General features: G+C 36.0%; 2 protein-coding genes and 3 pseudogenes across 2 annotated transcripts; 3 read left to right on the top strand and 2 right to left on the bottom strand.

Annotated features, from left to right (window-relative positions):
* LOC132296000 (acetylajmalan esterase-like) overlaps nt 1–18,577 on the top strand; it is a 22,996-nt pseudogene extending 4,419 nt beyond the window's left edge.
* LOC132298066 (small nucleolar RNA R71) lies at nt 731–829 on the bottom strand (annotated as a pseudogene).
* Nucleotides 18,578–35,475: 16,898 nt separating the features above from the next.
* On the top strand, nt 35,476–46,704 carry LOC132295999 (3-ketoacyl-CoA synthase 7-like; annotated as a pseudogene).
* A 4,951-nt stretch (nt 46,705–51,655) lies between these two features.
* LOC132295998 (uncharacterized) lies at nt 51,656–53,440 on the bottom strand. The gene has a single exon (XM_059794256.1). It carries the CDS (start codon nt 53,438–53,440, stop codon nt 51,656–51,658), a length of 1,785 nt encoding a protein of 594 aa, XP_059650239.1.
* A 10,854-nt stretch (nt 53,441–64,294) lies between these two features.
* LOC132294583 (LRR receptor-like serine/threonine-protein kinase EFR) lies at nt 64,295–68,492 on the top strand. Its single transcript, XM_059792494.1, has 2 exons — nt 64,295–67,328; nt 67,712–68,492. Exons 1-2 carry the CDS (start codon nt 64,430–64,432, stop codon nt 68,065–68,067), a joined length of 3,255 nt encoding a protein of 1,084 aa, XP_059648477.1. The 5' UTR covers nt 64,295–64,429; the 3' UTR covers nt 68,068–68,492.
* The last annotated feature ends 500 nt before the right edge of the window (nt 68,493–68,992 follow it).

The following is a 68,992-nucleotide window of genomic DNA, read 5'->3' as shown; positions in this document are numbered from 1 at the left end:
TATTGTGCATGCATGGTCGTAAATCATTGAAACCCACTCTTGTCCTTCTAAATTTTCATCTTGAATCCGTTGTTCAAAACCCTAGGGGAAGAGGAAGTTCTAGTCAATCCATTTCATCAATGGAAGGACATAATGGGGACCATGTGGAGGACCTTGGTCACATAGACCAACAAGGTATCCTCCATCTTAATGTGCATCATGATAACATGCAAGTACCGTTAGGTATGCCGAGGCCATTCGTTCATCCACCACAACAACAAGGCCAAGTTCCATTGGGAATGCCAAGGCCAATCTATGTTCCACCACCTCCCATCATTTAAGGTAATCAAGGTGCTTATGTTATACCTCCAATTGCTAATCATCCCCTTGCTTTAAGAGATCACTATGTGCCTAATGAATACAATGCACCCACGTGTATTCAATTACCACCATTTAGAGCACACCATTATGAGGTCAAACCACAAACCATTCAAATGATTCCTAACTATCATGGACTTCCAAGTGAAGAACCCTACAAGCATTTGGATGAGTTTCTTGAAGTATGTTCCACCGTGAGATACACGGACATGCCGGAAAAGGTCTTAAGGCTTAAACTTTTTCCATTTACCCTTAAAAACAAGGCAAAATATTGGTTTAACAAACTTTGGCCTTTTTCAATAACTTCTTGGGCAGAAATGCAACAAGAGTTCTTGAAGAAGTACTATCCGGTTTCTTAGACCAATGCCATGAGAACCTCAATTCGAGAGTTTTCACACGGGGATGGGGAAACGTTCCATGAGGCATGGGAAAGATTCAATGAATTGCTTAGGAAGTGTTCACATCATGATATGCTCAAATGGAAATTAGTTTAATATTTCTTTGAAAGTTTATCGGACAATTACAAGGGCATGGTTGATGCTTCCATAGGTGGATCTTACATTGATAGGCATGAGGATGACGTGTAGCGTCTTTATGAGAGCATAAGTGAGAACTCTTTGCATCAAACTTTATCTTCCAAGAATGGTAGGAATTCAAGTGGAAGGAAGAGTGTTGGCTTACAACAAGTAGACCATTCCAATGAAATAGCCGCTGAGATGAAATCTTTATCTCAAAGGTTTGATCAATTCTTGATCAACCAAAACTCGGCAAATCAAGTATCTTCCGTCCCTAACCATTCCCATCATGCATCCAATGAGACATGTATGACTTGTTCAAGTGTTTTACATTCTACTTCCAATTGTCCCTATGGACATATGCAAAATGAGTATCATGAACAAGTGAATGTAGCTTTTGTTAATCAAGGGAACAATCCTTATGGCAATCATTATAATTCTAGTTGGAGGAATCACCCGAATTTCTCTTGGAGAAACCAAGGGGAAGGCTCAAACCTTCCCTAAGGTGGTTTCCAAGGGAAGTATGTTCCACTTCCGATGCAAAGCCAAGGTTCCCAAGTATATAGACCATTCCAATCACAAGGAAACGAATTCTCTAATTCTCATTTTCCTAATCAACCATCATATTCTCAGGGAAATACTAGGAGTCCCGCTTTTGAAGAGAAAGTTTTAACCGCTCTAGGCAATCTAGAGGCGAACATTTAATTGCTTCATTCTCATTCTCAATCCATTGCTAAGCTAGAAACCCAAGTAGGGCAAATAGCTAGTACTTTAAATGCTAGAGAGAAAGGGAAAATGCCTTTGAATGCCCCCACAAAAGCAACAATGTGTTGTGGAGACTCATTCCTTATCAGAAGGTCACACAATAGAGCATGTCAACGCGGTGACTACCTTGAGAAGTGAGAATATTGTGGACAACTAAGTGGGTATGTCCAATGAAGAGAGTGAACTGGTGTAACAACAAGTTAACACCCGTCCCGTTTCACATCCTATTCCTCCTTCATTGCATATGCATGATCTTTCAAATGAGAATACCTTAAAAAATTATTAGAAAAGTGATTTTGAAAAGAAAAATGTGCAACATGATTCCAAAACTTCTTGTGTTGAAGAGACTTCAAAGAAAATTTCTGAAAAGATTTTTGAGCCAAGATCTCCATTCCTAGATGCCTTAAAAGGATCAATTTCAATTGACAAGCAAAAGGCCAAAACAAATGAAATTATGAATGTGTTTAAGCAAGTGAAAGTCAATCTTCCACTTTTGGATGCAATCAAGCAAATTCCAGCTTATGCCAAGTTTCTGAAAGACTTATGCACCCAAAAGAGGAAGAACAAAAGCCAATAACCTAGGAAAGTGGTCTTAACCGAGCAAGTAAACTCAATTTTGCAGCATAACACTCTTCCGAAGTTTAAGGACCCTGATTCACCTACCACTTTATGCATCATTGGAGATCATATCATTAATCGGGCTCTTCTTGACTTAGGAGCAAGTATTAATCTTCTTCCATACTCGATATATGTCAAATTAGGCGTAGGAGACTTAAAACCGACGTCGGTGGTTTTGCAACTTGCCGACCGATCCATCAAAAAGCCTAGGGGTATCATTGAGGACGTATTGATTAAGATTGATAAATTCTTCTTCCCCGTTGATTTCGTTGTCATTGACACAGAATCGGTCCCGAATCCTAAGAGCCAAATTCCCATTATCCTTGGCCATCCTTTCTTGGCAACCGCGAATGCCAACATTAATTGTAGGACGGGGATAATGAAGATCTCATTTGGCCACATGAAGGTGAAGTTGAATATCTTTAATCCGACCCCCAATTCATTTGACAAACATAAAGAAGTTAATGTTGTGGAGAAATGTCATGACCTTAAATGTGAAGGAATTGAGTTTTTGTGTGAGACCGAAGTTTCAAAAAGTCCATCTTCAACCATGCATTCTAAGAAAATTGTTTCAAAAGCTTGTTTTGAAAGGGCGTGGAAGCCCAAAGATCATCGTGACCAAGGACCAAAAATTTCTTTTGAGCTTAATCCAACAAGTTCCTTAAAGAACCATTTGTTGGGTAGAGTTCAAAGCACCTATCACCCCATCAAGGAGGAGATGCATTATAAGATGTTTGATCAAGGTTAAAAGAGCCCAACGTCTTGCTAGAGACGTTAAAGACTAGTACATTTCGTATGATGTCAAAACCCTATTCCTCCCTCATTTCTATCTTTAATTTCTTTTCTTGCGAAGTCTAGATATTTAGTTTAGGTTCATATGTAGTGCTAGGAACTGTGATTAGGATTGCATACACTTTCATGTTGAAAATGAGCATTTTGCATAAGTTCGATTGATCTCCAAGGAGGTTCAATCGATCGAACTCCATACCTGCATCCAATCACCTCTCTGTCCAATCATTCAAAAAAAACCTGTATATTTCAGCTCTCTATCCCATCGTTCGAACTTGTTCCTAGATCGATCTTCAGTTCTTCGATCGATCCAACTTCATCTTGGATTGATCTGCAGTCTCAACACTTAGAAAATTTTTGAACCTGCATCAAAAAGCTCTCTGTCCCATCGATCGAACATATCTACAGATTTTTGCATGTTCGATCGATCGAAGTCATTCTTCGATCGATCTTGGAGAGATCGATCTCTGTTCTTTAATTTACTATTTTAAGTTTGTCTTGTTTTGAATTTTAAATTTAAAATAATAAATATTTTATTTTGTTTATTCTAAAAAAAGAAAAAAAAAAAAATCAAAAGCTTCAAAAACAATTTGTCTTTTAGTGAGGAGAGATCGATCACAGTTCGATCGATCTGAGATTTCAGTTCAATCGATCGAACTGGTTACAGAATGTTTTTAAAAATCAAATCTAGGGTTGTTAGATCGATACCACAAATCGATCTAACACCCTCTCCTTCGTTCCTCTCCGCTGCAACTTACCTCCTCACCTCCGTCGAACTCTCCAGCGACTCCATCTGACCTTGAATCTCACTCCCTCATCTAGGATCTCAAATCTCATTTTCATCTCAGCTCATCTCTCGGTTTGAGGTAAAATCCGAACCCATCTCTTTGATTCAAGCTCTAATTTCATGAATCCATGCTCTAAATGTTAGATCTAAGGTGTTTTGAAGATGAATCTTGCCATTAATGACGTTTTGAAGCTTTGTATATATGTGTATATATATGTATATATGGTTTTATATGTTTTTGATTTTTGATTTGATTTCGGGGGTTATGGGCCGAATCAAGTGACCAATATTGATGCTTTGTTGTATAGATGGGCCCACGACCATGTTCGTGAAGGCCCCGTGCCATCCACGTCACAGATCTGTGACTTTTCAAGTTTCACCTCACAGTTCGATCCATCGAACTTTTTATTCGATCGATCTGTAACAGATCGATCTCACTTATTCTTGATCGATCGAACTTGCATCGATCTCACATTTTTGTGATCAATCGAACTTCACATATATACTTCACACATTTCACACATCATCTCTTGTGTTTCATGCTATCTCATACATGCCCAGTGCTTGTGTTTTCCACATTGGATACATTTCATACTTATATTGTCTAGCATGTTTCACATCATGTCACTTATTCCTTGTCACTTGCATAGATTCATGTTCCTTATCTGTTTTGTCTATCTTATTTGACATACATGATTCTATAAATTGTGCTTTAATTCTTTATACTGGCACTGACTTCCTTTTTGCAAGTTTTCCTCTTATTTTGCAAGCCATGGCTAGGGTAAAGACTGTTGCTCATGGACACTATCACCGCAGGGCTAGGCAGAGTTTGGACGACTAGGCAGGTCTATCTCACGCCCAGGACCCCATTCAGGAGGAGCCAGTAGAGCCCACTCCACCTCAGTCTCCAGCTGACAGTCGACTACAGTCTTTAGCCGAGGCATCTTCTTCACAGGCTGACGCTAAGACTGAGCACATACCATCTCCATCACCACCGCCAGCTCATCCAGCCCAGCACTTAGACCTGTCATTACCGAGATACTCACGCATTCAAGTGGCGCACGAGTCGGTCTTTGACATAGACTACTTCTTCCGGTGTGTTCTTACTAGAGCAGCATATGATGATATAGACCGAAGGGGCATCTCAGCCATGCTAGCCCCTGTTACATACCCAGTATACCCGAGGTTAGTCCGGATGTTCTTCCAAAACTTCCTACCTGCCCCGAGTAACCTGGTGGAGCTACGGACTACCATTGACGGCCACCCTATCAGTATCATGGTGGACACTCTTTCTTGATCCTGCCGTTATCCACACGTCTGCCTTCCCAATCTCCAGGATACCTATCCTACTCTATGGAGGCCCACATATGCAGACATGGCCATTTTACTCACAGGTCACTGTGCCGATGGCAAGACTTTCGCCACTCGAAGTTATCTGCCAGACGACCTGTGGTTCTTCGATTCGGTGCTATACCGAAATATTTTCATGGCCAGCCACAAGATACAGAGGCGCGGTGACTATCTGACAGCTTTATATGCCTTCTATACAGGGTACTGGATATCCATTCCTGCACTCATCTGGATCGTTATGATGAAGCTGTATGTTGACCATATCAGCAAGGCCAAGCCCAAAAGGGCTAAGTATCTCCTATTCGGCTATCTCATCACACAGATTCTGAGAGACCAGCGCTATCCCTTCCAGCCATGGGAGCATACTGAGTCCGGGGCTTGCACATTCAAGAAGAAGGATTGGGATAAGAGCTACAACGCTCTTATCAGAGTATGCAGGACGACGCTGTCGAGGCAGCTGAGGAGTTAGAGAGAGAGGAGATGGAGTAGGTAGCAGCAGCAGCAGCGCAGGTGGCGGACGATGTACTAGTCGATCCGCCTGCCATGCACATGGATATTGACTTAGAGCAGCCTGCAGGCTCAGAATCATCATTCTCCCGCTCCAGCGGTACCTGAGGCTCCAGCACAGACACCCGGCTTTGGAGAGCGACTCCAGGCTTTGGAGGATACTGTAGTATCTATCCGCGCCGACACGGTGTTTATCCGAGATGATGCTATCTCCATCCGGGCTAACATTTCATCTCTCCGTACCGATGTTATGACTGCGTTGTGAGACTTATCTCGAGATATCTGCGGAGCATGCCCTGCCCGTCCTACATCCTCTGATCTCTCTATCCCTTTACTCCTATCATTTTATATATTTGTGATACATTATTACTGTTACTCTATTTTTGCGGCCAGTTTGTTGGCCCTGATACTATGCTATGATGTATATTATTTCTGTTTATACATGTTATATGTTGGATGTCATACCTTGTATTGATATATCTGTTTGTGATTGACTCCATCAGGTACATCCCAGTGACTTCAGTGAGAGAGAGTACTGCCCAAAATTTTCAGGACCACCCTTATACTTCTCTCTATTTTTAGTTGCTATCCCATTTACACTTGCATGTCCATTGTGCACTATTATTATCCCTTTTGTTATCTGATGAGTTTTATCCAAGTGCCAAATTTTCAGGACCACAGTTAATCCTAAGTTTGGGGGGGCTATGTCACCTACTTTGGATACTTCTGTTCCGGCTATTCTTTGCTATAGTTGCATTGGTATACTCTTTCCTTTTGTTCTCTATGCACATTGAGGACACTGTGCCATTTAAGTTTGGGGGTAATAGTGTGATTTGCAGTGTTTGTTTAAATTCAAAATTTTGAGCATGACTTGTGTATTTGAGGGATTTTCTATGATTAGTCCATAACTAGCTATGATTTTGATCTTTTAAGGACTATATTGCTTAAAATTTAAAAATTGCTTGAATTGAGAGTCCAATACTCCTTGTATGCCTTGTGGATGCCATTTATGAGTAAATTTTTCGAAAGATTGATGTCTTGCTTGCTTTTGTGGTCCACATTATCCTGATTTTGTGATTGTTTTGAGATTCACTCTAGGATTCTACACTAGCACAAGCGCACACTAGCATTCATTTGTGGGGTATATACTTTGTTGATTATTGAATTGGTTATATCCCAATTGAGCTAGTAGTGCATTGAAAGCTTTCATTTTGATAAAGGTGGATAACAAACCTTTTTCACTAAGTAGCTGGGATTCTAGCCTCATCAAGCACTGAATTTCTCGTGCCGAATGGTGGAGGGTCCGAACTCTAGGTTAATAATTGAACCTTAAAAAAAAAAAAAAAAAAAAAAAAAAAAAAAAAAAAAAAAAAAGAAAAGAAAGAAAAGTTGCAAAAGTAATAAAAAGTGATGATTTCTCCCAAAAAGTAAGAAGTGGGAAATGATTAGATGGAGGTTGTCTTAATTTGTAACCTAGTTGATTTGAGCTTGTAAGTCTTTAGGGGTGTTTGAAGAACTAGTGCCCTAAAGCCATCTGGTTTGGGAGTTATTGACCTAACGCTCGACCTTATGGATCACTAGAAAGCTTAATGGATCAACACATTGCACTATGCTTCCATCTTTGATCCTTAGGATTAGGAAAAAAAAAAAAAAAAAAAAAAAAGAATCGAGTGAAAAGAATAAGCGCACCTAGTTGAATAAAGCTTTAATAAAAGGTCACTATTTGTTTTGATGATTGGGACTAGATTTGTGTGCTAATTTGAGGGTAAGGATGTGATCATTTCTTTAGTTAGCTTAGATAACAACATACTTAATGCCGGTCCACTCAAAAAGAATTCTAGAGTTGTTTTGATTTTCATGATCATTTTCTTAATGTGTGGAGGACTATACTTGCTTGCTTGATGTTGAGATTTTTGGAGATTTCTTGGAAATGTTTGAAAATTTGCATACTTGAAATAGTTTTCTCCCAATACTTGTTTGCAATATTGGTGCCTTTTTTGAAAAAATAAACTTAATGTTTGTGGGTAACATTTTTGGAAACCCTCATGAGACTTCACTCGTCCACTAGGGGTAACCTAGGGGTTTAAAAGGCTTGTTGTATATGTTAAATGTAATCGTGTTCCATACGAAAGTGGCGTTATCCATTTATTGCTTTCTAGTTCATAGTTGTATAGTTGTTCATTTCATTCCTTTACTTTCTAGTTCATTGCTAGGGACTAACAATATTTAAGTTTGGGGTGTGATGAGCGCTGAAAAGTGCACATTTAAACCCCTTAAGTTTAGGTATTCTAGGATATTTATCTATCTTATTTTCTCGCTTTAGATTGATTTCATATTATTTCCATTTTCAGGTACTTATCCTCAAAATAAGCTAACTCAGCTAAATAAGAGCATAATTGAAGCAATCTTGAGATAAATCAAAGAAATGAGCAAAGTGGGAGCAAAAGGAAGTAAGTGGTGGAAATTCAGCAAGTTCGATTGATCGAGAATATATTCGATCGATCGAAAGTTCATCGATCTCAGCATTCCAAGATGGATCCAAGCTCTTTTGTCCTTATCCAAAGATCCCACAAAGTTCGATCGATCCAACTTTCTTCCGATTGATCGAAAAGATTTCATCTTATCCACTTGTACCACCATACCTACCACATTTGTCTCTTTCCCAAAAATATCTTCAAAATATCTCAGGTTTGTTTTTATCCAAAAAGGCGCCGCCATAGAGGATCGATCCAGCTTAAATTCGATGATCTCAGCCATGTTCGATCGATCACTCCACACGTTCGATCGATCGAACTTCTCAAATCCCGAAAAAATCTAAATTTCAGCTCATTAAAAGTTGTCTCATATCCAATCATTGGAAGGAATATTGGTGTACGAGCCCAGCTCATTTGGGGTGATATTTAACCAACCTATATAAGGAATATGAGCCACTTTTTGAGAGGATATACTTGATATACTTTAGAATAGAGAGGAGGCACAATTTTCATATTCTTAGTAAGGAAAAAAAGAAAGGAGGAGGCTAGAGACACAAGCTTGGAGTTCTTCCATCAACCAAGAAGAAGAGCAATCTCTACCATGGAGTTAGCCCTTAAGGGTTGGAGGACACCATCCATGAGTGGCTAGACATCCTCTTGGGGCTAGAGTTAGCCCTAAGCATGCTTTCTACATCTTGATTTATGTATTTTTGAGGGGATTTGTATTGTGATACATGTTTTGACACTTTTATATATATAGATCTTGTTTATTCAATGATTTGTATGGTTTAATGCTTCCAATTGATCATTTCATTCTATCCATATGTCTATGTATGCTAGAATATATGTTCATGTGTTTGTCTCTATTTCTTGTGTTATTGATGTATGGCTATGTGTATTAATGCTGTAGATTTAAAGATTGTCAAGACATAGTGCTTAATGGAATGTTCTTATGGTTTATTTGATGGTTCATACTCATTTCTTAATGGATTGTACCTCTCCCTTAGTTTAATTAGTTTAATTTCATTTCATTAGCTTAATTATAGTGTAGTTGTAGTTTAGATGTTAAATGGGAGGACAATCCATGCTTGTTGTTTGATATTCCATACTTATGAAAGCAAGTAACATATATTTCTAACCTTGTGATGTGTTTGGATTGTGAGCTTAAAGAAAGGATTAAGGCTTAATTTGATATATTGTGCTATCCACCATGTTGCTTAGAAAATATATGCTTAATTTATCCATACTTGTTGAAACAACCACACACACACACTATGTTGCAATACATATTTTTCCCCTCATTAATCATTCATTAAGTGTGTAGAAAAGCTATGCTTAGTGGTAATCTCTAAACCCCAAGATCTCTTCTTATTTTCTTTCCATTACATTTAATTGCCTACTTTAGTTTAAATTGCAACTAAGTGTAATTCAACCACCAACCAATCTTTTGATCATTCGACTTACTAACCCTAATCTTGATTCCTCAACCTAGTACGATCACTAATCCCTTGGGACGATCCCTACTTACCCTAACTATATTTTTAGTGAAAGGTAGTAGTGGCAATTTCTAAATGTAAAACTTGGCCACATTTATCATAGTTCTACACCATTATCTTTTGGCAAACAAACTTTTGGGTTTTGGGGTGCGATTCCCGAGATGCCCACGAGGCATCATTTCAGATTGTTCAAAAAATCAAAACCCATATCAATCTTTCAATTTCCATCGCTCGCTATTCTAATTCGGGTTTGCCGTTTGTAAGCTTTAGCCGCTGGCCCTCTGTGATACCTCTCGACTCCAAAACATGGGTTGATCAGGCCCAAGCCTAAACCTGAGCAAGTATCAAACAATTAAAGTATTTAAACGAACACAGAATACAAAATAGATTTAAAAATAAAGAATAAAGTTGAAAGAATACTAAATAATAAATCCTCATTAGTTAATCCAATAAAAATCCTCAATTAACTAAATCCTCTGATACCAGTAATTAATTAAAATTACAACTTGGGAATCCATCATGTGGACCCCTAATCCAAAATCCAACTGAAATAAAATAATATCTGACTAAAACAATAATAAGAAAATCTTACGTTAAGACGGAGGAGTGAATAGATCGTCTCTACTCAGCACGAACAATCCCTAAGCCTGGAACTGACGAACACTTGAAAAATAATGGTGGGTCAGACCCACAAATAAGTTTTATTTTACTATATCCCAAACAGAGACTCAGAACTCATATACATCCTAGTCAATCCAATAATAACTACATAGTCCGTATATATATAGATACACAATAAGGAACCTCACTAGACTATAGGGTTGTCTCAACCTGAATAGTAAGCAACATGCAAAACGCACATATAGTGGGCATGAGTACCTAGACCTACCAGGATACACAACTACATTATATCTAGCTACACATCTCTAACAATATACGCACCCTAACCATGATCCTGAGACTCAAGCTCATATCATGGCATATAACTATATATATATAATCTGTCCTATCCAAACATAAAATAATTATCCGGTATGTCATCAGTTGACCTGACATGAAAATATGTAGGATTTAACATTTTTGTTAATCAATTCCGTTATACATGAATAGGTAGGACTTAACGTTTTTAGTTAATCCGTCCCTAATATACTACCATCCCATACTGGTGCATATAATGCATACAATCCATAAATGATGCTACAGTTATGATATCACATCAAATAAGTCCATACATAACATGATATAAATCATACATATATTCATTTGTATTTAATATATTCATTTGTATTTAATTTAGCAAAATATAACAATTTTAAGTAGCATGCATTGAATTTATCTTATAAAAATTAACATGCATCTCAAATAATTGTACTCCTCCACAATCTAATCAAATTTATTTAAAACCAAATAATTGATTAAAATAATTTAGTCCATCCATATTAATTAATTTATCCTTTTACAATTAAATTCCATACTAAGCATGTAAACTTCTATCATACATATATTAAATTACACAATTTATCTAATTTCACAACTTCTGAATATGGTTTCTACTTGGGTTACATAAATATATGTTTACATGTATGTGTATAACCCTCCTAATTTTCGGTACACTTTTATATATTAAGAAGGTTTAAAACATGAAATTTTGAAAGCATAAAAAGGTAATTAACCTTTATCCAGTGTACTCGATGCTAAAAAAAAAAAAATCTAATGTTGAAATTAAAATCTTTCAAACAGAAAATAAGTTCAGTGCAGCGAAAATTGAACTAAAAAAAACAATTTGTGAACTAATAACTTCAACATCCATTATTCAATTAGGTCAGGTCACAGATGCCCAAAATCACATTAAAAAGACATTGAGAAACAACTAATCCATTAAGTGCCATAAACTAGAATTTAATTTTGTATTTTTTTTTTTTAAGAAAAAGAGAAGTCAATAAAAAATAATACTACAATTCATAGGTATGATAATTTAATTCAATTGCTGAACATCAACATCATAATCAATAAAGAAGAACCCAATGCATGTACCAATTCACCAACCCATGTAATATTAACACAAACCCATTAGTATTTACATGAACTGTAAATTTAGATACAATCATGCAATCCGATTCAATTAATTTAATTAAATTCCTGGAACTAGTCTAATATGTATAGATTATGAATCAAAAGAGAAAAAAAGAAATAGAACTTGCTTTTAGGGATTTTCAGACTTGAAATCCCAACTTTTTCTTCCTTTTCTTTTCCTATTTCTTCCTTCTTTCTCTCTCTAAATTCTCTCTCCTTTCTATCTCTCTGTTTTCCTCTATAATATGTGCCTCTACTATGCTATACCTTATACGTAATAACCTAGCAGACAACTATCAGTTTATATATATATATATATACTATTACAAATCCTATCGTGTACCCAAGTTTGATTCCTTTAGGAGAAATAAAAAGAAAAGGAAACTATAAAAATAAACATAAATATCTATACTAATTTACTAACCTGCTACGTGATAACTTATATATATATTTAATACACACAATATATATATATATATATATATATATAAACTAACTACCTTATTATAACTACTATTACCAATTATAATAATTAAATAATTATACTAATAATAAACTATATATATATACCCATATATCTATATATATACAATTATTCATGGGTAATTATTTATACCCATCTAAACTCCTATCCAAGTAGTCCTTGGGATCCAAATAGTTGGTCCATTACTACTCTCCATATCTAATTTCTTTAAATATATACATATATATATATAATAAAAATAAAAATAAAACAATTAAATTCCTAAACAAATACACATCATCACATACAATTTAATTTAAACAAAGATATCGAATACATATAATTTTAGCATACAATTTAATTTAAACAAATAATTCAATTAACACATAAATAATTAAATCAATTAAACAAGTAAACAATTAGCCAAGAAATCAAATAAACAATTATAAATGCAATTATAAATTTAAATAAATACCGAAACTATCCTTTTAAAATTAAAGGTATTACACCCTTTTTCTCTCAACTCTCAAGCTTTCCCCCCTCTCTTTTTGCAAGTACTAACTTGTACGTAAGGTTTTTGTTTTATTTTTATTTTTTCTAAATCAACTAATTAAGGTCTGTAATTCTTGTTTTGTAAACTAATTTCACGTATAATCAAGGGCAAATTTGGCATCAGAAATCGCACACGAAGCCTATCCTTCCCTTTCCTTCCATTTCCTCTCATTTTTGGGAGGTTAAGAAATTTACTATTTAGGCCTTGTGTTAACCCTCCAAAACCTTCCTTTTCCTTCCAACTATTTAAGCCAAATACAAATTTTTAATCACTCTCCATCACATTCCCTTCCCTTTCCTCCCTTTTCCATTGCACCAAATTGACCCTTAGTTCTTGAACTTAATGGAGAACTAATAACTTTGGGTTCAAATATATAAAGGCTAAATTTATGAACACACAATTTGGGCATTAAAAATTTTGGTTTATTTATTATTTTATTATTTTTAATCAGTCATTCAAATAATTCAATCTGATATATATATATTTTGGTGAAACTAATGTTGTCTCTTTTATGATTGAATATAAGAACGTTTTCAGTGTTCGTTGGTTTTAATATACTTAAATTACTAAACTGCATTATCTTTTGTATTTTGACGACAGTGGCAGTTGGACTTCCTTTTCTCAATCCCTACAAGAATATTGATGCAAACTTTAGACATGGAGTGAACTTTGCAGTTGCTGGTTCTACGGCTTTACCAGTTGAAATTCTCGGAGCTCATAATATCTCATCTCCAGTAACTTGCAGTTCTCTCAGTATTCAACTTGATTGGATGTCTACACATTACAATGATAGAGGTTGCTGATTCATTTAATTTAGTTGCAAAATTAACCTTAGAATTAAGATTAAAAATAACAATTTATTTATTTGTTTATATATGACAGATTGTCTTGAAAAGCTCAAAAACTCTCTCTTCATCGTTGGAGAAATAGGAGGGAATGATTATAATTAGGGTGAAGTGCAAAAAACACCCATATAGTATGCTTACAGTGCATATTGCACCCCTTTCGTGCAAAAAACACCCATAAATTATGACATTTTTGCAAATAGGTCATATTTATAAAAATTAGACAAAAATACCCTTAGTAACACATTTTATAATATATATATAATATATCTTGTGAAATGACTAAAAAGGGTTTGGCCCTCCTTCTTCATCATTGGTTGTCGCCACCACCACCTAGTTCCATTCTTTCTAGTGAAACTCCAAGTACTGAAACCCAGTTCACGTCCACCACTCATACAATCCCAATCCCAACCTTTGCTCACAAAACAGTGTACCTCTTTTGATACTCTTAATTTGAAAAAAATAAAAATAAAAAAAAAAATAAAATAAAAAAAAAAAATAAGAAGAATATTTTCACTAATCTATAAGGAATCAGTTTTATTATATCTATATGTATCTATCCATAAGCAACAATGATTACCAAACAAAAATTCCTCTTGTCCAACACCTCCTCTTTCTTTAAGAAATTCTAAGTTTTGACGTGGTGAAAGACTATCCAAATCGCATTTTAGCAGCAAGTAAGTTGATCCTCTCCTTGTCTTCCCTATCTCAATCAAATAGTGCTTCAATAGCTATTTCCTTGGTGAACGACCGTGATGAATCGGTTGTGACCTTATGGCGTGGCACTGGCGGGCAAGGAGAAACTTCTTAATGGTGAGTTCGGCAAAGATGAACTCGGTTGGTGGAGACGGGCTGGCGCAGTGGTGTAGAGAAGTGTGATATATATGGCCGGCGGATTTTGCGGGTGGTGTAGCAGCGATGATGTATTCTGCTACTGGAATTTGGGTTTTGGTGGTGATCGAGGGGTGAAGGTGATCGTGATGGTAAATGGGTTTGCTTTATTTATTTATTAGTTTTTTTATTTTTATATTTTTTTTGTTCTTCACGTTGAAGAAGATGATGAAGATGGCTTGTGTAATATTTCAAATTTTTATGATTTTCCATTTTCTGGAATTTTCAGATTTCTCGAGGGTATTTTCGTCTTTTGCTGTTTTGCGTTTGAGTCCATTACACTTCATGTAGTATTATTTAACGTACAATTGTGTGATACATGTTTAATTGTGATTGTATCATAGTTAGTGGATGTATATTTAAATTTGTGGTGTAAAGTTAAAATTAAAAAAATATTTTATATATAGCCGCGGGACCCACCTCTTTTGTAAAGTCATTACAAATGACTTTTGGATCATCAAACCCTCATTTTTTTTCTTTCTCATTACGCAGACTAGTTCTCTCTCTCTCACTAGATTTGTTTTTTTTTTTTTTTTCTTTTTCTTTTACAACTTCTCTTTTTGATTACTCTTCAATCACTTAGAAATTTTGGAAGCCGTTTGCAGCAAATCGAAGAGCACGGCAAGATCTACAAGTGGGTGTAAGCAATTTCAGCTTTGGTGCACCTTAGGATTTTCAAAATCTAGGGTTCAAATTGGGGGTTTTCATCATTTTGGAGGTAGGGGTGTTTAACTAGCATTTTCTCTTGCTATATAAGTGATTTATGTGACTTCTGTGAATTAAGCATGCTTGTGTAAGTTAATTTTGTTTTAATTGCATGTAATTATTCTTATATATGACAATGCCTTAGCTAAAACTTCAGAAAAAGATTATGAATGATGGATTAAGTATTCTTGAAGTTGAAATTGAACCATAGCAAGTATGAATGTAGTAAATGGGGTTGTTTGAATGAAATTTTTTAAAGGGGCTTGTTTGGTTGATTTTAAGGGATTGTTTGGTTGATTTTAAGGGACTGTTTAACTGAATTTCTAAAGGGCTGTTTTGGCTTATCTAGAGGGTTGTTTGGCTGATTTAAGGGACTATATTGTTATTGTTAAATGACTGTTTTTGTTGATTTTAAGACAGCTGTAGTATGTGTAAATAAGGTAAAGGGACTGTTTGAATAAATTTTATAAGGAATTGTATTGATTCAATTGCTACAAAAATTTTACCACAGGTTCTTATACCTATCTAATACCTCTCAAATAAATTTTACAATTTTTGTACAGGTAGTTATTTTTATAAAAATTCGGGAATAGTTGCTGTCCAGTTATCCCAGTTTGAAAACTGATTTTTTTTTTAAAAAAAGTTTACGAATTTTATTTTAGAGGTTGTGTTCCTCCAAATATAACAAAATTTTTATTGTAACTTCTAAAGTGAGTTTTCTACTCCTCATAAAAATTTAACGATTTTTGGCAATGTAATTATTTTTTTAAAAATCTGACATTTCCTACTGTTGGTCTTTTTATTACTGTTGGAAAATAGATTTTGGATAATTTTTTTGACCAACACATTGATAGCGGATCATGGAAAAACTTACTAATTTTATACTCCCATATGTCTACCTTCAAAATAAATTTAGTTTGCCTAATTTGGATTTCAAACAAATTTTCTACAAATTTTGAAGTATCCGCTGCCAGAGTTTCTTCGAACTAAGGATCACTGTTTTACTTTTGGAAACTGATTTAAATGGGGAACATTTGGCTTTCATGAGTGGTTCAGTGATGTTTCATTCTGAGTCTAGTTTCTAAATCATTTTTATTTTCACCGTTTCAATCTAAAATGAATTTTTTACGAATTTTTCAATAACTACTGTGCAGAATTCTTTCAATTAGAAGATGACTTGAAATTTGCTATGTAAATTGTCAAATGAATTGAATTGCTTATGGTGATTAATTTGAGTAGAAGGTCTTGAAAATTGTGAGGTATCGTATTTAGTATGCCAAATGATTGAATTCAAGCTTATGTGACTTTATTTTTATTATTGTGTTAAATGCCTATTTTGGATGAATTTTTGCAATAATTGTTTAAATGATATTTATGCAAATGTGAGAGTATGTGTTGATGGATGTGCTATAAGAAAGCATGCTTATATGAAATCAATGTGTGTATGATATGCTTGTTATGCTTATATTGTTGTTAAATGAGAGCATAATATCTTGAAATTTCATGTGTCATATGCTATGTAGTTTTGAATGGAATTAAATGTGTAGTCATGGGTATTGACATGACATGATGCATTCATGCACCTCATTAGGAAGAAATGGGGAATAATGTTTTGAAGGAAAAAAAAAAAAATGAAACGGGGTTTTCGGGAAGAAGTTTTCGAATACGGTTTTATGAAAAACCTGGTTACCTAGGGGTTAACGAAGGGCCGTGGTGTTAGTGAGGCCTAAAGGGGATTAGGGAAATTCTCCTTAGTGTAATTGAGCTATCTGGCCCCAAATGACGCCACGGGGTTACCATGGGTCAGGGACAATAGCCAATACTCCTCTCGTGTCGCCAGGGGGACACTGTGGGACGGGTTTCACTAACGGTTTGGAAATGATGACAGATATGGTTTTGGAAAATGAGGAGAGACATAGCACGACATGACATTTCATTTTATGGTATCTTCTTTCATGACTTGGGTTATTGGTGTGATTGTGTGGTTATTTTCCCGACATAGCATAATCCTGATTCTTTTATTGCTATTCAGTATAACTTGTATGGCTTTAGGAGGTGTTGGTTGGTCATCATCTACTGAGCAATGTAAGCTCACCCCGTTGTCATAAACATTTCAGGAAATGGACTTTCTATGGAAGATATGCCTCAGCCTCAGCCATAAAGTATCTTATCGAAGTTTGCTTAGAAGTATATTGGTGTCGCTAGCATGTTGATATAGTAGTTTTGTTAAACTTGATTACCATGTAGACAATGAGATTTTTGATGTAATTGAGATTATCAATATAATTGGAGTGGTTGAATTTCCGGGGCATCGTGGAAATTTTTTGATGTACTTAAGAAATTTTTATTTTTATTTATTTTTTTTTTACGTAATCTTTTGTAGTTAAAATTTTTGGGTCGTTACAGTTTGGTGGATTTAGCAAACATGTAGGTAGTGTTCCATCAAAACCAGTTATGGTCGCCGATGGTGGTGCGGCACTCCACGGCAATGACGAAGGCTTCAATCTGGCTTTGTCCGGTGGTTGGGTTTTGGGGTGGAGAGTATGGTTTGGTAAGGGCATTTTTGGAAGAGTAAAGGGTAAAATGGGCATTATATTAATTGAGGGATTTTTTTTTTACACAAATTCAAAAGGATAGGGGTGTTCTTTGCACACCTTTTTAAATGGGAGTAAAAATGCAGTGAAAGGTATACTTCAGGGGTGTTTTTTGCACTTACCCCTTATAATTATGCACTGTTTCAAGCCAAATCTATCCAAGAGGTTAAGAGCATTGTGCCTGATGTGTTGTCCAAGCCATAATTGATGCTGTTAGGGTAAGTTTTGAAGTGCTCTAATTTCAGTAAAATTTCATCTTATTCTAATTCTGGTTAATTTATCCATTGCAGAAAGTTATTCATTATGGTGCAATCCGAGTAGTTGTTCCTGATAACTTCCCGCCAGGTTGTTTTCCAATTTATCTCACCGGATTCTGAACCAACGATCTATTGTTGGTAGGTTGGGTGTTTGTGTGTAACAGTGGAGCCATTAATTTACTCTAGTGTGGACAATATATTATTTTGAGCCAACACATTGAAATATAAAATTTAAATATAATCTACAATATTTTTATTCACTAAATTGATAATTAATTTCAGTTTTGCTTAACTTGGAGAGATAAAGAGAGTAGAAGTGAGTAGAGATTGAGAAGAAAAAAATAAAAAATAAAAAATTGATTTTCATTCACAAAATTTTAATTAAACTCAACTATTTAAACTATACTAATTTATTTTTGTCTGTAGTAAAATCTTTATTTATGTGGAATAATGTTATAGGGTAAGAGATGAAATCAATAGGATATTAAAAGCATTGGTAACCAGTAATAAGGATAATGTTAAGGATGAAATAGAGTAAAGTAACTAGATCTATGTGCCACTGATTTCTGTAAATGTAGAAAGACAAGAGAATACATTATTGTTTATTGTGGAGCAAATGAGTATCAACCTTATTTATACAAAACCCTACATCTTGGGATAATTCTAAATATGGGTTTTAGAATACTTAAGAAACTATCTAAAATATTTACAAAGTTAATACATAATTCTATACCATTCTACACAAACGTGGAATATAAAAAAATGTCAAACATGTATTATTATTATTATTATTTTCTTTGTTTTTTTCATGGTTCATGGATATAATTAATCTTACTTCTATTGAAGTATTTCTTATTCAATATAGCATAGTAAGGGTAAACAATATTCACTGGCCTTACTGTTATCATCATTGTATGTTACTAGGGTTAGGAGCATTGCATCTTATGATTAATATTATTGAGGATACCGAAGGTAGAGTGGGCTGGGTCTGACCCAAGAGGAGAGCATCGGGTTGGGCAGCAAGTTCTAGCCCAAGCTTAAAGACTAATACCACAGGCCCAACACCGGAGATCTACCGGATTGAGTCAAGCCCAAAAGGAAGAAGGCCCGAAGACTGAGAGTCCAACATAAGAAGTTAGTTATAACACTTGTAATTGCCTATAAATAGGCATAGAAGATATAGAAAGAGGAGATATAGAAAAATTGTGTAATGAAATATTAGAGAGATAGGGAGAGATATTTTCTTGCATTTACAATTGGCGCCGTCTGTGGGAACGATGAAGATTGATTCTTGTTTGATCAACATCATGTTGATTCAGACTTATTTGTGAAGACGAAGCTTAATTTCTCGAAGTTGAATCCAGATCTGAGAGATTGCGGTTTGCTCTTGAGAAGTTCTTGATTCCAGATTGATTTTGAGAAATTGGCGTTAGATTTATGCAGCGATGATTCATTCTATCGTGGCTCGATCTGACAAGTTCAAAGCCAGAAAAGCTCTGATCTACCAAAAGGAGAACATAATTCATAAAATTTGAGTCCAGATCTGACGTGATTCGCGTTAGTGAAACTCAGATCTGATTTAGAATTTGTAATTCATGCCTTTGCTCCGTTCCGGAATGATGACTGGGGGTGAGAACTCCAATACGGTGGAGAATGTCCAGCAGATTAAACTTGATGAGTTGATGAGCATGATCGAAGTTCTCAGGAGAGAGAATGCAGAGCTAAGGACGGAAATGCAGCGTCAAGAAGCTCCGGTGATTCCGCGACCGCTCCTGACAGGAGAAGAAGTTCTATGTCCCGGTGCAGCATATCACGGTGAGGAGGTAGGAAACAATCAGACATATCTTCATCAAGAGGAGGTCCGGCCAAATGATTTGCCACCAAATCCTCGTCGTGTTGATGATCGTGAAGGATCAACTCACGTAGATCCATGGCATGAACAGATCAGGCGAAAGGAAGCCATGACTTTCGATCTACATCACGAAATGCTCAGCCGAGAAGAAGCAATGGAGTTTGATTACCACAAAGCTATATCGCCGTGCCACAAGGAGGTTATGGAGGAAAGATCATTCAATCCGTCTTATCGGCCTTCCATGGCAACATTCGATTATCGAAGCTCAGAAAGGAGATCTATAGATCAGAAAGCTATTGCGGGGTTCTAAAGGGAGAATGAAGCCCTCCGCTCAATAGCTTGGACGGTTGATTCGCGGTTTACCGATGAAATTCTGAATGCTCCGAATCCGAGGAAATTTTCCATGCCCGTTTTTATTCTGTTCGACAGGACAACTGATCCGATTGATCATGTGTATCACATCCAGTTGAAAATGGCTTTGAATACTGAGAACGATTCCTTGATGTGCAAATGTTTTCCTATAAGTCTAGCCAGACCAGCGCTCAATTGGTTCAAGAACCTGCCGAGGGGCTCAGTGGATAGTTTCCGAAGCTTATGCGATTGGTTCATAAGCCAGTACTATGGAAATAAACGTCCAGCAAAGGACATTTCGAGCCTATTCACAATAAAGTAGCATGAGGACGAGCGTTTCCAAGCTTTTCTTACTAGGTTTAACCTTACTAAGAGCATGGTGATTGAATGTCATCCTTCTACGACGGTTCAAGTGTTTAAATTGGCCATGACTCATGGCACTCTATTCCACACAAGCTTGGTAGTGAATACGTCGAAGACTATGGATGAACTCAATGAAAGAGCTGATGGATTTGTGCGCTTGGAAGAAGAAGAGGCAGCTAACGCTCGAAAGACATCCATCATATTAACAGAAGAGAAAACCAAAGCAAAGATCAGACAAAAGCAGGTTCAGCCACAGCGTCAGACCTTCTGGAAATCTGAAAAGAGGCCCAGGGAGGAAGAGCTGGTTACTCCATTGAAAGTCACCTTAGCAAAGCTATACCAAGAAAATAAAGATAAGTTCTGATCTCCTTTACCAATCAGATAGCCCCTCAAGCAGAGGACTAGTCTAAGCATTGTGCATTCCATTCTGACTTTAGCCATCAGACTAATGAATGCAGGAACTTAAGGAGACAAGTAGAGATGCTAATAGCCAGAGGGGAATTTGTAAGTTATATTCAAGGCCTGACGGTAGAACAGAACCGATGAAGCAAGTGAAGAGGAACCAGAAGTCGAGCTCCCACAACTCGCAACCAGTTTGAATAATCAATGCAATTCACGATCGGCCTGAACCCACTGAAGAGTCAGATGAACTACTTCTAACACGCCTTCGCCAGGCACAGATGAAGAGGAGGATAGGCAGTGTAAACACTCTGCACCAGCAGAGTGTATCAACACAGATTAAGTTTGACAAAACTGACCTGTTACGTAATTAAATTCCTCACGAGGATCCATTAGTCGTCAGTTTGACAGTAGTATAATGCCTGGTACGACGAGTCCTGATTGATTCTGGGAGTAGTGCGAATGTTATGCCAAGGGACACGTTCGATCGGCTCGAAATAAAACCCGAGAGGCTCAAGCCCACTGCAAATCCCTTGCTAGGGTTCGATGGAAAACGGGTTAAACCCATCGGTATGGTAGAAGTTGCAGTGCAGGCTGCAGAAAGGGTTCTGATAGAGAGTTTTGTGGTTGTTGAGATCCATCCATATTACAACCTTCTGATGGGTAGAGGGTAGATTCACAGAGTTCAGGGTGTTCCCTTAACTTTACACTAGGTAATGAGGTGCCTGGGACCTGATGGAAATAAGGTGATTGACATTCATGGGGACCAGGTTGCAGCTAAGGAGTGTTATTCTGTGACGATGAAATCCGCTGGAAAAGGAAAAGCACCTATTCGCTCGGTAAGCTCGAAATAGCAATTACAGGAACCTCCACCCATATAGAATAGGGAGGAGGAGCCTATGGACTTGACTAAAGAGCCCCTTGCTGATATGCAGATCCATCATGATAGGCCAGAGCGAACAACCAGAGTGGGAATAAGACTTGCCGAGGAAGAAAAACGGGAGCTAGTTGATTTTTTGTCTCAGAATGCTGATGTATTCGCATGGAGTCATTTAGACATGCCTGGAATCAGTCCCTCTGTATCCTGTCATTCCCTTAACGTTAATCCGACCGTGAAACCTGTAAAGCAGAAGCAGAGAAGGTTCGTTCCAGAACGCAATCAGATTATAGCTGAGGAAGTTGATAGGTTACTTGATGCAACGTTCATTAGGGAAGTACAGTACCCAGACTGGCTCTCAAATGTTGTCGCTGTGCTAAAGAAAAATGGCAAATGGCGAGTATGTATTAACTTCACCAATTTAAACAAAGCCTGTCCGAAGGATAGCTTCCCGCTGCCAAAGATTGACCAAATGGTAGATGCTACCACAGGGTACGAGCGCTTAACCTTCCTGGATGCTTATTTAGGTTACAATCAAATCCCCATGAACCCCGCTGATGAAGAGAAAACTTCTTTCGTTACCGAATGAGGGACTTACTGCTACAGAGTCATGCCGTTCGGACTAAAGAATGCAGGAGCAACCTACCAGAGGCTGATTAGCAAGATTTTTAAATATCAGATGGGAAAAACTGTGGAGGCTTACATTGATGACATGGTGGTGAAGAATAAGAAGAAAGTTGATCATCTGAAACATCTCCAAGACGTGTTTGATGTGCTAAGAAGATATGGAATGAGGCTTAATCCAAACAAGTGTTCATTCGGCGTGAGTTCTGGACAATTCCTGGGACATGTAGTTAACCACAGAGGAATAGAAGCTAGCCCAGCTCAGGAAGGAGCTCTGATCACAAATGTGGAACCGAAGATAATCAAAGAAGTGCAAGCTCCCATTGGTCGAATAGCTGCATTAAGCCGGTTCATCTCAAAGCTGTCAGATCGTTGTAAGCCATTCTTCGACACAATACGGAGCCATGGGAGACAGGTCTGGGGGGATGAATAGCGACAAGCACTGACTCAATTAAAAGAGTATATACAGAATCCACCAGTCATGTCTGCTCCTGATCCAGGAGAGAAGCTATTTTTATATCTTGGGGTATCCAGTATTGCGATAAGTGCCGTTTTGATTCGTTGCAAGGAAGGAGTGCAATACCCGATATTTTATGTTAGTAAAATGATGACCGAGGCTGAACGAAGATATTTGAAGGCCGAACGAGTAATACTTTCGCTCGTAAATGCCAAAAGAAAGCTACGGCATTATTTCGAGTCTCATCCTATAGTCGTTCTGACAACCTTCCCAATCAGAGTACTCATGCACAAGCCGGACCTCTCGGAGAGAATGACGAAATGGGCCATAGGTTTAAGCTTATTTGACATAACGTATAAGCCCAGAACAGCTATCAAAAGGTAAGTGGTGGCTGATTTTTTGCTGGAGTGCGATTCAGAAAATGCAGAGGAAGACCTTAGAAGTTGTCCATGGAAGCTCTACGTAGATGGCTCCTCCAACCAGATGGGGGCAGGTATTGGGATCAAATTGCAAATGCCAGAGGGCACGTCTTTGAGTTAGGTGCTCAGACTTGAATTCCGAGCCACTAATAATGAAGCAGAATACTAGGCGTTGCTAAATGGACTAAAGTTGGCCAAAGAGCTGAAGGTCAGCAACTTAACTGCTTTTAGTGACTCACAGTTGATTGTCCGTCAGGTGAATAGTGAGTACAAAACCAAGGACAAAACGATAGAAGCATATCGTTCTGCCGTGTTGCGTGCAGCCAAAGGCTTTGAGAAAATTGAATTCATCCGGTTGCCGAGAGAGCATAACGACGATGCCGACTAGTTAGCATGTAGTGCTTCAAGTTCTGGGGAGACATTGGTGAGGGTGGTTCCAATAGGTATACTGAGCCAGCCATCCATCTTTGAAGAACCTATAGGCTCCGATCCTTGGCAAGTGAATGTCATACCATATAAGCCGAGTTGGATTGATCCAATCGTAACTTATATTTGGGATAGTATTCTGCCTGAACAATGGGAAGAGGCTAGGAAGGTCAAATCGAATGCTGCAAAGTATGCCATAGTGCATAACCAGTTGTACAAAAGATCTTTTTCTAGGCCATACTTGAAATGTGTCACCCCCACAGAGGCTCGGCAGATATTGCGATCTATTCATGAAGGTGTATGTGGAAATCATTCCGGGGGAAGATCTTTAGCGCACAAAGCAATGATAAAGGGGTATTTCTGGCCAAACATGTCAAGAGATGCGAAAGAGTTCCCTAGAAGGTGTGATAAATGCCAAAGATACGGACCATTGATCCACCAACCACCTGAGGAATTGCACGTAATGGCGACAACATGGCCTTTCGTACAATGAAGGATGGACGTGGTTGGTCCTCTGCCAACTGCAAGAGCTCAGAATAAATACATGTTGCTAGCAACAGATTACTTTACTAAATGGGTGGAAGCAAAACCATATCCGAGAGTGACCCAAACTCATGTGAGACGCTTTATTTGGAGTAATATTATTTGCCGTTTTGGCGTTCTGAGGTCAATCGTCATGGATAATGGGACTAACCTTGATAGCAAGCAAGTAAGAGAATTGTTGGAGGAGTATGGAATTAATCAAAAGTTGGCAGCAGTAAGTCACCCCCAAGCCAATGGACAAGCAGAAATCACAAATAGAATAATCTTTGCTTGCATCAAGAAGAAGCTTGAGGATCAGAAAGGAAAATGGTTAGATGAATTGCCGAACGTCTTATGGGCTTATAGAACGACCCACGACCGATCAGAGAGAGCCCATTCGCCATGGCGTATGGTACCAAGGCAGTTATACGGGTCGAGCACTTGGTTCCGACTGTCCGAAGCTTAGCATGGAGCCGAGAGCAAAACGATAGTATGTTGAGGTTTAACCTCGATATATTGGAGGAAAAGAGAGATGCAGTGGCAGTAAGGCTCGCATCCTACCAGCAGACACTTATGAACAGCCATAACAAAAAAGTAAAGCACAGAGACTTTGCACTGGGTGATCTGGTTCTGAAGAGGAAGGTAGGAATGGTTAAGAAAATGGCGTCACCTTGGGAAGGCCCATATAGAGTTGCAGAAGTCATAGGAAAGGGAGCTTACACCTTAGAGACCATGGCTGGAAGGCTGGTCAACAAGCCATGGAATGCTACATCTCTGAAAAGGTATTATCAATAGAAAGTCAAGTTCCAATTTTATCATTGTTCATTTTCAAATTTTATACGTATGAATGTACGAAATTTTGAAATCTATAAAGAGCTATCTTCCTCTGAAAAATTGAATGTTTGAAAAACTGTAAAGTAAGTGGCAGCTGGCACTACGAGTCGAACGCCAAAAACTTACCAAAAAATAAAAAAGAGTGACAGTGGCAAGTGACATTTTAGCCGAGCGCCAATCACTCTGCAAAATAAGTGGCAGCTGGCACTATGAGCCGAATGCCAAAAACTTGCCAAAAAATAAAAAAGAGTGACAGTGGCAAGTGGCATTCTAGCCGAGCGCCAATCACTCTGTAAAGTAAATGGCAGCTGGCATTATGAGCCGAACGCCAAAAACTTGCCAAAAAATAAAGAGTGATAGTGGCAAGTGGCATTCTATCCGAGCACCAATCACTCTGCAAAGTAAATGGCAGCTGGCACTATGAGCTGAACGCCACAAACTTGCCAAAAAATAAAGAGTGACCGCGGCAAGTGGCATTCTAGCCGAGTGCCAACCACTTTGCAAAGTAAGTGGCAGCTGGTACTATGAGCCGAATGCCAAAAACTTGCCAAAAATAAAAAAGAGTGACAGTGGCAAGTGGCATTCTAGTCGAGCGCCAACCACTCTACAAAGTTAGTGGCAACTGGCACTATGAGCCGAATGCCAAAACTGAATATGAAGTTAATTGTTGTTACTGATGAGCAGGTGTAATTAACGAGAAAATATTAAAAAATTTGGAGCAAAGTTCAGCCAAAAATCTGTCATCTCATTTGTAATAGGAATTTTTGAGGTTACATCGCATAAAATATATAAATGACATGAATACAAAAAGAAAGAAATTATGGCAACAGGAGAACCTTAACTGGCTACCTCTATCCATCACCCTCCTGGTTGAGCTGACTTATCTCCTTGCCACCATTGGTCACCCCATCTTCATGAGGAGGAGAATCAAGCTGAATAATAGAGTTGATCTGTTGAGTCTCAACCTCGATGGTGGTCACAGAAAGGACCAGGGTGGACAGAAGAGGCACATCCAAAGGCTGATCAGTGGTAGGAGTAGGAGTGACCTTGGAAGAAGTGATCTCCTAACACTCATCAAAAATATGCTTAGCAGGAATGGAATCTGGATCAACATAGGTTACTGGGGGATCAATGTCTAACTCCTTGTCAACCTCATCCGGAGTAGAACCGGTCTGGCCTTCAGTAGGAACGCGGTCGGTGTAATCCTCTCGGAACCCCTATGCATACCTGAGGGCACCTACCCTGGAAAAGCGCGCATGAAAAGCCATCATACTGCCATTTACTTTGCTAATAATGTTAAGCAGGGCATCGCGCTCTTCCAAAGCCCTCCTCTCGAAAGTCATTCGAGCAGTCTGCTCATCACTAAGAAGGCGTTGAAGTTCTCCCTTCTCAGCCCTAAGTGAGTCACGCTCAGTATGCCAGACACTCTTCTCAATTTGTAGAGTGTCCTTTTCATCCTGGAGAGTGTCTACCTCCTTTTTCAGAGCGTCTCTCTCTTTCTCAACTTTGTTAAGCTGAACCATCAATTCAGTATTTTTGGCATTGATGATCTCATTCTCCTTTTTGGCCGCATCAAGGCCATCAGAAAACTTACGAGCCTTGGCATTCTCCAATTCCACTTGCTTCTGCATGGCCATCATACCGAACAAGGTCTGCAGAGATATGCATGAATACTGGTTAAATCAAGCGTATGGTCAGAAAAGGTCAAGTGAAAAGACTATGAAAAGATCTGGTGATTAAAGGGGAAAAAGATACCTCCATGGCAAATAAGGGAAAACGGCTGAACACTTCCTTTTGAGACAACCCGTTGGCCACTTCAATGTCTTTGGGAGTCCACATATTCCTATAATATGCTATGGCAGTAGGACCATCCCTGAACATTGTCTCGCTCGGCTTCACGCTTGTCCCATCTGCTCGGACGAACCGAGGACTCCATGGCGCCATTATAGAGGCAGAAGCAGTGGCTGTGATAGACCCAGAGGATGGAGGGGGCCTGATTGGTGGAAACACCGGCACATTCGGCCCAAAGGTGCGAACCCTTCTGGTTGGAGGGATACCATCTAGACCAGATGTACCCTCAGGCAGAGGCCTCTTCCCTTTCTTCTTTTCACGAGCAGCAACAGTGGTAGCGTTCAGAGGGTTGCTGGCTAAAGAAGTTGTGCTCGGATTGGTAGGCAGAACGTTGATGACCGGGCTGGCAGTTACCACGGTCGGATTGATAGGAGGGGAAGTGCCAGAGATAGTGGCAAAAGAAGATGTCGAGGCAGGAGAAGAGGAGGTTGCAGCAGAGGCGTCAGTGGTCCTTAGAGGGTCTTTTTTCCTACCAAAGGATGGGATCTTGAGTTGACTCATTGTATTGCTGAGGACTGAAAGGGTAGAAAGGTTTTCTGAAGTAAGGAGATCTGAGCAGGAAGGAATGCTGTGTAGAACGTATTTCTTCAGGTAATTAACCCTATCCCTACAAACACCATAACTCAAGTCATTACAAGGGATGCCCAGGGAACGGCATAAGAAAGTGCAAAAGCGAGGAATACAAGTTTCACAGGGATAATCGTTCTTATGTGTTTTGTATTTCTTGTACGAAGAAACAGAGCACACGCCAAAGGCGCTCGGGATTGGATAATCCTTTGCAGCCGTGGAAGACCAGGCCCCCCTAACCCTTATTATGTTCTTTCTCCAACCCTTCTCAGATTTGATTATGTCCTTACATATGGACTTTTTGTCAAACGGGTAGAAGTGGTAGAATGGTTCATCAGTTCGGATTTTGCTAACCTTGTAGTAAAGGAGAAGATCTATGAGATTAAGATCCAGACCTCTGTCACGGGTCAGAAGCAGCAGAACGGATATGATTCTAAAGAAATTTGGATTTACCTGTAGAGGGGAATCCCTAGTCTATTAAAAACATAGTTAAAAAAGGGGTGCAGAGGGAACCTAATGACGTTAAGATGAAGATGGGAAAATAGAACTTCGCCGGGAAGAAGACCCGTACCGGTTCTAATGTCTACATCTCTGGGACATACCCTAATTTGAACGTCATTGGGGAGATTAAGTTTTATGCGAAGGATATCCAGGTTGATTGTCATGATGAAAGCGAGTAAGAACTCTGGGAAAGTAAAGCAAATCCCCAGAAAGAAGAAATAGAAGCAAAACTAACCTCAAAGATTGGAGATTGCAAGGAGCACTGCGAGATCGCTGGAAAAGAAGCTTTCACAAGAGTTCACCGGAAGAGATTTGATTTGATTCGAAAAGGACAAGTAAAGATTTGACTAACAGCAAGGCAGGATGGAGACGGTAAAGAGGAACGTGGGGGCATCTTTGAGACTTATAAAGACAAAGTGGGCCCGAAGGCCGAAGCATCAGGAAAGCGAGAAGTTTTTTGAATCTTAAAGCATCGTTTCTAGGTCCAACCACCTTTTTCCCAAGAGATCTTCTTGAGCTATCAAAGTCGTGATTCGCAGCCATTAATAATTACCCCCTAATTTATTAGGGAGTAATTATGAGGGCAGTGAGGATACCAAAGGTAGAGTGGGCCGGGTCTGACCTAAGAGGAGAGCATTGAGTTGGGCAGCAAGTTCTAGCCCAAGCTTGAAGACTAATACCACAGGCCCAACACCGGAGATCCACCGGATTGAGTCAAGCCCAAAAGGAAGAAGACCCGAAGACTGAGAGTCCAACATAAGAAATTAGTTATAACACTTGTAATTGCCTATAAATAGGCATAGAAGATATAGAAAGAGGAGATATAGAAAAATTGTGTAACGAAATATTAGAGAGATCGGGAGAGATATTTTCTTGCATTTACAATTATGTTATATGCACATATTCTCTTCATAATTGCTCATTTTTTGGGTAGTTTCGAACATGTTGAAGATTTGTGATGTTTTGTTCTTCTTCTTCCAAATTACGGTTTACTAAGCTTTCGTTAGTTAGTTCTTATAGTGTGGAAAGGAAAAAAAGAACTAATTTCAATTTCATACACATGAATAATTTTCCACTAAATTTATGAACCAAAAATTTTTAAGATCAGGGATTTGAAAATTGGAACACACAAAAAAGATGTATCAGCACACAGTTGTTACAAGTTCCCGGTACATGATTGATGACGCTGTGATAGAAATGATCTTTTTCCCCTTTTAAACAATTGGAAGTCTTCATTCATTTAAATTTTGCCTGATGTGGTCCAAACCATAATGGATGCTGTTAGAGTAAGTTTTACTAAAAGCCATTTTATATTTTGGTCAAGCTTAATTTGAAGTACTTTAAAAGTTTTATAAAATAACTACTTGCTACTATTTAATTAAATTCTATCTAATTTTTACAGTAACTAGGTTCAGTTGATAGTTTATGATTTGATTAATTAATTTTGTAATATCTATAACAATGTCCCTTTGTTTTACAATGTGGATTACTTATTAAATTTTTTACAATTTCTATTAATATAATTCAAGTCGTTCATAAGACCATTAGTTAATTCTGGTGAATGTGTTGTGTGTGCAATTTCACAGAGGGTTGGAGTTCAATTTGTTTTGCATGAACCTTTTAATCCTCCATCAGTTAAGCTTAAACAAAGAAACACACTTGTTCACTGCACCAAAACAATTAATAACCTTGTATATATAATAACTATACACTCGCAAATTGAATTTTGGGGACACAAAAAATGGAGTGCTTAATGTTTGATCAATGTACTCTTTCTGAAATCTCCATCTCATTTACCAAATTCAAGTTTCTTGCAGCCATTACTCTCATTCTATCCGTAATCTAATTTTCGTACAAATCAAAGTGTGTGTATCTCCTCGACTTCAACTGCTTTCGTGCACCTGACACTCATCGATGATGGGTTTACGGCTCAAAATTTGTGTGCAGAAAATTAGTTTCCTTTTTCTTTTTGGAAGCTGCGAGAAACAGTTTCCTGATTAGTTTTGGAATCCAGAAGACTTGGGGAAAAAGGCTACAGATTCGGGAAAGAAGTTATACCTACTATTTTAGAGTTAAAGATGGATATGGTAACTCCTTGTAGGTAAGTTGATCCTTGTCCAACAAGAAATTGAATTTGAGGAATACTTGTCCAACAAGGAATTGAGTTTTGAAGACTCTATAAATAGATATGGGTATGAGGGGTTTTTAGAGAGAGAGAGAAGAGAGAAAAGATGTAAGGGGTTTAAGGGTGAGTGCTATGAGGAGAGGGGAGAGTATATGTAATTCCCGAGTGTATACATGTATCCTCAAAAGAGACGATGAGTGAGTGAGTGAGGTTTTGACATGTGGTTGTATATTCTCTTCCTTGATTCATAATAGTGACTCTCTCCCATGGACGTAACCCTAGAGTTGGGTAAACCATGTAAAATATTGTGTTGTACGTGGATGTGTATGATTGTTATCTCTATATATGCTTGTGTTAATGTGATGTGATGATGCTTCCGCTGTGTGTGATGAATGAGTAACTCTCAACAACAGCCGACCGTAGAGTGGGTTGGAGGGAGTTAATTATCCCCAACAACCGAGTCCCCATCTCCCCCTTCATAGAGCACTCAGAAATTATGAATGAAAATCGAGAGAGAATTGAATTTCAAAGAAAAGTCATGTTAAAATCCGGCATTGGAAACGAAACCTGTTTACCATTACAGATCCATCAACTCCCAGCTTGTCAGTCCTCTAGTTCTATCCTGAATGAAGTCGAAACACTACTTTTTTCAGTAGTCAAAGAGCTATTCACCAAGCACAACATAACCCCGAAAAGCATTGACATCCTCATTACAAACTGCAGCCTAATCTGTCCCACTCCCTCTTTGGCTGCAATGATCATCAATAAGTTCGGATTCAAAAGCAATGTCATGAGCTTTAATCTATCCGGGATGGGATGTAGCGCGGGAATTTTGTCAATTAGCTTGGCTCGGGAGTGTTTACTTCACTTGTCAGAATTTTGTCTGTGATATTGTTGGCACAAGGAGGTTAGTGTGACAACTTTGGAGGTTTTGTATCTTTCACAATGCATACCTTTCATTTGTTGGTTGGAAATGGAAGTAAGGGTTGTACAATCAGACCTCGACTTCATTTAAAAATATGTCGGAAAGAGATACTTCCCTTTGTATTGAACTGCGCGTGGTTGGGAGGCGACAATGGGATGTTGTAAATAGTTGAACTCGTATACTAAATTTTTTCAATCAGGGAGTAGTTTGCTCGTTCTGTTTTCCATGTAGGAAGAAAGACAATTTTTGGAGAAAGGTCAATTTTACTTATTACATTGACTTTTAGAGGATTGTGTTTTGCAATTGAGGCAGTCGCCTCTGAATTAGCGTTACCAAATTATTAGCACTGGGTTGCATAGGAGTTTGTGTGTATATTCTATGGCACTTGGAGGTATGTACATCATTCGTTTGTCGACATAGGAGGATTACGTTGTTGTTTGATGCAAAGTATGCATTGTATGATTATTGTGTTTCCTAAAATATAGGAATCCTGTATACCACTTGGTATATTAGAGTTAAGTGGAGCCCTCATAGTGAGGTTGCATCTACTTGGGAATAGGAGGATGTTTTTTGCTCACAGTTTCCAAGCATAATGGAAAAAAGTAAGGGTGGATTCCGAGGACGGAATTCCTTTTGTTAGGTGGGAAGAATGTAATACCTCTAATTTTAAAAGGATAGTTTCGGTATTTATTTATTTATTTTAATTGTATTTTTAATTATTTAATTGATTATTTGACCAATTGCTTATGTATTTAATTGAATTAAGTATTACTTGATTATTTGATTATGTGTCTATGTATTATTTGTATTTGTCTATGTGTTAATTGTTTAATTAGATTATGTGCTTAAATGATGTTTTGATTAATTGTAAATTAAATGTTTTTTTTTCTTTTATTATTTTATTTTATTTTTCTTTTATATTTATGGTTAGTAGTAATGGGCCAACTAATTGGGTCCTATGGACTACTTGGATAGGAGGTTGGATGTGTATGGATTATTGCCCATAGATAGTTGCGCATGTATATATATAGATATATATTATATACATATATAAAATGGAAAGTAATATATTAATTACTTTTATGGTAACTTGGGTAGTAATATTTAATCTGATGTATATGTTTTATATTTAAATAATAAAAATATACATAGATTTGATACGTGTTATATTTTAAGTTACTTTATAATATTATAGTAACTTAAGTATTATTGGATAATCCATTAATAAATAATGGAATGTGTATAATTTATTTATTTAATAAAGATATACATAAATTATATACTTAATATATTTTACTTACCTTTTTAATATATATAAAAGGGTAAGTAATTTATTAATTACTTTTATGGTAACTTGGGTAGTAATATTTAATCTGATATATATGTTTTATATTTAAATAATAAAAATATACATAAATTTGATACGTATTACGTTTTAAGTTACTTTATAATATTATGGTAACTTAAGTATTATTGGATAATCCATTAACAAATAATGGGATGTATATAATTTATTTATTTATTAAAAATATACATAAATTATATACGTAACATATTTTACTTACTTTTTTAATATATATAAAAGGGAAAATAATTTATTAATTACTTTTATGGTAATTTGGGTAGTAATATTCAATCTAATGTATATGTTTTATATTTAAATAATAAAAATATACATAGATTTGATACGTATTATGTTTTAAGTTACTTTATAATATTATGGTAACTTAAGTATTATTGGATAATCCATTAATAAATAATGGGATGTGTATAATTTATTTATTTAATAAAGATATACATAAATTATATACTTAATACATTTTACTTATCTTTTTAATATTTTAATATTTATTTTTTAAGTTGACTTGGATTGGGAAAATGGTTAGGATTATTTTATTTAGCCTATAAATATATAACTATAGATTGTAAAAGAGGGTTAGAAATATTCACATGACATATTCAAGAGAGAGAGAGAGTTAGAGAGGGAAGGAGGAAAAGAAAGGAAGGATGAAAAAAACCATGTAGAGAGAAGATCAAGGAAGAAAAAGTTTAACTTTCGATCTGAAAGTTTAAGGCAAGTTCTTCTTTTATCTCTTTCCCTTTGATTCGTGTTTTTGTACATGCCTAGGAAATTCTAGAATTTATTAAACACGTAAAATTAAATAATTATGCATGTTTAATTGGATTAGAACATAGGTTTTATGAAATTGGTTCGTATATGTTCTTGTGTTATGAATTGATAAATGCATGATTTTGATTTGATTTCCGGTGTGAATTTTTATATGTTTATAATTATGTATTTTTCATATATGTGGAATGATGGAACATAAATACATGCCTAGAATTCCTGAACATTAAATAGGAACTAGGTTTGGGTTTAAATAAATTTAAATAGACTCAATCATAATGATGCTTGCTATTTGAATGTTTTAAACAAACGAATGGATTAACCTTTTAAAATGTTTTAGCAATTGAGATTATATGTGTAGGATGAATTGGATATAGAGAATGCTTATTTGACGGTATAATAAAATATCATCATGTATAAGATTCAGTTTGTGTAGGACATATGATATAGGAAGCTTAAATAAATACTAAGTCATTCCTATTTTGTGATAACTTGATATCATATTATCATAGTTATTTCTGGATTATTTGATGTATTTCCTTAATCGTTACATCACTTATTGGATTGTGGGGTTTAATGCACCGGTATGGGACGGTAGCATTCTAGGGACGGATTAACTTATCAGTTAAGTCCTACCTATTTTATATAAGGGAATTGATTAACTAAAATGTTAATTCCTACTTATATTCAAGTCAGGTCAGCTGAACAAGTTGAATAACTTATAGATGATTAATTTCTTATATAAGGAAATGGATTAACTAAAATGTTAAGTCCTACTTATATTCAAGTTAGGTCAGCTGAACAAGTTGAATGACTTATGGAGGATTAATTTATACTGGATAGGATGGTTACTAAATTATATATATATATATATAAGTATGGTGCCATGATATGAGCTTGAGTCTCAGGATTAGTGGTTAGGGAGCGTATATCGTTAGGGATGTGTAGCTAGATATAGTGTAGTTGTGTACCCTGGTAGGTCTAGGTACTCATGCCCACTATATGTGCATTTTGCATGTTGCCTACTATTCAGGTTGAGACAACCCTATAGTCTAATGAGGTTCCTTTAGTGTGTGTCTATATATATATACGGACTACTAGTTATTGTTGGATTGACTAGGATGTATACGTGTATCGGATCTCTGCTTGGACTGTAGTAGAGTAGAACTTGTTTGTGGGCCTGACCCACCATTATTTTTCAGGAGTTCGTTAGGAGTAGAGGTTGTTCGTGCTGAGCGGGGATCAGTCTACTTCATTCTTCCGATGCTGCATAGGAGTTCCTTTATGATTCAGTTTCCTGATTTAGACAGTTATTGCTGTCATTTGTTTAGTTTGGATTTTCTAGGGGTCCACACAGTATGGATTCCCGAGTTGTATTTTGGAGGATCAGTTGAATCAGAAGAGTTTATTAATTAATGAAAATATATTATGAGGTTTATTATTAGATTATCATTTTAGTTTCTTGTCAGCATTTTATTTTTTCTTCTTTATGCTTTTTGTACTCTGTGTTCATTTATTGCTGATTTGTTTTTGATATCCTCGGGTGTTCGAGCGTGGGTCTGGCCAACCCACATTCGAAAATCTGAGGGTATCACAGGGACCTAAAAAAAAAATTTCATATTATTTGTGTAAATGAAGAGACTTGCTTCCTCCTCGATATACAACTCCAGCAACGCCTCATAATGATACCCCCTCATGAAAGCAAATTCTTGATTAAGGATAAACTAATGAATAGTTAATCCGTATACTATCCTTAGTCGATGGCGCTCCAATAAGTACCTAAACCATTATAAGATCCTCCTGCTGACTTGGGAATACCTTTTAAAATTCTTGAGAAGCTATTCAGCAAAGTCAGCTCCTCCGATAAATCAGTGTGGCTTTAGAGTATATCAAATGAATCTAGATTATTTGACTCATACCTCGGGGTTAATTATCCTATCCTGAACACATACTATAACCACGCATGTCTAGGTTCCTTAGGTTGGCTAAAGTTAGGTATACTTACTAAATCCTATGACCACATGCCCCAAAAATCCTAGCGTAATGAATGCTATTCCTCCAAAATAGTAGTTGAATGATCACTCACTTGTGTTCCCAACTAAACCATATTCCCGATCCTGAACAATTGACAAAAATGAAACACAAAATGCACACACAATAAAATACAATAAAATCTACGTAAAACATCGTTCCTCCTTGCAAAGAAAAGCTCTTTTAGAAATCAACTTTACCTAATTGGTTCACAATCTCCTTTTCCAGATTCGGAGGTAATCAACCAACCTCAAAACATAAGCTCAAACCATAACTTAAAACAGAATCCAGTTGCCTTAGTAAATTCCAAAGGCCTAACCTTTATCCTCTTTATACGTGGAATGCAAACCGTCTAATGTAGCTTACTAAAACAACTTAGAACGTCACAACCTGATCCCCATACTCCCAGGAACGTGATATAATATCATTGTTGCGTTCCGATAACATCTCCATCCGATCCTAAACTCTTGAGGAGTTCTCTCTATCTACCTCTTTTAAAGGTAATACCAAAAAGGTTAACCATATGTAGGTCGATCCACACCAACTCTACAAGTATCGTTCACTATACTATTGGCGAACAAGATCACTCTCGCGTGATCCTTGATTTCCAAGATTCAATACCCTCTTTCTTAGGTATATTGAAAACTCCACCACTGGAATCCTCTTTGGACTCCTAATCCTCGTTTGTCTCCTTTATGAGAACAACTGCAATCGTGTTAGTCCCTTCATGCGATGACCTAAAACACACTCCTAAATCCTTCCTTGGCTTATACTTCTAATAGTAGCGCCAACCGAAACTAAACCCTCAATCCCAAGTTCTACTTTTGATAAGGAACTCGATAACGTACTCCTTTACCCCTTCGGGTCTGAATCGCTGTCGCCTTGGACCCCATCCTCCTCCTAGTGTCAACCATTCCATAATTATGGAATATAATTGACATCAGCTGCTCCTCCTAACAAACGGTAAAAGAGTACAATGAATCCTAATATGGCTCTAAGTTTTTAAGAGACGCAACGCGGAAGACTTCTAACGAAAGACACTTCTAAGGACACTAGAACTTGGAGTGCTCTGATACCAACTGTGATATCCCTCGATTCTAGAGCCACGGGTGATCAAGTCTGAGCATAGATCCGAGGGATACCAGACAATCAATATGTAAACAAGCAAGAATAAAAAAACTGAATTAAGAATAAAATAATAAAGTGCTGAAAGAAATCTAAAGTAAAAATCCTTAAACTTTAAATAATAAATTAATATCATTTATATCCTCCAAATCCGTACAACTCGGAAATCCAACTAGTGGACCCCTAATAATCCCAAATGATAAAACTTTATAGAATTAAAATCCAAAACTAAAATAAGAAAGAAGATCCTATGTAATCGGAAGAGTGAGTGTCTGTATCTGCATCAACACGATCAAGCTCTAAGCCTGATACTGTCGAACACCTGAAAAATAAGAGTGGGTCAGGCCCACATGCAAGTTCCATCTTACTAGAATCCGTACATAAACCCGATACGCAGATACATCTTATATAGCTTGGCAATATCTAAAATAGTTCATATACATATAGATACACACTATAGGATATTTACTAACCTATAGTCATCACACCTGAGTAGAAGGTAACACGCAAAACGCCGTAGCGTAGTCATGCACACCTAGACCTACCAGGGAACGTCATTAGGTCCAGTTATCCATCCACACGATATACGCACCCTAACCGTGGTCAGAAAACTCAAGCTCGTACCACGGTACCATAAGTATATATATAAATTCCTTCATAGTGCAGAAAGATAAAACAAATAACCATTGTGTCGTTCAACTGTTTTAGTTGATAAGACATGCATCCATGTAGGATTTAACTGTTTTAGTTAATCCATTCCTTATGTATGAATGGGTTGGAATTAGCGTTTTGATCTAATCCGTCCCTCCGTATGTCACCGTCCCATACCGGTACATACATACATATGATCCACAGATGATGCACATTCAAATGAACATCGAATATATCCAGAAACTAGCATAATAGAAAACAGATATTATTAAGGTCCCATCATGCATCCAGTATATGATCATAATCATAAAACTTCCATTTAAATTGCTAAAGCATAATCAACAATTTAAATCATCCATATCCACATAATTGAATGAACAGTAATTTTAGCAGTTCCTCAATTAACATCCATAGCATGACATAATAATATTTAGAATTTTAACCTGAGCATACTATATTAAAATTCCCAACCAGTACTTCCATATTGGTTTATTTAACTTACTAGAACAACCTAGCAATTTAAATCCTCCTCAGTCTTTAACGGCATGCAAAATAACATTTAAATTTCATGACGTCTAATTCATCCTCCAATAAACCCAGAGTATAACATAATGATACACAGAAAATATGAGCTGAGCACATTATATGAAATTCCAGACCAGTCCATTTAGATCACTAAATCAACACTAGCAACCAAAAGCTTCTACAACTCCCGACAGCATGCAACTTAACATCTAAAGTTCATGTTGTCAATAACCATATCCTAAACCAATATTTTTGGTCTTCATTAAGTTATATACATCCGTTATATAACATCCAGTAAGAAATTTCACAGTTCGTTTAGGTTGCTAAACAAATTAACAACTTCATCCTTCCTCCTTCTTTAATAGTATGCATAATCACATGTTTATTTTTCATGATCTACCTTTTAATATTAGCACACTAACTTATCTTAACTGTCTCTATGTTTAAATAGGTCATTTTAAACCTTGAAAACTTCCCACAACTTTCTAGAAACCTTTTACAAGCCCCTGAAACCCAAAACCCATCTGAAAACACCCGTAGGTGTTAACAACTAAGGGAGCCGGCTCTGGAAACCCTTGGAGCCGGCTCCTAAGCTTTTAGAGCCGGCTCCACTTGTTGTGGAGCCGGCTCTACTTCTTGTAGAGCCGCCTCTGCTCACCTAGCCTCCATTTTTCCATTCTTCGTTTCCTCTGTTCTTCGTCTCCGCTCTCGGCGAAATTCCAACTGTCTCTTCCAATTTTCTTAAGTATTTTAAAGGTTCAATCTAAGCCCTAATACTCCTAGAAACTCCTTTGATTTCACTAACAATTGTTTGACAAAAATCTAAACAGAAACAGAGCAGTTTATGCAAAAACACCAATCACAGTTAACTGAACATACGAACAGTTTAAAATCTGATCCCATGCATCAAAATTCCGTTTCAAAGTTTAATTAACTTCCTAACCATCCTAGCAACTCCTCACAATCCATTATGAATTAATTTACAGAGGTTTAATACATAATCAAATAGTTTATGCAAGAACCGATTTCAGTATTTAAATGTAATCGTAATACAATCAGATAAAACATGCATCAAAGGTCAGTTTTAAAGTTAAATTACTTCCTGGAGTCTATATAGAATGCACAGAACACAAGTTTACAAGAAGGAGATAGAATGAAACTTGCCTTTAGGTTTCGGTTTGAAACCTTTCAACATCCGTCATCCGTCTGTAATTTATGGCAATCCCCCAAGACCTTCCCTTCCTCCTCTGGTCACTACTCCCTTCCTCTATTGCTTCTTGGTTCCATCCAGAAGTAACCCCTCTGTTTAACTCTTAAGACACTCTGTGAATCTCTTTCTGTGTTTTCCTCTCCAGACCACTCTCTGGTTTTTTCCTCTCAAGACCCTATCACGTGAATAGGGTTTTTCCACAACCCTAGCAGACGTTTAAGAATATATCTATATATATATATATATGCATCCCACATCCTAAGTCAGCTTAAACTTATATTAACAAGGTTTTAATTAAAACCTAATATAAGTCGGCGTTCTAATCATACAAAACAACAAAACCTAATGACACAAAACAAATTATAAAAGCTACCAAAGACACGTCAATTAAAACATCATTAATCAAATATTTAAATTAACCAACAATTAAAATTAAAACAATTTCAATTAAACAATTAAATTAAAATAAATACACCCTTAATCACTTAAGCAAATAATAAAACCAATTCACCATTAATCAATTAAGGAATCAAAACACATATGTCACATAATTAAATAAAAATTAAAATTTAATTCCCATTTTATCCTTTTGAAAACTAGGGGTATTACAGCTATTAACCCAGAAGGTGTTGCTCGAGCCAAAGTATGGGGCAACTCGCCATTCATTCAAAGGAGGGACATCGGGGACATCATCACGAACTGCCATTGTCTTTTGCTTTGAATAAGAAGTTTTTTGCAAGGGGCGAATAATGATAAGTGTTGTTTGTGCCTTTAGAAAAAATGCTTTGGTACAACTTAAATATGAGGGCTCGGCATCCCAAGCGTTGCGCCTCTGGCTAATGAAGGGATGCGACTCGAGACCTGAAGCGTCATAGTCTGACACACCAATAAAGAGGCGACACGTGGGTCGAGAAATCGAAGTAACACGACCCCTTGAAGTGATATGACTATTCGGTACTGAAATGACATGACCCTTCAATAGAAATAATAAATTGAACTGAGTTAGTGGCTTGCTCGAGCTCCCCTATTGACGACTTTAAGCAGGGGGCAAAATGTTGATGACCGTGCTATGATAGCTGATTAAGTGGCGCCACCCTATAATGTAGGCATAACTGGCCAGTGTTTTCCTGGCGTGTCTACGGTGGATTAGGTATTCTCGAGCTACCTATCCGATAACTAAACCTGCTGGCCGAGGAAGGGGTCCCTACCTTTCCTCTATTGTGGATGTGCCCCGCTCCAGTCGGATAGGCTCCTCCCCCCCTGGCTCGATCGAGGGTGCTCTCTGAAAGAGCGACCTCGACTAATTTGTTTATGTACTTCCCTTCTCGGCTAAAAAGGCCTCGGGATAAAGTCGGGATAGAGCCCTGTAACGGCATGAAGGCAGGACCTTGAAAGGGACCTATCCCCCCTAAAGTATGGGAATCTGAGGACATGTGGATAGGTGGCTGAGATCCAAGGGCTCGCCTCAGCCCGAGGCTAACACAAGGGGGAAAGGATACTCGGTACCTAAGATCGAGAAAGGAAGGGTAAGGAACGCATTAATTACGAAAGACGTTTTGATAAGACCCGTATTAATTAGGGAGCGCCATTACCTCTTTTGACTGGGGGGGCAAAGCGCCGCGGCCCCATCCATCAATGTCTCATCTGTCGGAAGAAGAGACCTTCAAACTTTAGGTAAGAGCGGGCTCAACCAAAGGACTAAAAGACATTGACCGAGGAGGTAGAGGTAAACACTATAAATAGGGGTGTTAATCAGCCTTTAAGATGACAACTACCGACATTAATAGCTATTCTCTGACAAGCTCGAGCTTATATGGTACCGAGGTTGGCCTTCCCTTTCTTAATCTCCATACCTAGAGAATCCCTTGTGTTGCTTGGATCTCCACTTGGATACTGATATCAGATTTCTTGGCTTACGTGGAACGATCTCCTCATCCTGCTTATGAACTACCATCAACAACGATATTGTTTGACCAGAGATTCAAGAGGAGGGGCGGGTCTCTTATTTGATGTGAGTTTTGCTCTTACTCTGTTCCAGATTTGTTACGGTAGAGTCAATCTTTAGCTTGAAGTTCAGTTATGCAATAAGAGAGAGAAAGCTACCTTGTGTGTATGGGTTTCCGCTGTTCCACTGTGTTTGGGTTTCCTTGTGTGTATGGGTCTTAACTCTCAAGCTTGCCCCCCCATCTTTCTCTGCAATTGCTAACTTGTGCGTATGGGCTTTGTTTTAATTTTTTTTTTTTTTTTCTAAATCAACTAATCAAGCTTTCTAATTCTTGTTTTGCAAACTAATGAAGCTCTGTAATTAATTTAATTTAATCATCCAATAAAAATATATTAATTTCTATTCCAAAATTTTCACTCCAAATTTTCGTCCCAAACATGTTTTGTTCCCATTTCAGAACACCACACTACAAAACACTTATTCTGTTTTAGGTTAGAGCATTACACTACACTACACAACACTTCCCAAACGGCCCTTAGTGATTTGGTATTTTGATTGTGTCGGTGAAAGGCCTATAAATTTGTGTAAGCAACAGGGAAAGAAGTTGAGTAAAGATTGAGAGAGAGAGAGAGAGAGAGAAAGTGTGTGTGTGTGTGTGTGTGTGTGTGTGTGTGTGTGTGTGTGTGTGTGTGTGTTTAGATACACAAAGAGTTTTGAAGACACAGAAAGAGGGCCGAGATTGAGGAGGTGCACAGAGAGGGAAAGTCAGATAAATTAGAGCGAAGGCACAGAGAGAGTGAGCAGAGAGAGAGAGTGAGAGCCGAGATGAACAGACAGGGAGAGGTCTGAGAGTTGCAGAGGAGGCTGGAAGCTTGAGGCTTTGATGATCTAGTGAGGAAAATTCTTTTCAGGGTAGGGGTTCCTAATCCACGAAATTTCTTGTTCCTTTGTGAATTTCCATCTTAAATTATTGTCTAACATGCCAATTTATGTTGAATTTCCTCTAAAATGATTAGATTATTGTCAATTAAATATGTGGCTATGTGTTTAGTTGAAATTGTATGAAATTGTATGCTTGTATGAATTAATTTCATATTTATAGTTTTATCATGTTAGATTCTTGTTGAATGGAAGAATACCGTAAATTCTTTGAAAATTCTTGCAAGTATGCTAAGTGGTTTAGAATTGAATTAAATGTATGATTATGGGCATTAATTAGCATGGCATAAAAAGGGCATGATGCATTCAAGTATATTATTGGGCATGAAGAAAAGGGAAATTATTTTGAAACGAAAAAAGAGGGATTTTAGGAAAAGTTTTGATAAAAAGGATTTTATGAAAACCCGGACGCCAAGGGGGGACCGAGGGTCCATAGCGTTAATGCGACCTAGACGAAACTAGGGAAAAACCCCTAGCGTGGTTGAGCTATCCGGCCCCAAATGAAGCCGCGGGGCTACCAAAGGTTAGGGACAGTGGCCAATCCTTCTCTCGTGTCACCGCCGAGGGGCGGGTTACATTAACGATTTGGAAAGTGATGAATGGAAGTGATTTTGAAATGCGGAGCGACATAGCACAATATTGCATTTCATGGCACAACATTATTTGTTTTTAGCCTTGAAATTGTATTGTATTGTTCCTCGGTATAGCATGATCCCGTTCCCTTTATTTCTATTCATTACTTGGATTCATGGGGTCACAAGAGGTGTGTCTTAGTCACCACCTACTGAGCAATTTTGTTCACCCCTTTATTATTAATATTTTTCAGGACACGGAAAGGAGGTGGCGGATGACCATCCACCACAAGTTTAGACAGGATTGGAGATTTATATTTTATTATTTTTGTTTTAGAACTTTAATATTTTGTAAACGTAAATCTTGACTATTCGGTAAAACTTTAGTATAATTTGTATAATGTTGTAAATTATGGACTTTTGATTTTAGCTGTATTTCATAAACTCTAAATTGATGTAATTAGAGTATATTCCTTATAAAGGAGTATGGGACTAGATAGTGGACTGACACTTCCATGTTTTTGAAGGAATTGGAGGAACGAGACTCTTTTTATATGTATGTTGTTATTTTGGGAATGTTTTATATTATTTGCATTGTGTGTTGGGACATGATAGATTAGTTTAAGGCCAAGTGAGGCCATTACATTTTTTTTATGCATTTCAACAGGTTGTGGTAGGATCCTTTTTAGTAGAGGTCATGCCAAATTTTTTTCATGACTGGTATCATTTTGGGTCGTTACATAAACATCTTGTTTCAAAAAATTCAAAATATAGTTAAAAAAAAAAAAAAATTCAAAAGAAAAAAAAAAACCATTTTTATAGTTACTCATGGTGATTTTTTATATAAAAATTAAATCTTGCCTCTTCCAAATTCTAAATTTTTTTCTATTTATGGTTTACCTTATAATTTTGAATGTGGTTTGTGAATGAATTTTTTTTTTTTTTTTGGATAGATATGGTTTGTGAATGAAATTACTTATAACCCTTCAAATTTGAATAAACCTTACTTTAATAAATTCAAAATATAGTAAATAATAATAACCATTATTATGATAATCCTTATTGCAGCATATATACTTTATTTATATACACACAGTCACACATATATTATTTGAGAAGGAAAAATATATATATATATACACACACGATAGACACTTAAAAACATAACTCTTTTTAATTTGTACTATTTTTCTTTTCATATCATCTATAGTCATACTCTTAACGTTAAAAATAAACTAAAAAAGTTACAATCCGCTGATTGATATTAAGATCACTGTTAACCAGTTAATAGAATAATGTTAATGATGAAATGGAGTAAAGTAACTATATCTATGTGTCACTAAAAAAGAGTTTATGTAAATGTAGAAAGAGAAGAGAATACATTGTTGTTTCCTGCCGAGCAAATGAGTAGGGATGGCCACAGATCGGATCGGATTGGATTAGGTATCAATCTTAACCCGATCCGCTCGCAACGGATTAGGAAATTTTGAATCCACCACCAGTCCGTTTGCCAACGGATCGGATCAGATCCAATCCGCGGACTGAAATTTTCAAAATAGTTTATTTTCACCAATTTCGTATTTACTTACAAAGTAGTATACACTACACAACATAGATAAAGCCAACTTAAATGTATATTAGGTTAGGCGGCCGCTTTAGTTCTTTGACTTCTTTCATCTTTGGTTAGGTTTAGGTTTTGATTAAATGAAAATTCAGTGGTCCACTATTGATTGAGTAATAAATATTATAAAACTAATTGTATAATACTTACCAAAAAAAAAAAAACAGAAAAAGTACGGTATGTTAGGTGTTCATATATATATATATATATATATATATATATTACGGATTGGTCACAGATCAAATTTATGGATCGGATTGAATTTTTGACAGCCTAATCTGTGATCCGATCCGTGAATTACGGATTCAATTTTTTTAAATCCGCCACCGATCCGTCAGTCTGGCAATCCAATCCGTTCCGTACGGATTGAATTCACGGATTCGCGGATTTTTTGCCCACCCCTACAAGTGAGTATCAACCCCATTTATACAAAACCCTACATCAAGTAGTTGGGATAATTCTAAATATGGGATAATTCTAGAATACTCAAAAAGACTATCTAAAATATTTACAAATTTTTTTTTTTTAGATAAAGAAAATATTTAGAAAGTTAGTACACGATTCTATACATTTTCTGTACAATTCTATACCATCGTGAAATATTATAAAAAAATGTCAAACATGTATTATTATTTTTATTATTTTCTTTGTTTTTTCATGGTTCATGGATATAATCTTACTTCTATTGAAGTATTTCTTATTCAATATAGCAAAGTAAGTGTAAACAATATTCATTGACCCTACTATTATCATCCTTGTATGTTACTGGGTTAGGAGGATTGCATCTTATGATTAATATTTATGTTATATGCACCCATTCTCTTCATAATTTTTCAAATTAAGGTTTACTACGCTTTCGTTATAAAGTTGGTTCTTAAAGCATGGAAAGGGAAAAAAGAACTAATTTCAATTTCATACACATGATAGAAATGATCTTTTTCCCCCTTTCAACAATTGGAAGTCTTGATTCATTTAAATTTTAGCCGATGTGATCCAAACCATAATGGATGTTGTTAGAGTAAGTTATACTAAAATCCATTTTATATTTTGGTCAAACTTAATTTGAAGCACTTTAAAAGTTTTATAACATAACTACTTGCTACTATTTAATTGAATTCCATCTAATTTTTACAGTAACTAGGTTCAGTTGATAGTTTATGATTTGATTAATTAATTTTGTATTATCTATAACAATGTCCCTTTGTTTTACAATGTGGATTACTTATTAAATTTTCTTCAATTTCTATTAATATAATTCAAGTCGTTTGTAAGACCACTAGTTAATTCTGGTGAATGTGTTGTGTGTGCAATTTCACACGGTTGGAGTTCAATTTGTTTTGCATGAACCTTTTAACCCACCGTCAGTTAAGCTTAAACAAAGAAACACACTTGTTCACTGCACAAAACCAATTAATAACCATGTATATATAACTATACACTCGCAAATTGAATTTTGGGGACACAAAAAATGGAGTGCTTAATGTTTGATCAATGTACTCTTTCTGAGATCTCCATCTCATTTACCCAATTCAAGTTTCTTGCAGCCATTACTCTCATTCTATCCGTAATCTACTTTTCGTACAAATCAAAGTGTGTGTATCTCCTCGACTTCATCTGCTTCCGTGCACCTGACACTCGTCGAGTCCCCATCTCCTCCTTCATAGAGCACTCAGAAATTATGAATGAAAATCGAGAGAGAATTGAATTTCAAAGAAAAGTCATGTTATAATCCGGCATTGGAAACGAAACCTGTTTACCATTACGGATCCATCAACTCCCAGCTGATCAGTCCTCTAGTTCTATCCTGAATGAAGTCGAAACAGTACTTTTTTCAGTAGTCCAAGAGCTATTCACCAAGCACAACATAATCCCGAAAAGCATTGACATCCTCATCGCAAACTGCAGCCTAATCTGTCCCACTCCCTCTTTGGCTGCAATGATCATCAATAAGTTCGGATTCAGAAGCAATGTCATGAGCTTCAATCTATCCGGGATGGGATGCAGCGCGGGAATTTTGTCAATTAGCTTGGCTCGGGACCTCCTCAAAGTCCACAAGAATTCAGTAGCTTTGGTCCTTAGCATAGAGGCCATATGCTCAAATTTTTACCAAGGAAAGGTCAAGTCTATGCTCCTAGCCAACTGCTTGTTTCGAATGGGAGGGGCTGCAGTGTTACTCTCCAACAGAAAATGTGACAAAAAGATTGCTAAATACGAACTCCAGCACGTGGTCCGGACTCGTCTAGGGTCCAAAACTGGTTCCTACAAGTGCATAATACAGGAATCGGATGAGGAGGGGTATACCGGGGTGTCCCTATCCCGGACAATCCTGCAGGTAGCAGGGGAAGGCCTGAAGACAAACATGGCATCACTAGGCTCATTGGTGCTGCCCTATTCAGAGCAAATTGGATACGGGTTGTCAGTGGCGTGGAATAAAATTTGGGCGCCTTCAAAGAAAAGGGGTCCTCGTATACCGGATTTCAAGAAGGCCTTCGCGCATTTCTGCATACATGCTGGAGGGAAAGCAGTGATTGACACCATCAAGGAGAAGCTGAAGTTGACAGATAGAGATGCGGAGCCCTCAAAAATGACATTGTAGGTTTGGGAACACATCATCTTCATCAATTTGGTACTCACTATGCTATCTCGAGGCAAAGGGGAGGGTGAGGAAGGGGGATAAAGTTTGGCAGCTGGCGTTTGGGAGTGGGTTTAAGTGTAACAGTGCTGTTTGGAAGTGCATTTCAAAGCTCAAACCGGACTATTCGAATGCGTGGTCAGACAGGATTCATAGATACCCAGTGCAGGTGCCAGAGGTGACTGATCATTGACGCATAATGAGTAATCTTTTTGGAGTATGAAAGATGACAGAATCAGAATACCAGTGCATGTATGTTCATAAAGATTTCATTATGAACCTTTATAGTTACCCTACTATATAACTTCTCCATGTATTTTTAGGGATCTACTTTCTTTGTTGAATTTCTAAGAAATTTGTAGTACTCTAAAGACCCCATGCAAGTAATGTTTGACGGATTATAAAATAAGGAGAAGTGAATGATTGTTACTTATCTAGCTATGTGTGCCTTTGTAACTTTGTTCAAAATGAACTTTGTGTAGTTGCTTTTTAATTTCTGTGTTATATACTATCTCAATGAATTATTGTCTTCTCAATTGTGTTATTCAAGTTGAAGAGGCATAAAGAATAATACTCCGTACTGGTTTGGGCTTTAAACATTAGTCTAGGGCTTGTATAGACTACACATGTCTACTCATTTTGTAAAGCCTTTGGTTTGATTATATGGTTACCCATTGTTTTGGGCTTTGGTCTGCTTGTAAATTACTTTATACAGGGTACTATTTTATACAAATTTAATATCAAAAAAAAAAAAAAAATGTTAAGAAGTCTAAACTTTCTCCCTTTTCAGTACTTTTAATTTCATTGTCTGACCTTTCTCACTCTCTCTCTCTAAAAAAAAAAAAAAAAAAAAAAAAAAAAAAAAAAAAAAATAGTTGTACCATCAGGATAAGGTTGTTTTAGCTTGGGTGTGTGTTTAAGTATTTACTTTCGTGAAAAATATGAATGATGCAAAATGCTCTTATACACGAACAAGGTTTCTTTATATCATATGTGTGTATCTTTATATATTTCGTTCAATGAAAATTATGCGTGGGTAGAGTAGAAAATGCTCTTATGAGAATAAGGTTTCTTCATATTATGTGTGAGTTTGCGCGTATTTATGTATTTCGTTCAATAAAAAATATGAGTTAATGGAGTAGAAAATGCTTTGATAGAAGCATGTTTTTTTTTTCATATTATGTGTGTGTTTGTATTTTCAGTAGAAAAATATGAGTCAATAGAGTAAAAAATGGCTTGATTTGAACATATTTTCTTCATATTATATATATATATATATATATATATATATATATATATAGATATTTGTTACTTTTCTAAACTAGGTCGTTAAGATGGCAAGATAGTAGCTGCTGCTTCTTTACCAATTTAGGGAGTAGGGTGAAGGGGGGTTTACATACAACCGATGCAAAATGGTTTATGATTGAATTTCATAAGCATTCTTATGTATAATTTGTTAAATCCAAGTCCATGGTCTCCACAAGTATATATCAAGATCAAATTAATGAAATTTAGACACCAAAAATACATTATTTAGTTTTGAAAATTCCCAAACTGTCTTAATTTTTATAATTTCATATGCATTTTGATGTTGATCTCCTTTTAAAATGTGTGTATCTTTATGTATTTCGTTTAGTGAAAAATATGACACAATAAAGTAGAAAATGTCCTTATAGGAACATGATGAATTTCTCAATATTACGTGTGTGTTTATGTGTTTTGTTCAGTGCAAAATATGAGTCAATGAAATACAAAATACTCTTATAGGAACATAATTTCTTCATATTGTATGTGTGTTTGTGTTTTCAACGAAAAATATGAGTTGATGAAATAGAAAATGCTCTGATAGGAACAGAGTTTGTTTATATTATGTATGAGTTAACGTGTGTTTATGTGTTTCGTTCAGTAGAAAATATGAGTTAATGGAGTAGAAAATGTTGTGATAGGATCATAATTTTTTCATATTGTATGTATGTGTGTTTTCAGTGAAAAATATGAACTAATGAAGTAAAAAATGCTCGGATAGAAATACGGTTTCTCGGTATCATGTTTTCTTAAAAATTTCTCTACCAAAGCCAGGGGGGAATGCTTCTACAATGTGTGATATGAAAATGTTTTCTTAAAAAAAAAAAAAAAAAGGTTAAGATAACATGATCGTACCAGTTCTTTCTTTTCAGAGCTTGGCAAAATGGTTTACGGTTGAATCAGAGGCATTCTTATAATTTGTTAAATCCAAGTCCATCGTCTCCACAAGGATATATCGAGATCAAATTAATCAAATGAACAAAATTTAGACACCAAAAAGACAAGCCATATTAATCATCTTTTTCTATATTTTTTTTGGAAAAATTACTACCAACCTATTTTTTCATCCAAGTATCAATAAATTCTGAAAAAAAATATCTTTAGGACTAATAATCCTACTTTAGAGATTTTTTTCTCATTTAGGTAGTGTACTATAACTAAACCATTCATCTATTCCCTTACTAAATTAAATAATACTCTTACTATATTAAATATAAGGGTAAAGTACACTAAGACCCCCTGAGGTTTGGCATAAGGACACTCAGGTGAAAGTTACTTGCTTTTTGGACAATGACACCCCTTAAAGATTGAAAAGTGGACAAAGACACCCCTTGAAGCCAACTAACATAAAAAATTGACCAAATTGCCCTTTGACTATTTAGTTGACTTTTTTAACTTTGCAAGTTAATAATTTGGACTAAACTACCCTTATGAGACCGATGAAATATATATATATATATATATATATATATATATATATATATATATAGATACATATCCATAAAACAGATTAATTTTTGGTGCAATGTACGAAAGACATTTAACAATGCAAATTTTATTTAAGAGTATTCTTACATAAATTTTATCGTGTTTTCTCTTTCAATAAATACAATAGAATGCAGACATGATATGTTATTTCTAATTCCCCTGGGTTTTTTTTTCAGATAATGGAAACAATGGGATGCTCTGTTCGTTCCTAAAGAAGTTACACACATCCTAAAATAGATTAATAAATTGGAGAATAATACATTACACCAAAAATTACATGTCATTACAGTCATATTACATAAGTAACATTTAACTTCATAAAAGTAGCCATCCACATCCCACAATCCATAATAAACTTGTACCAAGTCATTACATAACCAACATTTGACACCAAAATTTACATAATCTGTCATTACATAACCAACATTCAAGTGTCAACCAACCATCCAACAACCAAGTGTCAACTAACTAACAAAAAATAACCCAACTGTTATGTCCATGTCATATGTGGCATTACAAAAATACTTGTCCCAGCAAGTGTCCCAAAAACAAAAAACCAAATAACCCAATTGTGTTGTCCATGTCATATGTGGCATTACAAAAATACTTGTCCCTGCAAGTGTCCCAAAAACAGAAAACCAAATAACCCAACTGTGTTATCTATGTCATATGTGCCATTACAAAAATACTTGTCCCAGCAAGGGTCCCAAAAACAGAAAACTAAATAACCCAACTGTGTTGTCTATGTCATAAGTGGCATTACAAAAATACTTGTCCCAGCAAGTGTCCCCAAAAACAAAAAAGCATGTTACCTAAATCCTAAATAGCCAGTCAATTGCTGATGGTCCACTAGATTGGGTGGAGGGTGTAGCTGCTGCTATACTTGACACTGTATAATTTCTCACCTGCAAAAAAGAATATTTGCATATATAATCACATTAGTGTCCTGATTTCCAGTTGATTAATATGAGGTTCTTTGGATTTAAATGTCTGATACATAAATTTATTGGGTTAACAAACTAGGCACTAATAAATATATACAAGCAAAACATGTATATTAGACCTGTGTTTTTGTTTGGTATCATATAACATATAAAAATTGGATATCACCAATAAGTTGTGTGATTATATATGTTGTTTAGGTCCAATGGTCCTAGTAAGGAAATTAAAAAAAAAAAATGCAAAAAAAAGAAAATGAAAAGAGTAATGCTTACATTGGACTGACTGGCCTGTGTTGTTGTTCCTGTAACCACACTAGATTGAGTAGGTTGTGCATAACCACTAACCTGCAATTCCGAATGTACAATTAAAAACAAAAAACCAACACATTTAAAAGAAAATTTAAAATAACCAAGAGTAATGCTTACATTGGACTGACTGGCTTCTGTTGTTGTTCCTGCAACTACATTAGATTGAGTGGGTTGTGAATAACCATTGACCTACAATTCTAAATGTACAATTAAAAAATATAAAAAAAACCAACACATTTAGAGGAAAATTTAAAATAACCAAGAGTAATGCTTACATTGAACTGACTGGCTTGTGTTGTTGTTTCTGCAACTACATTAGATTGAGTGGGTTGTGAATAACCACTGACCTACAATTCCAAATGTACAATTAAAAAATATAAAAAAAAAACCAACACATTTAGAGGGAAATTTAAAATAACCAAGGTTTACCTGTGCTGCAACTATTTTACTCCTTGTCCTTGCTCCTTGACCTCTCATTCCTTTATTTGCTGCTGAAGTTGATCCTGACCCATGCTTTCCTTTCCTTGATCCTTGTTTTCCTTTGCTCTGAATTGGAGCCCTTTGATAGCACATTTTGTTGTGCCCAGTATCCTTGCATATGCTACAATGAATAACATTTGACCTTTTACTAGCCTGTGGTTCATCAGCTTCCCTTTTCCTTGCCACTCTAGGTCTGCCTATAGGCCTTTTTAGTTCTGGGGGAAGCAAATCCTTCTTATCTACTTTATCCCATAAGCTCTCATGGTGCATGGGATACATCAAATTTCTGTATGCTTTAACATAAGTGTACCTACTGAAGAATCTATGACAATACTCCTCAATATTCCCTCTCCTCCATGTAACACATGCTGCTACATGCTTACATGGTAAGCCACTGATCTGCCATTCCCTGCAATCACAATTTCTGCTCTGAAGATTGACAACATATTTCATTGTAGTTTCCTCTGTCACCTCAAACATATCACCACATGGCCAGTTCAGTTGACATGTGCTAGCCTTTTCAATAACTAAGTTTGATTTATTTCTGATTTTTGGGACTGCAAAATTATCCCAAGTAACAGATTTTTGAAACCTTTTGCAAAATTTGCTCATAATCTTCATTCATATACCCTCAAACATAGCAGTTATAGGTTTTGCCCTCACCCTCTTAAGCCATAAATTGAATGATTCAACTGCATTATTTGTCAAAAAATCACATTTCTGTCTCTCATCAAACTTATGTCTTGCCCATGTTTCAAGTGGATGATTCATCAACCACTGCCATGCTTGTAGACTGCTACTTTGTATCTTTGTCATTGCTTTGTTGAATTCCAACTCAGTATAGGCCCTAGCTGCCATCCAAAACAGTTTTCTATACTTAACCCCAGGATATATTGTCCTAAAATTGGCATAAATATGCCTACAACACCTCCTATTGAAAGCATAAGGATATACTTCATCCACAGCTGGAAGTATGCCCTTTTGACCATCAGTCATAATTACCCAAGCCATATTTCCACACGTGTCACCTGTGATTTTGTGGAGGTGTTCCAAAAACCATTTCCAACTTTCTTTTCTTTCAGACTCCACTACTGCATATGCAAATGGGTATAACCCATTATTCCCATCAAGCCCTATTCCAGTAATTAAAATACCACCAAAGGGGCCTTTCAAAAAACAACCATCTAGACCAATAAATGGTCTGCAGCCATCCCTGAAGCCATTTAACACTGATGCAAATGATATAAACATCCTAAAAAACCTTGGTTCATCATCTTGTGAATGTTTTATAAACACCAAACTCCCAGGATTTGTTTTTTGAATCTCAGCTGCATATTGCCACAGTTTAGAATACGAAGCTGAATGGGTTCCATCACTACTTTGTAAAGCTTTATTTTTAGCTCTTCTCAAGCATTTCTCACTCACTTCCACCTTAAATTGATCTCTTACTTCTTGTTCCAACTTATCTAAATTGATGTCAGGTTGATGTCTGAATGCCTTTTCAAGTTTGTTTGCTATGTATGTAGAAGTAACCACCTTGTTCTTAGTGGTTCTAATGCAAGTGTGTTCTGGACCAAGTGAAGTAACCTTAAAGGTGCTATTATCTACTTGTAGAGTTGCATGGATTCTCCATTCACAACCTGGGTTCCCACACTTACTAGTTACTCTAGTCCTCTCATTCTTCACCATCACCAATTTGAAACCTTTTTGAACTGCAAAGTCCTTTAACACAGTCCTAAAATGTTTAATGTCATCAAACAAATGATCCATCACAAATTTAATCTCACCATGATCACCATACTTGAACAATATCCCCTTAACGTGTTTATGCACATTAACTGGTCTTTCATCATCACTTTCTCCAATAAAATCAGCAGTGTCACTATAATCAGATAATTCACCACAACTGTTATCAGGACTTTCCATTTCTAATTCAATATTAGCCCAATCATGTGCCTCTTGTCCCTCATCATGTCCCCATTCTCCCTCATTCCACTCCTCATCATCACTGTCTGAGAAACTGTAATCAGTTTTATTTTCAGAGTCACTATCATCTTCCCCCACAGGATTTTCAGGTACCATTGGGTCCATATAATTGTCTAAATCAATTAGATCATCCTTATCACCAATCTCAACAATTATATCTATCTCCTTAACATCTGAGTTCATTTCAAACATTATGATAAGATCATCATCCCCATTTAATCTCATTCTGCCACTATCCTCAGAAAATTCATAAAACATATTCAATGCTAAACCAGTCTGATTATATTCATGTTTAAGCACAAATGCATAAGCAGTTGAGTACAACTCCAAAAAACGATAACCATTTGGATGTATCCCTTTCACAACATGTATGTGACCACCAAACTTAACTAGGAGATCATGGACTTTGTCATTAGCCATCTGCAACTGAGAAAAATAATTCACACATGCATAGGATATACAATGTTATCTCAGAGAATATCATGCAATTAATCAAAACTCTAAAGACAACATGCATAGGATAGGCATTGTTAAGACAAGAACCAAACCAAGTGATTGACACAGTATATGTCTACCAGAGCTGGACACTAAATTACCACTAATTTTGCATAAAGTTCGTCATACAATAAACATTCATAGATCAATCACTATGGTTGCAAAAAGTCAGAAACATGCAATCTTATAGCATGTGTGAATTAATAACAAAAATTTTGGTAAAAAAAAAAGCCTTTTGTTTTCATTCTGCCATAATTTCTCAAAATAACAAAATTCTGGTTAAAAAAAAAAAGGAACAAAACCCCATATTTTTTTTGAAAAATTTCTTGTAAACCGAATAAAGAAACATGATCAAAGATTTCTTTACCAAAAAAAAAAAAAAAAAAAAAACCATATTTAGAGAACAGGAACAAAGATTTCGTTAAAAAAAAAAAAAAATCTCATATTTAGAAAACAGAAACAAAGATTTTGTTAAAAAAAAATCCCATATTTAGAAAACAAAAACAAAGATTTGGATAGCTAAAAAAAAAAAAAAAATTAGAAAACAGAACAAAGATTTCGTTACAAAAAAAAGGAACAAAACCCAATATTTTTTTTGAAAAATTTCTTGTAAACCGAATAAAGAAACATGATCAAAGATTTCTTTACCAAAAAAAAAAAAACCATATTTAGAGAACAGGATCAAAGATTTCGTTTAAAAAAAAAAAAAAATCTCATATTTAGAAAACAGAAACAAAGATTTCGTTAGAAAAAAAAATCCTATATTTAGAAAACAGGAGCAAAGATTTCGATAGCAAAAAAAAGAAAAGAAAACAGAACAAATATTTTGTTACAAAAAAAAATAAAAAAAATCCCATATTTAGAAACAGGAAACAAAGATTTCTTTTAAAAAAACCCATATTTAGAAAACCTCATTTTAGGAAAGAAAATAAAGAAAACCAAAACCGCATTAAAAAAACACCATATTTTAATAAATCAGGAACAAAATTTTTGTTAAAAAAAAAACCCATATATTTTTTTTTTTGTAAATTAACAAAACGATTTCAAGAAATATCAAGGTTGCAATAGAAGCAGAACAAAGATATATAGATATATATATATACACACGAATTTATTAATATAATTTAGAAAAAGAAGAAGAAAGAATAGATTAATATAGATATATATATATATATATATATATAGAGAGAGAGAGAGATAAAAATGTGTTGAGAGAGAACCCGAGATGTGTGGAGACCAAAGCAGAATAAAGATACTGGTTGATCTTGACGAGATCGCGAAATCAGCCTCCAGAATAAGGGTTTTAAGATGATCATGGTGACTGGAGTTTTAGGCAGAGATGGTGATACGAAGAGGAGAAGAAATATTCTAGGGTTTCAGAGATGGTGATACGAAGCGGAGAAGAAATGATTCGCACAGAGAGAGAGGCCGTATATCTGGTGGGTGGTTAGAAGATTAGATTGTTGTTAATCTGGAGCCACTTGGCGCTAATTTGTGGTGCTAAAATTTTGAGGGGTAATTATGTCGTTTTGACATGTAATGATATTTTGTAATAAATTTGAATTTAAAATTAAGGGGCAATTTTGTCTTTTCATATGATTTAAGGCCATGTTTGGATGGAATTTTTTTAAGGGGGTGTTATTGTCCCAAAAACAGATAACTTTCACCTGAGTGTCCTTATGCCAAACTTCAGGGGGTGTTAGTGTACTTTACCCTAAATATAAAAAGGACTAAATGCTCTCACACCCCCCTCAAGTTTTAATTTATTACTTTCATATTAAATCTCTGCCAATTTTACTAATACATCCCTTGAGGTGTGGTTTAATTTGCTCTCACACCCCACTTTTAAAAATGATAAAATAAAATACTTAAATTACTTAAATTACCCTCCTTTCTTTCAAATACATTTTTATTGTTGGACTTTTTTTACCCGTTTGCCCTTTTTCTTCTGCACTAGTGGAAGCAATACAGTGGCTTTAGAAGCTACTTTTAATCTGTTAACGCCATTTGCAATTTGTTTCTGAGTTGATCAGTGGGCAAGGATTGCCACGGTGGGTGTGCAAGGAAGCAATCTCTGAACGCCGGTGGTAATCGGACGGCTATGCAAGGAGGGAACTGCCGGCTGTGAAGTTCTTGTCTGCGATGTGGTTGATGATCACGACCATGGGGATAACCGATGATCACGATTGACGAGTACTTCTGCAGTCGCCACGTCAAAGCTGTTTTACCGGCGAGAAACGGGGACTGGACTGCGAGATTGAACTGACCGGCGACTATGGTGAGGAGTCGAGGACTAAACAATCTGTTTTCTGCTTTCTGTTTCAGTATCCGTGAGTCCAGCAGCTTCATCTCTGGCCAAACACATTAACAGATCCATTTAACAGTGCACCTCTCTCTCTACCCTCTCCTTGTTTCCTCTCTCTCTCTCTTAAACTCGCCGGAAATCAGCTCATCCACACTCTCTCTGTTAGCTATAATTGCAGAAAGAGACTATGAGAATGGGTTGATTTTAACTCATACTGTGCCCAACTTACTGAAACCTCTGTTTTTCTTGTGTATTATTGAACTAGTAGCGTTGGGTTGTTCTCTGAATTACACTTTCCTGTGAAAAACAGAAGGGAAAGTGACGGAAAATCTCAGTTTCCCTTCCATTTTTCAGTGAATCCGCATCTGGGTTTTCTTTCTGATCCACCTCGTCCGTTCAGACTTCAGAGCCTTGCTCGCCAGAGCACAGTTCCGATCACTCCATCGTGGACCTCTCTTCAATTCCTCGCCGGTAAGCTTCTTGCTCTTCGCGGCTGCCCGGCACTCGAGTTCCAGATTTTGCACTCCAGTTCTCAGCTTGTGCCGACACCTTTGTCGTTCCCCGTTCAGTCCGGCAAGTTTGGACGGCGTTTTGATGTACGCTTCTAGATAGTCACTGATGAACACACTTGCGGGTATGTGGAACTGGTTCTCCGCCGCTGTCTTCTTATCGGACTTGGGAGCCATTTTAGAGAGAGAAAACCAGTGGAATTATAGAGAGAGAAAGAGAGTGCTGGTTGTAATATTGTCATTTCACGGCTTTCTTAGATATATGTTAAATAAAGTTAAGTGTGTAATAGTAAACTCTTTTTTTTTTTTTTTTTTTCATATTTTATAAAAGGATTGTGAGAGCAAAATTAGATGAAGTTTAGTATGAGAGTAATAAATTGAAACATTTAGTGGTGAGAGCATTTAGCCCAATATAAAATTAGGTTCAAACTTTCATATATATTAGACATTTAATTGAATAAAAATTTAAAATATATACATTTAATTAAATTTTTATAAAATAATTAATTTTTTAATACTAAAATTTTATATTTTACATGAGTTTTTGAATTGAATTTTATTTAAATTAATTATCATTTAAACTCCTATTGTAATATTATTAAGTAATTAAAATTTAAATGTATATATATATACACGAAATTCAATGACTAAGAACTTGGAATGAGTCTTATCCTTTGAGAGTGGAAGTTGAAAAATAAAATTATATATCAATTTCGAAATAAATTTATAATTACAAAATTTTACAAAGATGTAATGATTTAGGATTTATTTATTAAATAAGATTTATTTGTTGTATTTTCTTTTTATTACAAGTCTTTCTCATGAAATATTCAACTTTTAAAACAATATTTTCAATAACATCATTCCAAGGTTAAATTTCAATAACATAATTTTCAATAACATTCATTTTTTAAAATTCGGTGGATATATTTGATTATCTGTGGCGTACCTATAGTTCTCTTATTGGTGTAGTTTCGCTGGCTAGGTAACCAATTGGTGCAATGTAAAAGGAGAACTGGTTTGATTTGCTGCAATTACCTTTTGTGGGCATTTACAATGTAATAGCACAATAGTGGTGTAAGTATTATAATGGGAAGGGTAGAGGGAATGACAATAATCAAACTCTGATTTTTTGGATGGAAGATATATGTTTTTTACCGTCTTAATGTTTTGGAGGAAGAATAAAGATTTTTTGTGTAGATTCTGTTGGAAGATTTTGTTCTCCAATATTAAAAGATAGTAAGTATTCATCAAGTTTCAGAGTGGGGAATCTGTCGAGAACTTGAGATGAATGGGACCTCAAACTGTCGCGCCATGTATCCTGGTTTTTCCAAAACCCAACGCTTGCCTTAAAATTTGGAATATCATCATCCATCATTTTTTTTTGATAAGTAAGTATAATCATCCTTAATCTTTACCTTAATCTCAAATGAATGGATCGGCCACATGAATGCTTTCTCTTCAAACTTTTTTATTATATGCCAATTCACCTACTATATTTAACTTTTTAATATTATTTTTAATAGCCTCATCCCATGTTATTTTTGGCCGTTCTCTCCGTCTCTTGCCTTCTATTACAATTGTCCTTCTTCGTTTGATCGGCACGTCATTAGGTCTCCAATGTATGTGTCCAAACCATCTAAGTCTAGTCTTTTGAATTTTTTCACCGATAAGTGCTACACCTAATTTTCTTCTCACACTTTCATTAGTGACCTTATCTCTTCTATAAACTTTTGGAATATGATAATAAAATTTTAACTTAACAACCTCTCAGGATTCATTTATACCAATAATAGTTTGAGAAATAATTTCATATATTGTTACATAATTCTCAGTTTGTAGATTTCCAATGATTTCTAGTGATGGACCTTTGCTTTTTTCGCTCTTCATATTCAAGGAAGAATTCGCCCGAATGAGCTCGAACAGATTGGAGAGTGCGGGCTGTTGGAACTGAGTTTGATCCCGGCTCAGAGTCCTCGTCTCGGAACAGAACTGCTGAGAAAGCCTTTGGAGTCAGGCAGAAAGGGAAGGGTTCCGAATCTGTCTCCAGTCAGTGCGTCATCTCCCTCGCGCTAAACGAAAGAGAACGAACGAACGAACTGGGGCTGCCCGCTGGGCTGGGATAAAAGCTTACACCCTTTTACTTGAACTTAAAGAAGAAAAACTGGTAGTGCGAGCTGTTTCACGAGTTGTCAAATTGAGCTTTTATGCCTTACTCATTTCTCAAAATATGATAATCTTCACAAGTAACCCTTGGGACAATATGCATTATCTTTCCAAGCCTATCAATAAAGACCTGGTAATAGAAAATTACTGTTTCTTGCCGAAGAAGTGTAAATGTATAGTCTTCAATGCTAGATAAGTTTTGCTACTTTGAGTTTTTTCAATGCCTTAACCTGAAAATATAAAAGTTGCTTCACAGATCCTAGCAGTACTGATCTAAGAGTATTTTAAAGAAAATAATTTCAATGAGCTATCATATATTAATGTTTGATGCTAATTAAACTCTGGTTTTCCTTTCATATTGATCTGATCTCTTCGCTTAGATAACATCCTGAACTTTTGGATCCATAACCCATTGTTTTGCTTCTTTACTTCTTTTTTTTTTTTTTTTAATTTAAAAAAACCCATTGTTTTGGTGAGAACTTGGGTGTGATAATGATTATAACCAATTAATAATCAAATAAAAAGAAAATACTATTACTTATCAAAAAAAGAAAAAGAAAAAAGAAAATACTATTACAGTATTACTTTCCTTCTAATTAGGAGTTGTTCAGAATTGAAGGCTCCATTATATGCTATATCAAATGTCCAACAATCCACACAATGCCATCGTAGGCAACATGCTATTACATAAGTCGCTATTACTTAAGTCGCTCAATCAGTCACACTAATCATATCTAGACAAGCATAAGTCATACAGATACAGGCAATATACACACACATATATAAGACTTGCATATAATTTTATATAAGCAAATTACACTAAGTACACAAATATTTGTATAAGCAGATTGCAAAATTTTATATAATTCTTAAATGTATTATAAAGTGTTATAAAAATATAAGTGATTTATGCAAAATATAGGATTATACATAAAGCATTAAAAAACCTACTCTCTCAAAGAGACAGAGGGAGAGAGAATCCTCTCCAGTGAGTGGCACTGCACGGTACACTGGAGAGGACTTGGGTTCCTGCCCCCCTCCCAACTCCTCTCTTCTGTGGACCTCTCTCTATTTTTCCCTTTTAAAGGATGTGTGTTGTAAAACCACATTGTAGTGTCTGTGTGTATAGGTGTGTAATGGTTTCATGATGGCAGCCATCATGTTCATGACTCGACTACAATGTAGAATTTTTGTTCTCTCTACAAAATTTTGAAATGAGAAGGCTAATCCTTAATGCATAATTTATATGCATGTGATGTATGAATTTGACTGTTAATTTACTGTCATATGTTCTTATGCTTTTCTTCAATCGTGTTATGTTGTGCATCGTATATAGAAAGCATTATTTTAGGTAGTATATATGTGGAGCATTTAATGATATTATAATGTCAATATAAAGCTGTAACATATATCAGCTGTTATAAAGTATTAGGTATATGTATAGTATATTGTATTCTGTAAATTTGTACATGAATTGTTAGCTTTATTTTCCATGATTTACATTTTTCATGTACTTCTATAATTTTGAAGGCCTTTAACGGCTCTCTCTATTGCATTAAGTTGCAAAGGTTGGAGATCAGGACCGCTTAAATTTGTATGTAATCAAATTTTGACAACTATAAAATAATATATTTAGAAAGGTTATTTTTTAATGTTCTTTTTTCAAAAGTTTTCCTTCCAATTTCCATTTAAAGTAAGTTCTATTTCTTTTCTAATAACTCTTCCTTCGGAACATTTCTCTTATATAAAGATCTTTTTCTAGATTAATATGTCCCTATATGTAAACTGAGTTATATATACATCTTCCCCATTCACTTGGTGGTCTGTTATATTACTTGTGGCGATTGTGTCTGATACTATCCTTTGAATTTGGGAGTTTAGTAACAAAAAAATATATTGTGCAGCAGAAGCACGCTAGACTGTATGGCACTGAAATTTTGTGGATGGTTTTTTAATTAAGGGATAGATCTTAACAACCCTTGCCCGTATTTTATTAAGTTTTAGAATCTGAATTGCATTGTTGTTGAAATGTCCCCACTGTTTTAGGAATTCTTTTTTGTGTGATTGATGGCTTAAGCACAGCACAACACAGCGATATAGTAAATTTCAATAAAATAGGAATAGGACACGGACACGGACAATGAAATAGTAATATAGCAATTAAATAGTAATATAGGTTTCTCTCAATTTCTTATATATATGATAAACACAACCCATTTAAATTTGGCCAGCCCATGTTTCTTTTGAAAAAGTAAAGTTCCTTGTGGCCAAACAAGTTGTGAAAGAAGATTATATGGAAATTTTATCTTATATCTTCTCCTCTCTCTGCACATCACACTCTCTCCTCTCTCATCCCCTAAAAGTCTCTGTGCTCCCTCTCTTCTGGCCGATCATCTCTCGTCCCTTCCATCTCTTCCCAATTTTCATATTTTTTTCTCTTTGAATGGATATATACATATGATTTGTATATATGTGTGTATTCATACACATAAAATCAATTTGGATATATATGATACCCACATAACTATCAATCCAATCTTCTCCACAATGGTTTGGCCCACTCTTCGTCTTCTTCCTCTCTATTTAAACAAGAAAAGTCCTCTAGCGTGTCCCATCAGTGTCTGGGGTGTCCAATATTTATATATATAAAAAAAGACTTCTAGGGAGTCACTGTCCATCACGGGTACGGCCCCCATCTCAGCTGTGTCTATGCTTTAGAACTTAGCAGCCATTTAGTAGATGAATGGGTTTTGACATGTCAAATAAGGAATTCCTTCATTTTAATGTCACTTCTAAGGAGTCACCGTCCGTCACCAGTACGGCCCCCATCTCAGCTGTGTCTATGCTTCAGAGCTTAGCAGCCATTTAGTAGATGTATGGGTTTTGACATGCCAAATAAGGAATTCCTTCATTTTAATGTCCTACCACACAGGATCCCAGGCACCATATGTATATTTTTACTTGTATGATAAATTTGTATTTGTTTGAATGACTTAGCTGTTGAATTGTCTGCCATTATTGATATTGATGCAGAAACACGCATATCCTGTAATGTGTATGCCTAATTTTGTATTTTTAAAACCATAAGCTGTTTGTCAAAAACAAAAGATAAATAGGAAGAAAATAGACAATATCTTATGGATGTTTGCTTTATCAGAACAAGATGGTTGGGTCTAATTTGTGGCTGTAATTTCATATGAATGTTGGCTTGTGGTTTAGGTACTTGAAGTACTTGACCAAGAAATACCTTAAGAAACACAACGTGAGGGATTGGCTTCGGGTGATTGCTTCCAACAAAGACCGAAATGTTTATGAACTGAGGTACTTCAACATTGCTGAGAATGAGGGCGAAGAGGAAGATTGATGAGGCCAGCTTCTTTATCCAAGAAACTCTGTGTGGTCTGTAATTCAGTTTATGTTAGGGTTTCCTGTGTCATTGTTCTCGTCTTACAATGTTGCTTACTCTTTTGCAATCATTTGATTGGGAATTTATGACTTTGTTTGAGAGATTTTATTTTATTTTGGATAAATTTGATATTTTAATACCATTGAAGAACCGTTTGAGAATTTGTGCTTATCCTTTCATGAAATGTTTTTTTTTATTTTTTAACAGCATAAAAGTAAAAATTAGTTCCTTTTAGTAATAAGGGCGGCCCTAAAGGAATCACCTCGTGATTTCTTATTATTATTTTTATTTATATATACATTTGATTTACAATTATCAGAGCAACTATTAATTGTGAATAAATTAATAGTAGAGGGTGTATTATTAAAATTAATATATAAACGTCTTTGGGTTTTTCTCCCGAGTTTCCGAAAATATTGTCAGGCTAATTCTTATGGAAAATTATGACACACATATATATATTTAAACATTCGTGGAGACAATTTCAGCGAGGGAAATGAGGGGCCATTTCTTGTCAATGAAATAATAATAATAATAATAATAATAATAATAATTACTTACATATATAAAATATTAATAATAATTACTTACATGTATATACCGATAGAATTGTTCTGTTCCTTGAGTATTAACAGTCATATTCCATTCGGCAATCACACTTTCAAGTCTTATTTATTTATTTAGGGTCATATTTTATCAGTTTAGCAATTTTTTTTCAGATGAATATAATAATCCATTTGAGTCCTCAAAAGGATAACATATTGATTAATGTACGGCGATTTGGTTTCTTTTTTTGGGTAAATACTTTGGTTTCAGGTCCACAATTAACTTTTCATATTACAATAACTACTGAAAAAAGCAATAAACACTAAAAAAAAAAAGATAGTAGATTCAATCTAACCAAATTACTAAATAGTCGGTTAACAAAATAGTAAATTATTAGACAATGTTTAGATAGTTATTAGAGAATCTAAATATTTAAGGTAAAATATAAAAATATTAAACACGCCTATACGCAAGCTGATTGGATACAAATGTTTAAGCAATTCTAATCACTTGAAAATCATAAAATCAAACCAAAAAGAAGCTGCCTGAATACAAATGTTTAAGCAATTCTAATCACTTGAAAATCATAAAATCAAAATCATAAAATCAAACCAACAGATTAATCATATTGACTTGTTTACGATTCAAACCCGCTTATTTCATATTGTGTTTAGATTGTGTTAACGAATTGTGTCGATCTTTGTCACCCCTACTTTATATAGCACAACATCACCCCTCTTCCCCTTTAAAAGCTGCCCTCACCCAAAATATAATAGGGATAGCCTTTACACACACACACACACACACACACACACACACATATATATATATATATATATATATATATATATATATATATATTTATTTTTCACTTCTGACCCATTCACATCTTAGCAACCAACTGGCTGTGTTATTAGTTATCACCCCCCTCTTGCTTTAGCTTTGCATCCTTCCAGCAAGTTAATCAAAGAGTTTTAGTACTCTACTTCTCCACAGATATCCATATGGACCATATATATATATCTCTTGAGATTTTATTTGTTACTGGCTTTCTCTTCTATAAGTCTCTCATAGACAATAACTATCATATATATTTATTACAATAACTTCAATGCATGTCTTGTCCCCACCTCGACCCTATATTTCAATGGTTGAAACTTGACATGCACTACACTACGGTCGTTTGAAGCCATGAAAACTGCTTCTCCATAGATATCCATATGGACCATATATAATATATATATATATATATATATATATATATATATATATATATCTCACTTCTATAAGTCTCTCGTATACAATAACTATTATATATATTTATTACAATAACTTCAATGCATGTCTTGTCCTCACCTCGACCCTATATTTCAATGGCTGAAACTTGACATGCACTGCGGTCATTCGAAGTTCATTCCATGTGTAATAACTTCAATGCATGTGTTGTCCCCACCTCGACCCTATATTTCAATGGTTGAAACTTGATATGCACTCCGGTCATTCGAAGTTCATTCCATATGCTATCTTATTTTTTTAACTCAGAAGACACGACACAATGAAGTTATTAGATGTCTCATTCCACCAAGACTTTCCAAATGCTAATATATTTTCCAACTCACAATGAATTTTTTCTACTACTGTAAATATCTCTCTTGAGATTTTATTTGTTATTGGCTCTCTCTTCTACAAGTCTAACCCAGAAAACACAACTGAAATTATTAGATGTCTTATTCCACGAAGACTTTCCAATTTTCTAACCCATAAAACACGACACAATGAAATTATACCTGCGTGACTTGGAAGGAGAACCTTACAGGAAAGACATCCATCTATATAAGAAAGGGCCATAGTCTAATGGTCTCTATGTCGAGCCTCAAATCTCTTTAGAACAAAATGAGTGTATGAATTTCTTCTACTTCTGTCTCAACCTCTCAAACCCATCATAGACTCGCTCTCTTCTAATTTCTCTCTAAAGAACCATTATGGGAAAGAAGATTGTAATAGTAGTGTTATTGTTGGTAATACCCTTGTTGATGGCTGTGTCTTTAAGCAGCAACTTCATAGATGAATCTGCTCTTATAGCCATCAAATCTCATATCACTTCCGACTCCAATAACATCATAGCAAGCAACTGGTCAGAAGGAACCTCCTTTTGCAGTTGGGTCGGCGTCTCTTGCAGCACTAGGCGCCAAAGAGTGACGGCCTTGAATCTTCCAAACATGGGTTTTGGAGGTACCATTCCCAAAGAAATTGGCAACCTCTCATTCCTTAATTTTCTCAACATCAGTATTAACAAATTCCATGGCAATCTCCCTCGTGAATTGGGCCATTTGCGTCGGCTGAAATCATTAGATTTGAGTTCCAATGAGATCTCTGGGGACTTGCCTACAAGTTTGGGGTTCTTAATCAAGCTACAAGTCCTGAGTCTGTATGACAATCATCTCAAGGGATCTATTCCCCGAGAGATAGGTTTTCTTCATAGTTTACAGAGACTAGACATCAGCAACAATTTTATCTCAGGATTCATTCCTTCCACCATATTCAATATCTCCTCCTTGCGGGAGATTTTGCTGAATAATAACAGCCTATATGGGACCCTACCATTGGAAATGTGCAACAATCGTCTAAAGCTGCAAGTGTTGGATCTTTCAAGGAATCAGTTAAGTGGTCAACTGCCAACCAGCTTACACAAATGTACCCAACTTCAAGCTCAATGGATATCATTCAATGAATTCACAGGGAGCATACCTATGGGGATCGGCAACTTAACCAAGCTCAAAGTGTTAGCACTCGCCAGAAATAAGATGACAGGTAAGATTCCACCTTCGGTTGTTAATATGTCCAACTTAGAGGTCTTCGACATTGGTGAAAACAATATCCACGGCAGTATTCCTCAGGAATTGGGACAACTATTGAATTTGAATTTTTTATCCACGGGAATTAACAACCTCGGTGGTGCACCACCACACTCAATTTTCAACATCTCTACATTGGAAACCCTTTTACTTCCTGCGAATCAGTTTTTTGGGAATCTTCCGTCAACTATAGGCCTTTGGCTTCCAAATCTAAAGCTTTTTTCCCTTGCTAGGAACCAATTCAGTGGACCAATTCCTTGCTCTATCTCAAATGCCTCAAAACTAACTAGAATCTCTCTAAGGGAAAACTTTTTCAACGGTAGTGTACCCATGACTCTTGGGAATTTACAGCACCTCGAATATCTCAGCCTTCTAGTTAATAACTTGACCAATGATCAGTCTGGCCCTGAAATAGATTTTCTTTCTTCATTGACCAATTGCAAGCTTTTGAAGCTTCTAGCTATAGGAGGTAATCCCCTGAATGGCATTCTTCCAAAGTTATGGGGAAATTTGTCCATTTCACTCCAACAATTTTATGCAACTTCTAGTGGCATCAGAGGCATGATTCCTAGTGCAATTGGTAATTTGAGCAACTTAGTGTTATTGGGGTTGGGAGGTAATGACTTGACAGGATCAATTCCTAATACACTCGGGCAGCTAAGCAAAATTCAACGTTTGGAAATATTTGAAAATGTAATTCAGGGGTTGATACCCAACTCTTTTTGCAATTTGACAAACATATTTGAGTTGAATTTGCGAAGAAATAAGCTTTCTGGCCCAATTCCAAACTGTTTAGGACTAGTAACTTCATTACGAATCCTCTCTTTAGGCTCCAATGTACTGACTTCAAAAATTCCACCAACTTTGTGGAGCCTGGAGGATGTCATTACTCTGGACTTATCCTCCAATATTCTAACCGGCTCTCTACCTCCAGAAATTGGCAATTTGAAACACATTAGCGAGTTGTATCTGTCAGAAAATCAGTTCCCAGGTGAACTTCCAAGCACCATTGGTCAACTCCAGAGCTTGGAATCCTTAGATCTATGTCAGAATAGATTACAAGGCCCCATACCCTTGTCATTTTCTAATTTGATAAGCTTGAAATCCTTGAACCTCTCTCGGAATAATCTTTCTGGTGTGATCCCCAAGTCGTTGGAGAAACTTTCAGATCTTAAATATTTCAATGTTTCTTTCAATAGACTAACCGGAGAAATCCCCACTAGAGGACCTTTTGCCAACTTCACCCCCGAGTCTTTCAGCCAAAATGATGCATTGTGCGGAGCACCTCAGTTCCATGTCAAAGCATGTAAAAGTCACAGAAAATCAGGGAAGATTCAGATTGTCCTAAAATTCATTGTACCATCGGTTGTTGCATTAGTGGTAGTTGGAGTAGCTCTTTTAATTTGGTGGCTAAAATTCAACCGAAACAAAAATAAGCAAATTCCGATTCAAGTTGATCCACCAATTAGCATAACACAAAGAAGAATTTCATATCATGAGATTCTTTATGCAACAAACCATTTTAGTGAAGGCAATTTGATTGGGAAGGGAAGCATTGGCACAGTATACAAAGGGACATTCTCTGATGGAATGATAGCTGCTGTAAAGGTCTTTGATTTGGAGTTGCAAAGAGCATTCACTAGTTTTGATGCAGAGTGCGAAGTAATTCGCAACATTCGCCACCGAAATCTTGTCAAGATAATCACCAGTTGCTCGAACCTCGATTTCAAAGCCTTGGTGCTTGAATACATGTCTAACGGGAACCTTGAGAACTGCCTTTATTCTCACAACTACTTTTTGAATATTGTCGAAAGATTAGGCATTATGATAGATGTGGCATCTGCCTTGGAGTATCTGCATCGTGGTTCTTCAACCTCTGTTGTGCATTGTGACCTAAAGCCAAGCAACATCCTATTAGATGAAGACATGGTCGCGCATGTAGCTGACTTCGGCATAGCAAAGCTCTTGGCAGAGAACAAGTCAACACACACAAAGACCTTGGGCACCATTGGGTATATGGCACCAGGTAAACTTAATTCATTCTCTAATGATATGCTACAACACAATTATTTAAATATTTTAGCTCTATATATCAATCTCCAGAAATATGGAAGGAAAAAAAAAACCATGGAGAGCATATAAACATTTGTGTTTCAGTGTTTTTATTCTGTTTACATATGCTAACTGTCAAAAATAATACTCCCTCTGTTGTAAGTTACAATTCCCAAAGCACCCAACTATTATGGGATAGAAGGGGTAATAATAAGATAAGAACTACTATACATATTAACTAGTTCATTTTTATTGTCATGGCTAAGCATCTCCATGTATTTTGCTTATCGTTCCTTTCTTCTCTATACATAATGTGTTTTTCCTTTGTTGAGTTGACAATGAGTAGTGATGTTGCAGAGTATGGGTCAGCCGGAATAGTTTCTGTTGCTGGTGATGTATATAGTTATGGAATCCTGCTATTGGAAACATTTACAAGAAAGAAACCGACCGATGATCTATTCGTGGGAGAAGTGAGCTTGAAGAGTTGGGTATCTGAGTCTTTTCCAAGTGCAGTGATGGATGTTGTGGATGTTAATTTGGTGAGTGGAGAGGAAGAAAATTTTACTGCCATACAAAATTTTTTGCCATCTATCTTCAAATTGGCTCTAGAATGCACATCAGAGTTACCTGAGGAGAGGATTAACATGGAAGATGCCCTAGTTAGGCTCCAGAAGTTCAAAACCATAGTTCTTGAAAATTTAATGAGGCCTTGAATCAAGTGTCTGCAAGTAGTTCTGATTTCTTCTTTAATTATGAGTTGGGGAAAGTAATGGCTTATAGTAGAATATATCACGTGGTCATCCATGATCGATGTCACTTAATAAATTTTTTTTTTTTTTTTTTTCCAAGCGATTAACGTAATAGTTTATGAATAATTGTTTTGCAATATCTTAGAAATTTTTAGCTTGTTCTACTTGCATCCATCTAACTATTTTCTTTCATATAGAACATATAATTTTTTTTTTTTTTTTTTTTTTTTCTCGTTTAGCCACCAAATTTGAATCAGAATCTTAACTCATCACATAAAATGTTGTGAGAGTTGTTAATTCTAGTATTAAAATCAGCCTTTAATTGACATGTAAAGAAGAAAATATTGGGTATCCAGTCATGCTACACCATTGGTAACGCCCACTCGATAAAAACGCACGCAGTCATCTTCTTGTCAGCATTTTTACATGAGGGACAAACATTTCTACATGTAGGACAACTCTATTTTCAACTAAATGCAAGCTAAACAGCTTTAATGGATGTTTGCCCTTGTTTACCCACGAAATTTGTCCCAACTACGTATAAAAAAATATTGACAAAAATGCTGATATGACATTTTCACATAATAGACGTTACTAATGACATAGTATGCCTAGTGTACCCAATATCTTCTGAACCTATCATTTAAATTTTGCTATAAATGTGAATTGGTCATGATACCACGTTAGCATAACATCCTATATTTCATTTAGCATAACATCCTATGTTGTATTTATTGATGACATAATTTGATATAGATAACAACTGATCATGTTGAGTGATTCTAGATAGTTGATTTCTCTATGGAACCATATCCTATGAGACAATAATTAATTAAATCAACTTGATAAATGTAATTGCACAAAAATAATTTCAATTGCTTCTCATCGT

The sequence above is a fragment of the Cornus florida genome, unplaced genomic scaffold (assembly GCF_030987335.1).
Source record: "Cornus florida cultivar Cherokee Brave unplaced genomic scaffold, ASM3098733v1 CherokeeBrave_3.0.0_Hap2_Chr02, whole genome shotgun sequence".
In the NCBI taxonomy this organism is placed as follows: domain Eukaryota; kingdom Viridiplantae; phylum Streptophyta; class Magnoliopsida; order Cornales; family Cornaceae; genus Cornus; species Cornus florida.
This window is presented reverse-complemented; position numbering and strand designations above follow the sequence as displayed.

What these genes read in the sequence shown, in the direction of transcription:
- LOC132295998 (XM_059794256.1), bottom strand. Translation starts at nt 53,440, where the DNA reads ATGGCTAATGACAAAGTCCATGATCTCCTAGTTAAGTTTGGTGGTCAC.
- LOC132294583 (XM_059792494.1), top strand. Translation starts at nt 64,430, where the DNA reads ATGGGAAAGAAGATTGTAATAGTAGTGTTATTGTTGGTAATACCCTTG. An exon ending in CATTGGGTATATGGCACCAG is followed by an intron (nt 67,329 to 67,711) that starts GTAAACTTAATT and finishes GTGATGTTGCAG; the next exon opens with AGTATGGGTCAGCCGGAATA.